Source organism: Saccopteryx leptura, chromosome 1, assembly GCF_036850995.1.
Source record: "Saccopteryx leptura isolate mSacLep1 chromosome 1, mSacLep1_pri_phased_curated, whole genome shotgun sequence".
In the NCBI taxonomy this organism is placed as follows: domain Eukaryota; kingdom Metazoa; phylum Chordata; class Mammalia; order Chiroptera; family Emballonuridae; genus Saccopteryx; species Saccopteryx leptura.
In genome coordinates this window covers 150606448-150678536 of record NC_089503.1, presented here as the reverse complement: position 1 = coordinate 150678536, position 72089 = coordinate 150606448, and the positions used below count along the sequence as shown (strand labels likewise).

The window sequence follows — 72089 nt, the reverse complement described above, 5'->3', positions numbered from 1 at the left end:
CAAGCTGAATTTTTCTCTCAAAAATTTATACTAATATACCCAGAGACTGTGTTGTAGTCAACTAACGTATTGGAACTCTAGAAAAAATAAAATTAAAAAAGCTAAGCAGGGTTGGGGATGGATTATTGCCAAAATATGGCACTGTCTTGTGTAAGTCACTGTGATGGAGAAGCCTATATACTAAATGGCCAGAGTGTGGCAACAGGCTCTGCCACACATGAGCAGTATTGTCCTGAGCAACACTGTGCCTCAGTGTACTTATCTGGAAAGTGGGTATAAAGCAGCACCTGCTTCATGGGGTTGTTGTGAGGACTAAACAACTACTACTCATAAAGCTCTTAGAACAGCACTTGTGCAGAATAAACACTTGCTAAACGTTAGCTACTCTTAGTATTAATCATCATTATTATTAATATGATGGTTACACAGAAGAAGCCAATTGGCAGAAAGGAGAGTGGCCTGGCCATAAAGAGTTGAACAACATCAGGAGCAAAGTCACAAGATACTGACCACAGAGGGAACGAGGAGAGTTGTCTCTATTCCAGAGACCTCCCCACCTTCCACAGGGCCAGCCACACTTCATAAGATGTTTATATCCATAACACAGCCAGCCACTCTTGTCTCTTCTAACCTGAGCCCCTTTATTGGCTTCTGTTCCCTGTGATCAACAAGTTCTGGCCAGAGAATGGCATTCACAGACACAGCACCAGCCAGACAAGAGCACGTTCAGTCCGGTGCCATCCATGGCTCTGGAGGCTTCTCCTCTGTGGGCCCTCCACCTGTCTCAATTTTGGAAAAACAGCTCAAACCCCAGTGCCCTTGGATGGCAGTTGCCACTGTCGTTTCAGGTGTGTGGACAGCGCCGAATGCTACCCGGGACACCTGGTTCATGGATGTACAGGACGAGAGGGAACTTCTGACTTCCATCTCTGAAGAGCAGGTGAAGGATTCCCTCCACGGGGTCAGGCAGCCAGGACAGCCATGCTTTCTGGGGTTTCTAGCTCTCTTTGCTGAGTTCTATTCATAGAAAACCTTGGCCAGATTCCAGGCTGGGTCACATTGTTTGTGTGGAAAGAGGATGTGCACTGCTTTTTCGGAATAACAGCCTGTTTCCGAGTCGTCAGGGGAAAAACTTCCCACAACATAAAGCGTGGAGTCCACTTCATCACGCCCGAGGTGTGTCGTTCCAAGAGACGCAAATAAAATGTCCCTAAAGAAGAAGCCCCTCAGCCACACGCATTCCTGCTCCCTTGCCCATCAGTCAACAGCAGGTCCAAGAGGAGGCACCCCAAAGGACTCACATGCAGCGTTGCCCAGGAAAGCCTCTTCGTACCTTTCTCCTTACTTCAAAACACAAAACTAAAGAAGGGCAGCACTGTAGGGAAAGAAACAGACCCTGAGAGACTGAGAACATCAGACCTGGTTTTTCCCCTCTGAGTTTCCACCTATTGAACAGTCCAAATCCACATTTATCCCAAATTTCAGAATTTCAGAGCTTCAATCCTGATGTACCAGGGCAGTCTCTGGGACTGCCACTGGTCTATAAAGAGGGAACAACAAAAATATACCAATAGTCTCCCTACCATTTAGAATATATCTCTGGAAAATGAAATGCTAATGTTGCTTGAATAGAAACCGATAAAGGTAGTTCATTATTTTTTTTTAATTGAGGCATAATGGACACCTCACATTATGTTAGTTTCAGGTGTACAACATCATGGTTCAATATTTGTGTATATTGCATTCACCAGGATGAGTCTAGTTAACATTTGTCACTGAACATAGTTACAAAAATTGTTTTCTTGCAATAAGAACATTTAAGACCTACAATCTTGGCAACTTTTAAATATGCAATACAGTATGATTAACTATAGTCTCCATGTGTACACTGTATCCCCATGACTTATACTGGAAGATTGTATCTTTTGACACCCCCCCCCCATTCACCCATTTTCCCCCTCCCTACCCCTACTTCTGGCAACTAACCTGTCCTCTGCTCTATGAGATTGGTTTTCTTGTTTTGTTTCATTTTGTTTTTAGATTCCACGTGTAAGTGGAATCAGTTGGCATTTGTCTTTCTCTGTCTGACTTAACATCACTTAGCACAATATCCTCTAGGTCCATCCATGTTGTCACAGTAGTAAGATTTCACTTATTACAGCTGAGTCATATTCCACTGTATGTAGGCACCACATCTACTTTATCCCTTTGTTGACAAACACCTGGGTTGCCTCCATGGTTATCATCAAAAATGCTGCAATGAACATGGAAGTAAAAAGATTTAGATCTTTTCAAGCGGGTTGTTGTCATTTTCTTTGGATAAATACCCAGAAGCAGATTTGCTGGATCCCTTCATTCTTTATTGCATGGATAATAACTGCATGCATGAAAGAAGGCAACATTGACATGGGGTTAAGAGAAATCTTGTGTCTACACTGGGAACCCTTCCCCAGCCCCACGACCTGTCATCTTATGTGGGAGTGGATGCTCCCTCTGATCATGGCCTTTACTTGCTGCTGGTGTGACAACTAGTCTTGACTTGACCCTCACCAACTGCACGACACTTACACCTGTAACACCTGGTGGCTCAATGACGCACTCTTGGCCTGTCCTGTTACATCTGGGTGTCATGACCCCAAGCAGAGTCAGAGATGAAGAAGGGAAACTTTTCAGAGTCTCAAGAGCAAGGGGGATGATCCCAACCTAAGCACTTTTTCAAAGAGTGGCAGCTTTTTGCCTGACCTGTGGTGGCGCAGTGGGATAAAGTGTCGACCTGGAACACTGAGGTCGCTGGTTCGAAACCTTGGGCTTGCCTGGTCAAGGCACATATGGGAGTTGATGCTTCCTACTCTTCCCCCTTCTCTCTCTCTCTGTCTCTCTCTCTCACTCCTCTCTCTCTAAAAAAATCAATAAATAAAAAATATTTTTAAAAAACGGTTTTTTTTTCAAAAAAAAGAGTGGCAGCTTTTCAAAGGTTTTGATAGGTGTCATGCTGACCTACATGTTGTAAAGACAGTGGGGACCAGAGATTAGAGGACACAGCATGGGAAGGCTGCTCAGAGTGTCAGTAATCACTTCATTAACATTCATTTTGACTTAATTTCAGACTTTAGGAAAGTTTCAAGGATAGAAAATAATTTCCATGAGACTGTCATCTGGATTCCCAAAATGTTCACCTTTTATCACATTAACTGTATCATTCTCTCTCTTAGTATGTATACGTATTACATATTTTTTCTGTTTCAGTTTGAGTTGCAGACATTTAGTTAGAATTAAAATGAAAAAGATTTTTTAAAAGTATATTTCAGAAAAACAAACCAATCAAGACTTCAGAGCAGCTCTTCTAGAAAAGCCAAACCTGACAGTGGATTAAAAACAACAGCTAATGCCAACCCAAGAAGATCTAGAAATAATACAACTGAAAGTTGGAGGCAGACAACACCAAACCTAGACTCAACTAGTCCTACAAACAACAAAGACATAACAAGAAGACTGAGAAGTGCAATCCAAATGAAACCACAAGAGAAATCTCCAGAAAAGGAACTGAGTGATATGGAAATAACCTAACTGCTGGATGCAGAATTTAGAATAATGACTGTTAGGATGCTTAGGGATCTTAGAACAATAATGGATGGTCATTACGAACACCTAAATAAAGAGATAGCAAGTATAAAAAAGGACATTGACATATGAAAAAAGAATCAGTTGGAAGTGACAAATACAATATCAGAAATGAAGACCACAATGGAAGGAATTAAAAGCAGAATGGATGAAGCTGAGGATCAAATCAGCAAGTTGAAGGACAAGATGAACAAAAGCACAGAAGCAGAGCAGAAAAAGGAAAAGAGACTTAAAAAGTCTGAGGAGACTCTAAGAGAGCTCTGTGACAACATGAAGAGAAATAACATCTGCATCATAGGGGTTCCTGAAGAAGAAAAGAAAGAACAAGGGATAGAAACTTTATTTAATCAAATCATAGCTGAAAACTTCCCTAAATTGATGCAGGGGAGGCTCTCACAAGTTCAAGAACCACAGAGAACTCCATTAAAGAAAAACCCAAAAAGACCTACACCAAAACACATCATTATTAAACTACCAAAGCTAAGCGATAAAGAGAAAATATTAAACGCTGCTAGGGAAAAGAAGGCTATCACCTACAAAGGAGCCCCCGTAAGGATGACATCCGACTTCTCAACAGAAACACTTGAGGCCAAAAAGGAATGGCAAGAAATAGTCAAAGTAATGCAGAACAAGAGCCTACAACCAAGACTACTTTATCCAGCAAGGCTATCATTTAAAATTGAAGGAGAAATAAAAAGCTTCCCAGACAAAAAAACTTAAGGAATTCATTACAACCAAACCAATGCTGCAGGAAATGTTAAGGGGCCTGTTGTAAATAGATCAAAGTGGGGAAAGAATATAGCAAAAGAGGAATACAGCTTTAAAGAATAAAATGGCAATAAACAACTACATATCAATAAAAACCTTAAATGTAAATGGATTAAATCAGTGGTCCCAAACCCACGGGCCATGGACCAGTACCAGACCATGGGCCATTTGGTACCGGTCTGCCGAGAAAGAATAAATAACTTACATTATTTCCATTTTATTTATATTTAAGTCTGAACGATGTTTTGTTTTTAAAAAATAACCAGATTCTCTCTGTTACATCCATCTAAGACTCACTCTTGATGCTTGTCTCGGTCATGTGATAGATTTATCCATCCCACCCTAAAGGCCGGTCCATGAAAATATTTTCTGACATTAAACCGGTCCATGGTCCAAAGAGGTTGAGGACCATGGGATTAAATGATTCAATCAAAAGACATAGGGTAGCTGCTTGGATAAGAAAACAGGACCCATACATATGCTGTCTACAAGAGACACATCTTAAAACAAAAGATGCACATAGACTGAAGGTAAAAGAATGGAATAAAATATTTCATGCAAAAGGAAATGAAAAAAAGCTGGGGTAGCAATACTTATATCAGACAAAATGGACTTTAAAACAAAGACTATAGTAAGAGATAAAGAAGGTCACTACATAATGATAAAAGGAGCAATACAACAGAAAGATATAACCATTATAAATATCTACGCACCTAATATAGGAGCACCTAAATATATAAAGCAGACTTTGATGGGTATAAAGGGTGAGATAAACAGCAATACTATAATAGTAGGAGATTTCAATACCCCACTAACATCACTAGGTAGATCTTCTGGAAAGAAAATTAACAAAGACACAGCAGACTTAAAGGACACACTGGAACAACTCGATTTAATAGATATCTTTAGCTTTCACGCTAAGGCAGCAGAATATACATTCTTTTCAAGTGCTCATGGTACATTCTCTAAGATAGACCACATGTTAGGACACAAAAGAAGCAGTCTCAACAAATTAAGGAAGATTGAAATCATATCAAGCATTTTCTCTGATCACAATGGCATGAAACTAGAAATCAACCACAACAGAAAAACTGAAAAATACTCAAACACATGGAAACTAAATAGCATATTATTAAATAACAAATGGGTTAACAATGAAATCAAAGAAGAAATAAAAAAAATTCCTAGAAACAAATGATAATGAGCAAACAACAACTCAAAATTTATGGGACACAGCAAAAGCAGTCCTGAGAGGGAAGTTCATAGCACAACAGGCATTCCTTAAGAAGCTTGTAAAAGCCCAAATAAACAACCTAACCCTTCATCTAAAAGAACTAGAAAAAGAACAACAAGTAAGGCCCAGAGGTAGTAGAAGGAAGGAAATAATAAAGATCAGAGCAGAAATAAATGACATAGAAGCTAAAGAAACAATACAAAGAATCAATGAAACCAAGAGCTGGTTCTTTGAAAGGGTAAACAAGATCAATAAACCTTTAACAAAACTCACCAAGAAAAGAAAAGAGAGGACTCAAATAAATAAAATTAGAAATGAGAGTGGAGAAATAACAACCGACACAACAGAAATACAAAATACTGTAAGAAAATACTATGATGAACTGTATGCCAAAAAATTAAACAACCTAGGTGAAATGCACAAATTCCTTGAAACATATAATCTTCCAAAAAGCAATCTGGAAGAATCAGAAAACCTAAACAGACCAATTACAACAAAAGAGATCGAGACAGTTATCCGAAAGCTCCCAAAAAACAAAACTCCTCGGGCCGATGGCTTCACTGGTGAATTCCACCAAATATTCAAAGAAGAACTAACTCCTATCCTTTTCAAGCTATTTCAAAAAATTCAGGAGGAAGGAACACTTCCAAGTTCCTTTTATGAGGCGAGCATAATTCTGATTCCAAAACCAGGCAAAGACAACACAAAGAAAGAAAATAATAGGCCAATATCCCTGATGAATTTAGATGCTAAAATCCTCAATAAAGTATTTGCAAACCGGATCCAGCAATACATGAAAAAACTCATACATCATGATCGAGTGGGATTTATTCTGGGGAGGCAAGGATGGTACAACATTCATAAATCAATTAATCTGATTCACCACATAAAAAAAAGGAAGGAGAAAAACCACATGATAATTTCAATAGATGCAGAAAAAGCATTTGATAAAATCCAGCACCCATTTATGATCAAAACTCTTAGCAAAGTGGGAATACAGGGAACATACCTCAACATGATAAAGGCCATCGATGACAAACCCACAGCCAACGTTATAATTAATGGACAAAAATAAAAAGCAATTCTTCTAAAATCAGGAACAAGGCAGGGGTGCCCCCTTTCACCACTCTTATTCAACATAGTACTGGAAGTCCTAGCTACAGCAATCAGAGAAGAAGAAGAAATAAAAGGCATAAAATTGGAAAAGAAGAAGTAAAACTATCATTATTTGCAGATGGTATGATACTGTATAAAGAAAACCCTAAAGTCTCAGTCAAAAAACTACTGGACCTAATAATCAAATTCAACAAGTTGGCAGGATATAAAAGTAATACACAGAAATCAGAGGCATTTTTATACACAAACAATGAACTGTAAGAAAGAGAAATTAAGAAAACAATCCCCTTCACTATTGCAACAAAAAAAATAAAGTACCTAAGGAGGTTAAAGACTTGTACCCAGAAAATTATAAAACATTGATAAAAGAAATCAAGGAAGACACAAACAAGTGGAGGCATATACCGTGCTCATGGTTAGGAAGAACAAACATAATTAAAATGTCTATATTACTGAAAGCAATTTATAAATTCAAGGCAATACCAATTAAAATACCAATAACATACTTGAAAGATGGAGAACACATATTCCAAAAATTTATATGGAACAAAAAAAGAACATAAATATCCTCAGCAATCTTGAAAAAGAAGAATAAAGTGGGAGGTATCACACTTTCTGATATCAAGTTATACTACAAGGCCATTGTACTCAAAACAGCTTGGTACTGGCATAAGAACAGGCATATAGATCAATGGAACAGAACAGAGAACCCAGAAATAAACCCACATCTTTATGGACAATTGATATTTGACAAAGGAGGTAAGAGCATACAGTGGAGTAAAGACAGTCTCTTTAACAAATGGTGTTGGGAAAACTGGACGGCTACCTGCAAAAAAATGAAACTAGACCACCAACTTACACCATTCACAAAAATAAACTCAAAATGGATAAAGGACTTAAATGTAAATTGTGAAACCATAAGTATCCTAGAAGAAAACTTAGGCAGTAAGCTCACCGACATCTATCGCAGCAATATCTTTGCTGAATTATCTCCACAGGCACATGAAATAAAAGACAGAATAAACAAATGGGACTATATTAAACTAAAAAGCTTTTGCACAGCTTAAGACAATATGAACAGAGTAAAAAGACAAACCACACAATGGGAGAACATATTCGACAATACATCTGATAAGGGATTAATAACCAAAATTTATAGAGAACTTGTAAAACTCAACACCAGGAAGATAAACAATCCAATCAAAAAATGGGCACAAGAAATGAACAGACACTTCTCCAAAGAGGACATACAGATGGCCAATAGACAAATGAAAAAATGTTCAACATCACTAATTATTAGAGAAATGCAAATTAAAACCACAATGAGATACCACCTCACACCAGTCAGAATGGCGCTCATTAACAAAACAACACATGATAGGTGCTGGCGAGGATGTGGAGAAAGGGGAACCCTCCTGCACTGCTGGTGGGAATGCAGACTGGTACAGCCACTGTGGAAAACAGTATGGAGATTCCTCAAAAAATTAGAAATGGAACTGGCCCTTGACCCAGCCATCCCACTTATAGGAATATATCCCAAGGACACCATATCACCAACTGAAAAAAAGAAATACACCCCCATGTTTATGGCAGCACTGTTCACAATAGCGAAGACCTGAAAACAGACCAAGTGTCCATCAGTGGACAAGTGGATTAAAAAGCAGTGGTACATATATACAATGGAATACTATGGGGCTATGAAAAAGAAGGAAATATTAAGTTTTGCAACAATATGGAGGCACCTGGAAACTATTATGTTGAGTGAAATAAGCCAAGCAGAGAAAGAAAAATATCATCATATGACCTCACTCATTTGAGGAATCCAATGAACAATGTGAACTGAGGAATGGAATTGAGACAGAGGAGGGATCAAAGGGACCAGAGGAAAAGAGGACAGAGGGAAAGGGGATGATAGGATGGGATAAACCTGAAGGGAAGTGGGGAAGGCGCTGTAGGGAGGGGGGCAAGGAAAATGTTGAGGGGAATTAGAGGGAGGGAGATGCATTCGGAGTGACCCTAGAATCTATGTAAACACAATTAATTAAATTAAAAAAATAAAGAAGAAAAAAAAAGTATATTTCAAGATGAAGAACAAAGAGTCATTGATCTTAAATACTGGATTTTTTTAAAATACAATTTTGTCTTAAGCTGTTGTGAATAATAATGTTTTTGTCTTTGATACCAAATAAAGTCACTGAAGAAAAAGAAAGAAATCGATGGTCAGACTAGGAGACAGGTTAATAGGGCAGTCAATAGTTGAGTGCTTCCTGTCACTGACACGGCAGCTCTTGGCCACATGCTGACCCCATTGGAACCTGCAATGCCTCTTTTCCATTCATTGAGATGCCTCAGCCAACCCACAAAGACACTAGAGTAATATACCCAATGCTTCTCTCAAAAGCACCAAAACACCAGTGAACTAGGATGGGTTCCAGCTTCCTCACTCACCAAGATTGGGGTGAGTTTCTTGGTTCCCCAAGGCACTCCTTCCCACCCAAACTCTACCCCTATGTTATCTTACCCTGTTCTCTTGCACAACTTGCTTTTTACCAAAGCAGGACTGCCTGAGTTGACCAACATCTCATGGGCCAGTTGGGGCTCTGGGTGTCATGGGCTACCACCAAAAATGAAAACCACCTACATAGAATGAATGTGTGTCACAGTTGAGCTATTCTCTAAAATGGGCCAACAGTTCTGAGAGGAACACTTCAGAAATGGAATTTCCAAGAAGCTTGGAGCAGTGGAGCATCCCAGGAACATGAACAAGTGATGGCAGCTTTTGATTCCAGCAGCAGACCCCAGCAAGAACACCTGTCTGCCTATGCCACCTGCCCCTCCCAAGCTGCCCTGCATCCTCTAAACCAGGGGTCTCAAACTCAACTCAGCATGTGGGCCGCAGAGCAAGATCACAGCCGTTCGGCGGGCCGCACTAGGTCTACAAAAGGCAACTGTTACGCAACACTTTTCTCACTGCAGTTGAAAACAAAAAAAAAATCAGTACAACAAGCACAATCGTACATGCAGTTTACTCAGTGTCACAAAACGACCAGAAACTGTAGTTCGCATCACAACTGCTGTTAACTAAGCTAATATCTAGCTAGGATGCTAGAGAAATGAAAAATACAAGTAGGCCCCTAGGCTTACTTAATTTTATCCAAAATATTTTGAACTTCGTGGATTAGTCTGTGGGCCACGGGTCGCGAGTTTGAGACCCCCGCTCTAAACCAATGGATTCAACAGACTTTTTGTTTTTCCATTTTCTGAGGCACCCCACATTCTACCAATAAATTACATTTTTGCTGAAGTTCTTTCCCTGGTTCATTTTGTTTTGCTTGCAACCAAAGAACCATAAACCAGCACGCATGATTAAACTGTGCACCTGTATGTTTCCGTACTGTTTGTCTATTTCGTTTCCTTTTCGGGCTCTCTAAAAACAGGACCACAACATCGCAGCTCCTCACTCTGCTTCTGTTGACATTGTGCAGAAGGCCGGCTCTTGCCACCAGCCTGCCTAAGGGCTAATAGATAAAAAGTGAAATATCCACAAACTAGACTGAGATGGGACTAAACTAGACTTTCTTCTTCTTTTCTTCGTGTGGATTTTGATCCTCTGTCCATCTATCAAAAACAGAGTTTATCTTCAGATTCCTCCAAATTCTATAAGTAATAAAACAAGTTCACGAAGAAAGTATTGAAACCCTGCACCCCTTGGCCTCAGATCCTTCCATATCCCTGATTCATGAAATAACTAGAAAGTCAACCAGGACCCTGGATTTTTTAGATTGTTTTCAAACCATGAACAGACTGGTGCCAAGCCGAGCGGGAATTCCTGAACGGGCTGCCATTCCTTGAGTTTCCTTTGAAAGGTGAAAAAAAAAGCAGCTTAAAATGCATTATATAAGAAAGAAAAGTATGAACAAGTTCAGGGGAAACTACAAAGGAAGCGGGCCAAGTCCCAAAATAAAAGGCAGGAATAGACATCTAAAAATAACAGCTGGGGAAGTGCCCCGTCTACAGGACTCCCTTGCATTCTCCTGAAGCATTGTGCATTTTTTTTTTAGGGGCATGCTAATTATTGTTTGCAGATTTAAATAGAACACTTGTTTGTTCTTTAAAAATAGTTGAAGTTTCTTTTGTAGAACGGTGAGAGCGGTCCCAGTGATGTTCATTGAATTTCACCCATCGCTGTTTTCCTTTTACGGGCATCTTCACGTTGGCTAAGGAGTAGGTTGATTTTCTTCCATGTCTTTTTATTGATTCATCTTTACTATAACATGTAGAATATGTTAAATAGTTCAGTCTTGCTGTAATTAATGTGTACTTGAAATAGCAAAAAAAAATGCGGTTGGCTTATATGACACTTCAAGAATCTGCCACTTGTTGGAAATCTCAGTAGGTATATGTTGGACAGTGATCAAATAAAATACGTACACAGAACATATGCAAAGGAGCCTTGTAGCTCTGCACAGAGGCCATTGCCCACATTTCACACAGAGGACACTGAGGGGCAGCATGGCTGAATGACACACCTAGAGTCACCCTCTAGTAAGTATTGCAGTGAGTTCATTCTGGCTTCTTCTAACTCAAAAACTCTAGGGCCCTTCCTCAGTACTTAAGATAACCAAAGATATTTTTCAAATAGGCAAACAATGTATAATTAGCACAAAGTCATCAGTAAGATATTTATTGCTCACTTTCTAAGGTTGGCTTGCTTTTGTAGAATTTATATTACAACTGGATTTCTATAAACATTCTGACAAGGTAGGGTCCACATCCCATGACCCTATAGGTGCAATTTCTCCTCTCCTGATTATAAGGTTCATTGTCCACCATTCACTCAGTTGTCAGATTATTACAAAATTATGTTTTATTCCCCTTAAGAGAGATAGGTTGTGATAGATTTGAAGAAAATGAACCTCAGACTGGGAACTGCCTATGGAGAGTTCACTCACGATGTGTGTTCAATAATGACTTCCAAGTTGTTAATTCCTGTTTTCTCTAGACACAACAAGAGCAGGAAATATTTACCAACTTCACAGGTGTCAGGAAATGCTTTAAAACCCCTGGTGGCCTGACCACTCGCTTAGGCAGAGAGCAGCTCTGGGCATAGTGCAGAAGGTGCACTGGAATGTAAAGCATGGACTTGGGGTGCCGAGTCCTTTATCTGCCCTTTGCATGATTCACTGGCTTTGCTTCGCTTGGACCAAAAGTCCAACAGAGGAGTGTGATGTACACTAATGTGTTTTGTAACTTCTCTAGTATTTATAAGAAAACTACAATTCTCTGCATTTACTTGGTTTGAAATCTTATTTCTGCATCAAACAAAGTGCCAAGATAACAAAGTACATCTCAGAGCTGCTGATCCATAGGATTATGTATCTGAGTCACTGTCTATGAACTAAACCACAAATTGGTTTTCATTTGCTTAAATTTGCTGCAGTTTAAATTTCCAAAACTGGGGAAAGCTTTTGTCTTTTTTCCAATTATGAAACTAACTGAAAATTTTTCAGAAACAACCAAAAGCACAAAGAATAAGCATCAATATTCCTATCTCGGTTTTCATTTATTTTCTTCACAAAGATAAGATGATGCATATGGCATTGTAGCAGGTTTAAAATACAGTGGAAACAGTCTTAAACAGTCTCCACTACCCATCTCATTGAAATCACCGTACATGTCCACTCCCCCTGGAGAACGTGTGACTGGGAACAATGTGACGCACACTGCAAGATGCAGGAAGACAGGCTCCCTCTGGGGTGCTCCTGCACCCCTGCATTCCCACTAGTCTAAGTAAAAACATATCATGAGTCGGCTGCACTGTCTGTTCCAGTCATCACTGCTCCCGAACTTAAAATATTATGGAGATTAATAACCTAGCAATGCAGGAAGAGGATCTCGAACACTAAGGTAAATGTTTTGGGGAAACCCAATAGAGTTATAACTTAAAAAAAAAAAAAACAGCTGCTCTCACCTGACCAGGTGGTGGCGCAGTGGATAGAGCATCTACCTGGGATACTGAGGACCCAGGTTTGAAACCCCGAGGTCGCCACCTTAGCTCAGACTCACCGGCTTGAGTGTGGGATCATAGACATAACCTCCTGGTTGCTGAACTGAGCAAGGGATCACTGGTTTGGCTGGAGCCACCTTCCTTCCCCATGTCAAGGCACATATGAGAAGCAGTCAATGAACAACTAAGAGTTGATGCTTCTCTTCTCTCTTTCTCTCTCTCTCTCTCTCTCCTCTCTCTCACTCTAAAAAAATGCTGCACACAAACTGGAGAGAAGGGAGTCATAAAAATCATGAAGTCTGCTCCTTGATTGTGGTTTAAGCAAAGAACACCAGTGCACTATGCGAGCAGCCACTCTACCTGACCCTCCGACAGCACTGGTCACATGGTCGTCCTCTGCTCAGAGGAAGCAGGTTCTATGCCAATCACTCTATACATGCCTCATCACTTTCAGGACCAACATTCTAGTCAGTTCTTGGCTACCCTGTCATTTTATCACCAACCCCTCTAGATTACTCACAATGTGCCGACCATTTTCATAGCTATGTATTTCGCTCCATGACACATGTCACCACTGGTCACTCTCCCTGAACATCTCTCTTTCTAAGAGACCGCAGTCTCCTCAATCACTCGCTAACTCTCTGGGTCTTCTACCTCCAATCTTTTTGAGTGGTCCTCTTCTACTTATCCCTGACAAGTCCCCACCATTTAGCTTCAAGTTTCCCTGACATTTCTCAACCCTCTTGGCTGTGTATAATAGTTAAGTATCTTCCAACAAACAATTGAATGAACCAATAGGTCAAGAAATAGTGCAATGAAGTCACTCATAAGGCCAGAAATGGTTGGTTTGGATAACCCCTTAGTTTATCTCACTTTCCAGGCAAGTCTCGAATTCCCTATACCAGTGGTTCTCCGAGTGTGGTCCCAGGACCAGCAGTACCTGCATCACCAGAGAACTTAATAAGACGGAGAATCACTGAGTCAGCTACTTGTGCTTTAGGAAGGCCTCTAGGTGACTCAGATGCATACTAAGCTTTGAGACCACTGCTCTATAACATGCTCCCCCTTTACAGCCAGACCTTTGTTGAATAACTAACATTAATGGATGGGAAATCAGAAATGATTGATTCTCTTCTAAATACCCATGTTCTGTTGAATTACATCTTTAAGTAAGCTCACTGTGGATCCTTTACCCCTAGAGGGCTCAGGGGACAGAAAAGGAATAAAATTGCTGTTCACACACAAAAAAAATGACAACCCAGTTCGCCTACCTCAGAAATAAACTTACACATTTTGCTACCACTGGTGATGTCCCCAGGGCCAGTGGGAGGAAAACTTCCTTTCTCTGTTGCCCTGGACAACCCTACTTGTCAGATTCATTAACTTCATAGTGTACTCGCTGAACTTTTAGTCACTTCATGTCCCAATAGGCAGGGCAGTCAGCCATCCAGAAGTTAGGGGGCCTCACAGATGAAAGGCCCCTCAGTAGCTGCTTTCTATTGGAAGCAGAAGCCTGTCACCTGCTCCATCCATCCATCCATCCATCCATCCGTCCATCCATCCATTTCTCTTCCCATTCATCCATCCATACATTCATTCCAGAAATATTTATTATATGGAATATATGCCAGCTTGCTTTCTCTTCAGTATCAAGTGAGGTTGGGCCTCAATGGAGACAATTGACCTTGGCATTTTCATTTGCTTCTCTAGTGTTTCCCAGAATTGTCCATTAGGGTTCAAGAAGAAAATCTCAGAGCTTGTATTTATATTTATTTCTTATCCTTTTAAGTGTTTCTAGTGTGAGTGTTTTACAATGAACACAATGTATTAAAACTATGCTATGTGCATAGTTTAAAATTGCATGCTCAAAATATTGTAATAAAAAATGTGTAGAATCCAAACATTTTGGAGACCACTGCTATGAAAAATGGAGCCAGAGGACCACAGAGCCAATTGGGATAAACGGTACTGGCACTTGGAGTGAAGGGCACAGAGGCCCCAGGGCATGAAGCCGGGCAGCTGGAAACCATGCCTGGCACTGAGAGCAGATGAGCCCAGGTCACACAGGTGGTCACTGCAGTGCCAGGAACAGGGGCGAACCCCTCCACGTCTCACTGTCCACACAACCCCACAGGGGCATCAGGACTGCGGCCCAGGCAGCAGACCCTTCAGTGACCTCCTCCCTGAGAGCATACCCTGAAGTCACTGCTCACGGGCGAAAGTGATGATTGTCAGTGCTTTCTGTTTCTATTTAATAAGGGTATTATTAATGTGCATAGATGTGACTTCTATCCCATTCATATCGTTTCTCCCATCTTAGGAAAACAAAGAAGATTTATTCAGGCAAATTGGATGTTTTCCCTAACACAAATATAGATTTTTTTTTCAGTGTTGTATCGATTCACTTAAAATGTTCTCATAACTTGCTCATCAGGCTGAGTGAACATGTGGTCTTCTGGTGTAGGGTGCTCTCGAGCGTCAGAGTCTATAGGCACCGAAAGGTGTGCCTGTCTCCAAAGCACAGCCGCTTTCCAACACCAACAGAACACTGGGACACAACTGTTAGGAGCGTCTAAGGCACAAGAAGACCAAAATGTAAAAGGCAAAGGAATAAATATTCTAGCCTCATGTTTTGACCCAAGACGCACATCTGCGGCAGAAAATTCAGTTGAGGAACTGACCCTTTAATATGCATAAACTACTTCTTAGCCATTAAATGAATCAGTTAAACAACTTTTAACAATTTAATGAAATCATAAGTGGACGCGGAGCAGCTATCTTGTTTTTTTTTTTTTTATTGAACAATCAGAAACTTGTCCTTTTAAAACAAATTCTAACAGCTTATTCAGTTTACATTCAAAAACCCTTCAACACACACGTTCGCAACTCTGTTGGCAAACTTTGAGAATAAAATATAGGTAAATATTGAAATAGTTCTTAAATAAGTCTTTCCTCCAAATAAAATACTTCTGCAAATATTTCCTACCAAAATCTAGTACAACAGTGCCGATTGTGCTCAGACCCTCCCAGTGTACTTACAAGTCTGCTTTGTCAACTAAGTTTAAAGGGGAAAAATACAAAAATGAACTGTTTTCAACCTGACACTTCCTGCTGAAAATAGACTCTTCTCCCAACCTCCTTAAAGGCAATTCTCTACTTTAAACCTCATTGAAGTTGCCGCACTTACTTTTAAATACATTCCCTCTGTTCACCATTTTTTCGACATTTTAAAGATCTAATCACTCAATTTTTCTAGGTTTCTCTTATGCTTGTCACTGTAATGTCACTATAATTATTAACAACAAATTTTCCATGCCTTGGATCTTTGAAATCACATGGAGTCACACCCTGATTCTAACCATTTTTAAAAAAAATAATAGCATGTTCATTTTCTTAAGAGGGCAATAAAGATAGAAGTGGAGGATGCCTCGTACTAACAATTGTCTACAAAAATATATAAATACCTCCACACCTCCCCCAAGTGGGCAACATACTTCCTAGCCCTCTCCACCTGAGCTGGCACTCTTGAAAACCATTTCTGCCCAGAGTCATCCTTTGGATACAGCAACCCACGAGCTACGAGAGCAGCCCTGTGGCGACCAGCCTCAACTCGAGGCTCCTCCTCACACTCCCACAGGCTTCTGACACTCCACTTCCTTCAGGGATAATTTTGCTTTGATTTTTCCCAAAGTGGAAAAAAAAGCACAATTAAATTCTATTGATGCTCTTATAACAAGGAAGACCTAAATATCATATTCTTCCCCACACTCCACCCCCAATTCTTGCTCAGAACTCTTCCTCCACCCACATCCCAATGTCAATGCACATCTGAGTCAAAGAGCCTTGGACTCATTGTGGGTTTCAGCTTTGGCTGGATTCCTCATGGGCTGACCTTGTCTACATTTACCTAAATTGCATCTTGAGTTTTTCAGGATCACTACAAATACAAATCTATATGCATTTAAATATTTAATAGATAACCTAAGTGTTCGGCCATGTGCATTTTATGGATTGTTAGTAGCCTATGGTTTTGGAGTGTTTTTTTGGTTTTGTTTTTTTTTTCTGGACCCACCCCAGAATCCTACTTGGTCTCCAAAAAATTATACGTCCGCATGCTATAATCTAAACAGTTCCTAAAATGTTGGCTGCGTGCTGGATGATGGTTAAAACAGTCTTCACTGGGGAAGCGCACCAGGGTCAGCGTGGACTTCGTCTCTTGGTTACCGGGGGCCGGGAAGCGCTCTCCTTCACAAGCTCCTGCCGCACAGCATTGCCATCCCCAGACGCTGCATCGTGCTCTGAGATAGAAAGGATACCAATTATGTCCAACTGTTTAGAACGCCAGAGTCAAGGGCAGTTTGCCTTGTGTTTGTACTACGACGGGTTTACCATGATATTGTGAATAGATTCGAGTCTGTGCTGACTGTATTCACCTGTTCCCTACCAATTAGCACTCCCCACCAAAGATAGCATCCCCTTGGATTGTTTCTCTTCATACACCCGACACTATCTGACACATGCATTTTTCTCTTTGCTTTATTATCTCACGCCAGCTTCATGAAGGCAGTGCCTGGAACATAGTAGGCACTTAGTAGATGCTATAGAGATAGATCTCTAAGTAAAATTGTTATGCCATCTGGCATGAAGAGGGACTGGCTTCTTAAAGTGGCCGCAGAAGGAAGGAGGCAGACCAAAGGGCGAGTTTCTATCATGATTAGTCTTGCTCTCCTAAGGAAAAAGTTTGCAACACTCGGAATTCTCTAAAAATGAAACTTTTCTGCTTCTAAGAGCCGCGAGGTGCATCTGCCACGGCAGCACACATCCTGAAATGGAATATGTGAGATTCGTGCAGCTAGACACAGACGAGTGTAAAGACATGAAACGTTCCAGATGGTACCACCCTCCCCTGCCCCCAAAAACATTGCTCATGACTTCCCAGTCTTGGAAAGTTGGAAAGCTCACTACCAGAGAGAGAGAGAGAGGGAGAGAGGGAGAGAACAAATGAAGAGAGGAAGCCAGGAGGCTCATTTGCCAAGCGTGTTGTAGCCAACAGATAGAAAGTCAGAAAAGAAAGCTCGTATCATCAAGGTCCGGAAGGGACCCTGGGAGGCCCCTATGCTGATGAGCCTTGCAGCCCTTCATAAACACTGGGCCCAAGCAGGTCTGTGCAGACAGATGATGTGAAGCCCAGGCAGGACTGTGGTCCCAACCCACGTCCTGTGAACCCCAGCACATGAACCCCGGAGAGTCCGACGCAGAATGCACAGCCAAACGCAGGGCTCCTGGAGGCCTCCCACCAGGCCTTTAGGGGAGGTCCACTCTCCACTCTGCACCTGACTAGGGCGCGCAAAGGTTACACGGCTGATCATCTTTTGTCACTCTTTTGGCTAAAGCAAGGACACACCTTCGGTCAGAAAACACTTTTTTTTTTTTTTCATAAATGTCTAATAAGAATCTTGACACCTAATTTGGGGAGAGAAATATTTTTTGTGTAGCCTGTAATGTCACTTCCAACCAGCAAAACGTCTGTTTCCAAGGCCTCGGTCTCTACAGAGGTGAAGATATTTGCGGAATCTGCGAGAAAACGAGGGAAAGAGGTGGCACAGGTCCCGGCCGGCCGCTGTGCGCAGAGCAGGAACAGAGGGGAGGCTGCAAGAGGCGCTCCCTGGCCACTGAGGTCCATTCCAGGGGAGCTCGTGTGGCCGCGCACACCCATCCCAGACACCACCCGAGATCCGTGAGGGCATCATTTCTCTCGTGGTGGAAAAAGTGTAGGTGCAACCTTAAACAAGTAAAAAAGGATATGACAGTTGTTTCTTCCTTTCTTTTCAGCCTTCAGTTTTAAGACAGCAAACTAAGATAAAAGAAGCTGCAGGCGTTTGCCGCTGTTAGCTATGCTGATGGGGGAGGGGGACCTGCAACACAGACATTCAAATCTTTCAAAAATCCCAGGTCTCAGGGCATAGCTCGGCGGTGCAGGCTCTGCAGGGACAGGAGTGATGCGGGTAACTGTTCTGGAGCTATATAGAGGTGGGGGCTGCTCTATGTTGTGAATATAGTAAGTGTCACTGAACTGTGCACTTTAAAATGGTTCATTTTCTGTTATGTAAATAGCAACCCAATTAAAAAAATTGTAGGTCTTAAAACTCAATCTTCCTCCTTTTTGCTTTTCAAGTTCTATAGAGACAACTCCTAAGGATTTATAATGTTCACACTGAGCTCAATTTCCTGATCAAATATTCACAGTTACTCGCAGATTTAAAAAAAGGGTTCTCATTTTAAATTAATGTTTAAAGGTGCAGCCATACTTAAAAATAATAACTCACTCAAGAAGCTCAGTATTTCCCATTTATCTTAATGTACTCAATTATACCCACACATAAGAAGAACACAGCACTGGGAAATCAGCGCATCTGCTAAATATTTCAAATCTCAATTCAGTTGAACTGCCAAGGACCAGAAAAAATAATTAAGTTAAATAAATTTGGACTGTCAAGTGTTTATATACAAGGGGAGAAAAAATGTGTTGTTTATTGCTCGTAGAAGTAAGTTGCTGCGGCCACACGTTGTTTTAAACGAGAGATGTCTCATTCAGTGACTCTTTCCTGGACTGGCCGTTGACTCAACAAGATAAAAAGGGGTGCAGAGTGCCATCTTCTAGGCTGTGCGTTCTCACAAACAGCTGTCTAAGGAATGCTCGGGTATCACTACAATTTTATTCAAAGGATTAGAGATAATTCCCAAATTTCAGTCACAGATACTATCTCTTTATCATCTCCAAAATCCATAAGAAAAACACATGGTTGGAATTATTCCATTTAAATGCTTCCATTTGGTTAAAAAGAAATGTTTTATATTTTCTATCTTGGCTCTCAAATCTTACCCAATAAATTCCTCAGCGTACAGTTTCTACGGGAAGTTGGGAGGAGAGAAGTGGCTTTGTCTAGTACGCATATAAAACAGATCACTGATGGATGTAAAGAACTTTCATATGTCTTAGTTGGGTTGTTATTTTATTACCATTTTTGTGAGGAGTTTTTTGGTAATTAATCTTATTTAGCCTTCAGAAAAACTGGGTAAATTTTAGGAGCATGATATAATCTTCAAATTTACTAATAAGATCTTAAAAAAAAAAAAAAAAAAAAAAGAATAGTAGTAACAACAAGCCAACTCAACACCACCCACTTCCCCCTTAGCAAAATAAAGGAAACAAAATCATTCAGACCAACATCTTAACCAATGCATTGATGATGTTTAAGTTAACCGACTGAACATGAGATTATCTCCCCCATGTTTACACCAAAATCAGTTCTCACCTGTGTGGGAAACAAGCCTGTTGGATGCCGTGGCTAGTGAATACTGGAAGAAGGAAAATTTCAGACACTTGCCGGTCACCCGGTCACAGATGCCCAGCGGACAGATGCAGGTCTCTTTGCAGTCCATCCCGAAGGTGCCGTAGGGGCAGTCTGCGGGCAGAAAGCAGGCTTAGAGAGGGTGCGGCTCCCTGTGTGTCCGCCTCCAACCTAACAGCCACAGGATGTGATCAAACCTCATATATCATGACTGTAAGATAAAACCCAATTCCCCCCCACCAAAAAAAAAAACGACTCTGAAAGTTGAAACCTGAAGTCACAAATGTGAAACCTAATGAACAAAGTAAACACACACAATAGAAACAAACTCAGAGACAGAAAACAGACTCTGACAGTGTCAGAGAGGAAGGGGCTGGGGCTGGGTGACACAGGTGAAGGGGTTAAACAAAGGAAAACAAAACAAAACACAGACACAGACATCAGTATGGTGATGGGGGCGGGGGGGGGAGGGGAAAGGGGAGCTAAAAGAGGGTGAAAGGGGTTAAATGGTGATCGGGGAGACTAGACTATGGGTACTGAATACAATATTCATATGTGTTATAGAATTGTACACTTGAAACCTATATAGTTTATTAATCAGTGTCACCCCAATAAATTCAATAATAATACATATATTTTTTAAATGTGAAATCACAGACGAAGACTAGAGGACACCTTGGACATTAAGTCTTGCTGTGACGTTTAGCTAGGGACAGCTACATGTACCCAATACCCTTGAACCAGTCTTAATCATATCTTCTGCTTAAACACCAGAAGATGGGTGTTCTCTTAAACACCTGTTCTCACAGGCTACCCTGTGACAGCTCACTGAAGGTGGGCGATGGAACAGACACAGGCCTCAGCTCCTCAACAGGTTAAAACAGGGGGTACTGTCTTTGAATCCAATGTCTTCACAGGCAGTTTACTCTCTCCAATGTATAGGAAAGAGCTTCCAACTAGCCAGAGGGCTGTCATCCTGGCTTTCCATGAAAAATCAACTTTCAGTCTGCCCCAACAGTATCAAGTTTATTGTCGAAATGTCAGCACAATTGACCTAACTCCCCTGGGTGCTGAGACACTTCACTCACTGCACCCTCTGTGAAGCTAAGAGGCAATACACGAAATGAACAAGCTGAGAATTTACTTATATACCCACCTAAATCTGAAAGCTTTTAGAGCTTCAATGATCTCCTACTTAGACAAAAGCACACAAAATTGAGAAAAAGAAGACAAATCCGTGAATTAAACGTGTGTGGTTTTTATGAGACAGATGGCATCTAAACACTGCCAAGCATAGTAGAGGGAGAATATTTATTTTCTTGGCATGTGACTGTCCTTGTAAAGGTACAATCACATGTGGGTAGAGAAACAAGGTGGGGAGCAGTTGAGACTTTTATAACCTGTTATTCCATAGACTGATCAAGAGAGATATAAATAAAACATATTTTTGAAAGAGATGTAGGCTTACTCTTTACAGCACCCATTGGACGGCAGAGGAGCCTGGTTTTAAGCACTGGTCCCTCTGCTGGGAAGAGGGTTCCTTCGAGAGGATGCTGAGGAACCCGCTTGCAGGAAAGCACTCAGGACTGGGATTTGGCTGTGTCTCCAAGTGATGCCAGAAACTGAAATGTTAGCCAGACTCTCAGTGATGCTTCTATTGTATCCCCTGGGTAGATGTGGTAGACGTTCAATAAATAGGTGTTCGGTAGCTGATTGTTACCTGGGCAAACACAATGCCAGACACACAGCTATTTAGAAAACATCTGATATGCAGCTGATGTGGAGAGCTCTCCTGAGAATTTTCTGTAACGGGGCTGAAGGTGGGAGTTTGCCGATAGCAAAATAGAATGCCTCTTTCTACCAGTGCTGAGGTTCATGCAAGCTGCTCACCGTCTCCAGCAGGGAGGTGAATGTGCCAACCAGACGGGCTGGCAGTCTAAAGGATGCCAGGAAGAGCAACCCAAAATATCTTTTGGAAACACCTCTTGCTCATCGCTACCTCGGTCCTTCAGTGGAATACGAGAGTGCTGAGGACTCTGGGTGCCTTAACATCTTGTGTCTCTGCCCATGTGCAATGGTTCATTGACAATCACGTTTACAGAGAAGTTTTATGCCAAGAGAAAAAGCAATCTGCTGCATATACTTGCCGAATCCTAAGTATGATTGTGCTAACCGCTTCCTCCCCAATTTCCTTATGTGAAGTACTGTGTTCTTGGCTGATAAGCCCTGTAATTTACAGAAAATGCAGACCCTAGACAGCTAAAAGAAATGGTTGTGAATGCTCACCAAAGAAAAGCTTTACTTGTTGTTCTCCCCTTTCCTGGTTATAAACAAAAATAAATGAAGCAAAAAATAAATAAATTCTCCTCGTAGTTCTAGATTGTGCTTTCTAACCTGGAGTATGTTTTGTGGATTAAAAGGTGATGAATTTGTAAAATATTTGTCAAAAAGGTAGAATTAATGAGTTAGCTCTTACTGTGTGATTATCAGTCAGAAAAGCATGCAAGTGTATTAAATACATAAAATATAAGAATTATTTATATTGAATGAGGTGAAATGAGGTTTCTTTCACACTTAAGGGTGCCCTCTTCCAAGAATGTGAGTCGTTCTGACGGATGACTTAAGCCCCCCTTGCTTCACAAAGTACATCAGTGCTGACAAGAAATATTTGGTCTTGAGAGACGCTCTCCACCCTGTGGACCCTTTAAAAATCAAAGAGTTGCCAAATCCCAAGGCTTAGACAGCATTCCCAGAGGTTATCTAGGGCTGACCTCTGTGATCACTGCTTGCAGGGGAGAGAGAGCCTAACCCTCCCCATAAAGACTACCTGTCAAGTTTCTGAAGTTTCCCAGAAAAGAAGGCAGCACAGTCCTCCTTTGCAAACTTTTCTGTGAAATCTTCCAAACACCATGAGAGAAATGCTGCCTTTCCCTCTGTGCCTTGCCGCCCACGGGGGGGGGGGGGGTGGTGTCAGCTGCTATCTGCTGAGGCATCCTCTGTCTCCCTGTGACAACACCTGCGGGGGCCTTGTCCCTAATCCACCTGCATCTCCCCCTCTGGTCATTGGGAGAGGCTCCTCACCTCCTCCCCTGGCTCACTACAACCTGCCATGTGCCCCGGGGGGGGGCAGGGAGAAGCCAGGGTCCTGCTTTACCTTTGCAGATACCATACTCGTCCCCGAAATCATCCTCATCGCTGTAGAACTGACACCTCAGCCCTGGGCCACACTTGACGCCATCCATGCCCGAAACGGTGCGGTAGCAGATCTCGCCCCGGCCGGCCGCACACACCCGGCAGCAGCCGCAGTCGTCCAGCACGGTCCTCCTGCAGCGCACACTGTTGCACGCAGCGCTGTTACAGCGCTCGGGGCAGTCCACCGCATACTTGCTGCTGCTCCAGGTGGTGGCCAGGTGCGCAGGGACCAGGAGCGTGGCCAGCAGCAGCAGGCTGGTCGGCATGGTCCCCTGTGGGTTGGTCGGCTGCGGCTGGTCTTTACCGGTGGGCAGCCGCCGTCCAAAGTGGTAGCCAAGCCCTGGCCCTGACACGTGGGTGAGTTTTATACGCAGGTCTGCCCGCAGGCCACCCCGTGTCTGTCCGTCACCGGTTTTCTCCCAGCCAGCGGCAGCTCCGTCCCCTGCCAGGCCTTCTTGTTAGTTTACGAAATCCAGGATGAAGGGCTAGATCCGCACGCCGCTGCCATCCAGGAATTGAAAATCCCACGCTGATGTCATCTGTTATGTTTAGATGGTTTTGTTTTGCACGAGGAGTGAAAAACTCACATCCGTCTCACGAGCTCAAGGACGTCTGTCTGCGAAGGAGGGGACCAAGGGGGTCGACAGCCCTCCTCCCAGGACCAGGATTGTTCTGACAGGCATCTCCCTGGGCTGCAGCTTTGTCTCCGAGGCTCTGTGGCCGGAGGAAAATGATAGCGCCATGAATCATCAGCACCAAAGAAGCTCCTTTGAAAAAGTAAATAAACATTTGGTATTTCCCCTCAATAAATAGCTATGAGATCACTCGGGGAAAAAAAGAAAGGGTTATATTGTGCCTTTTCAATACCTAGAAGGAAGAAAATATTTTGAAAGGGACTTCTTTTTTTTTTTTAAGACCCTCTCTTCCTTCCTCCCACCCCTTTCCTCAAATGTTCTTTCTAAAAACAATGCATATCACACACATCTGAGTTTATCGTGTGTGTAACTGTGTTTCTAGTACAAGGTGGCGTTGCCGCCGAGAGCTTCCCTTTGGGACCACAAAAGAGGTAAGATGTGGCAGACCCTGTTTCTGGGTTTCGCCACCCTGGAAAAACTTATCAGTTAGACTTCTGCTGACCCAAAACTCCCTGGGGAGAAGGCTCATCCATCACTGCATCGTCGCTTGTCCAATGACGGAGCCCCCTGGAGACCTTCCCCTCACCTCCTGGCGTTGATCAGATCCCTCGCTGAAACCATCAGACAAGGCAGCCAGCCCAAGGAAACAAATGAGCCGGCAGGGACATCGGACTGTGGCCCAGAGAGACATGTTACGGGGAAGGGAAAATATTACCCGTCGGGGAACAAGCTCTTCAAGCTGTTGAGAAGTCGGAGGCAGGAGTCACAGGGCCTGGAACCTGCTGGGGAAGATGGAGCAGTCCCCTTAATGTGAAGCAAGGTTTGTGGGGCCAAAAAAGTATGGTCAAAGAGGAGTGAGGAGTGGATTCCAAGTCCTCCCCTCCCCCATCAAGATAGATACAAACTCATTGTCATTTAGTAAGCAACCCCATAAAGCTTGATGACTCTTGGTCTATCTCACATTCGCTGTGGGCAGCCACGGGATTTCTCTGAGCCTCGGCCTCTTCTTTTGAGAATTGTGACATCAGGCTAGCTCAGTGGTTGGCAAACCACGGCTTGCGAGCCACATGTGGCTCTTTGGCTCCTTGAGTGCAGCTCTTTGGCCAGCTTAGGAGTACCCTAATTAAGTTAATAACAATGTACCTACCTATATAGTTTAAGTGTAAAAAATTTGGCTCTCAAAAGAAATTTCAATCATTGTACTGTTAATATTTAGCTCTGTTGACTAATGAGTTTGCCGACACTGGGCTAGCTGATCTCCAAAATTCTTGTCCCCTCTAGAAGATGAGGTAGAGACTTATGTATGTGACTTGTTAGGTTCACCTTTGAAAAAGCAATGTTAGCAGGATGGGTGGGTAAAGTCCAGGCTACAGGGAATCAAGTTCCTTTGCCTGGGAAATGAAGGCAAGAGTTTGAGCTTCCAAATTTCCCAAGTTTTCCGTGACAATCCAATTTGAAATATTCTATCATCGTCTCCCCAGAAGAAAACACATACTTAGCAAATGACACTCTGATTTATTGTTCCCAACAGTGGGGAACACTCGCTGAGTACACAATAGGAGACACATCATTCTGAAATATCTTGCATATCTATTAACTGCCTTGCCCCTCAACTCATTGTGCTTTTGTTTTTATTTGTCTCCAGGTATATTAGATTTCTTTCTTGATCTCATTGTTAACCCCTTCATTTTTAGTACCTTACTTAGTAGGTACTATTATCATACCCGTTTTATAGATGACAGAACTGAGTCAAGACGAGGTTAAATAACTTTCCCATGTACCCCATAATTGCCAGTTCAGCTTGAATCATGTCAGTCTGAGCCAAAGCCACATACATTACCACACAATCATGCTCCCATGGCCAGTGGTTCCCAAGGCCTAGTTCACAAGCTAGGATGATCCTGGAAAATGTTTCGTCTTTCAGCTTTGCTGAATACCACTCTCAGAGGAGAGAGCAGTTCATTGGTATCACAGTTAATAATGACACCTAACCATTACAGAAATCTTACTATGTTTCAGACACCATCCTGAGCATTTCAATTGCATTGCATTATTTAACTTTCAAAACAACCTTGTGATCTAGGTATAGTCTTTTTTTCATTTTTTAATTACAGTTGACAATGTTATTTTCCTATTGATTGCACCATTCTTCCAGGTGTACAGCATAGAGGTTAGACATTTGTGTAATTTAGGAAGCGATCCCCTGATATTTCAAGTACACTAAGTACCCACCTGGCACCATACATACTTATTACAATATTTTTTACCGTATTCCCTGTACTGTACTTTAAGTCTCCGTGACTATTTTGTAACTACCAATCTCAATCTCTTCATTTATTTTTCACCCAGCCCCTTGCTTTCTCCTGTTTGATCTCTGTATCTGTGTCTCTTTCAATTTTGTTTGTTTGTTTATTCTGGTTTTGAGGTCCCATATATAAGTGAAATCATACGGTATTTTACTTTCTCTGTCTGACTTATTTCACTTAGCATAACACCCTCTAGGTCTGTCCACGTTGTTGCAAATGGTAAGGTTTCATTCTTTTTATGGCTGAGAAATGTTTCATTGTATATATGTACCACATCTTCTTTATTCAATTGTTAATTGATGGGCACTTAGGTTGCTTCCATATCTTGGCTATTGTAAATAATGCTGCAATGAACATAGGGGTGCACATATCTTTTTGAATTAGTGCTTTGACTTAAAGTATTGTTGAATTTGGTTTACAAATATTTTCTTGAGGACTTTAACATCTATGTTCATCAGGGATATTGGCCCATAATTTTCTTTCTTTATAGTGTCTTTGTCTGGGTTTGGAATCACGGTAATGCTAGTCTTATAAAATGAGTCTGGGAGTCGTCCCTCCTCTTGAACTTTTTGGAATAGTTTGAGAAGTATAGGTGTTAATTTCTTTTTTAAATGTTTGCTAAAATTTACCTGTAAACTTATCCAGTCCAGGAATTTTTTTTTGAAGGAGCTTTTTAATTACTGATTTAATTTTGTCAGTAGTCATCAGTCTGTTTACATTTTCTGTTTCTTCCTGACTCAGTCTTGAAAGATTGTATTTTTCTAAGAACTTAACCGTTTCTTCCAGATTGTCCAGTTTATTGGCATACAATTGTTCATAGTACTTTCTAACAATCCTTTGTATTTTGGTGGGGTTGGTTGTTGCTTCTCTTTCATTTCTGATTTTATTTGGGTCCTCTCTCTTTTTCTCTTGGCAAGTCAGTTAAAGATATATCAATCTTGTTTATCTTTTCAAAGAATTAGCTCTTAGTTTTATTGATCTTTTATCTTTTTTAGATTCTATTTTGTTTATTCCTGCTCTAGATTTTATTATTTCCTTCCTTCTACTCACTTTGGGCCTTCCTTGTTGTTCTTTTTCTAGTTCCATTGGGTATAGAATTAAATTGTTTGAAATTTTTCTTGTTTCTTGAGGTAAGCCTATATTGCTATGCATTTCCTCTTAGGGCTGTTTTTGCTATGTTTCACAGATTTTCAGTCATTGTGTTTTTGTTTTTATTTGTCTTCAGGTATATTTGACTTCTTCCTTGATCTCATTGTTAACCTATTCATTTTTTAGCAACATGTTATTTAGCCATGTATGTCTGTGTGTTTTTTTTGGGGGGGGGGAGAGTTCTTGTAATTTTATGTGTAGTTTCATACCATTGGACTCAGAGAAGATGCTTGTTATAATTTCAATCTTTTTAAATTTATTGAGACTTGTTCTGTGTCCTAACATATGGTCTACCCTGGAAAATGTTCCATATGCACTTGAAAAGAATGTTTATTCTGCTGTTTTGGAATGTAATGTTCTAAAATTATCAATTAACTCCATCTGATCTAGTGCGTCATTTAAGGCAGCTGTTTTCTTATGAATTTTCTGTTTGAAATACTTATCCATTGTTTACAATAGCCAAAATCTGGAAACAGTCCAAGTGTTCGTCAGTGGACAAGTGAATTAAAAAGCTGTGGTACATATATATACAATGGAATAGTGTGCAGTCATGATAAAAAGAGTATCTTACCTTTTGTGACAGCATGGATGAAGCTGGAGACTATTATGCTAAGTGAAATAAGCTAGGCAGAGAAAGACAAATATCTATGATCTCATTTATATGTGAAATCTAAGGAACAAGGTGAACTGAAGAACAAAATAGAGGCAGAGGCAAGGTCACAGGGACCAGAGGGACAGCTGTCAGAGGGAAGGGGCATGAGGGGATGGGATCAGAAAAGGTGAAGGGATTAGTGAAATTATCTTTATTATATGCGGCTTAAGTGTCTGTTTGTCGCCGATAGCTTATTGGTTGCTTTCATAACTGTACTAGCCAATGGGGTGAAGTTGCCACGGTTAAATGCAAATTGAGCGGGTCAGGGGGAAGGTGAACATTTGTTTGCATTGGCAATCATTTGCTTTTGAAACAATTTAAGGCTGAACACAAATTGAGCATGTCAGGGGGAAGGTGAACATTTGTTTGCATTGGCAATCATCTGTTTTACATAAAAACTACGTCTTAACGTAATTTCTTTTAAGAATGGCTCCTAGAAAATACAGCACTGAAGAGGAGAGAAAAGGAGCTAAAGCTGCACAAAAATGGCTTTCTTGACAAAAAGAAACCATTGAGCAGAGAAAGACAAGGCTTGCTTCAGTCGCAGAGCAAATGCGTCTTTCTTGGCAAAATGAGACTGATGAGCATAGAGAAACAAGGTTTGCCTCAGATGCAAGACAAAAAAGTCTGTCTCGACAAAATGAGTCCCTTCAACAAAGGCAGGAGAGAAATGCAAAAAAATGACAGAGTAATGCTGACCGAAACGCAAAAAGGATTAAAACAGTTTCAAATGGAGAAACTTTAATTTTTGAGCATTCCTCTGGTGACATGAATATTAAATGTGAACACTGTCAGTCCTTAAACTTCAAGTTAGAAACTAATCGATTTGACTGTGGCAAGAAAGGATTTTCTCAATATTGCAAGTACGGAAACATTGTAGTTCCACTAATTGAGAATTATCCACCACTCTTGAATAAATTATTAACTAATCAGCATCCAAATAGCAAACAGTACATGGATAGCATTCGATCCATTAATAGTTTGTTTGCTTTTGCGTCCATGGGAAACAAACCAATTGACTTGCCTGGACCAGGACTTTATTGCTTTCAACTTCATGGTCAAGTTTACCATCAAACTGGAACTTTGCATCTTTCTGACGGGAAAAGAAAGTTTGCTCAATTATATATACTTGATCCCTCAGAAGCCAGTTTGGCACATTTAGAATGGAATAAAAGAGTTCCTGAGACCTTACTTAATGAAATGGGGGAATTATTTCAAGACATTAACCCATTTGCTACTGCATATAAAATGATGCACGAAGTTGAAATAAAGTTGGCCTCTAATGCTATAGCAAGCAATGAGCCAGCAATCAGCATTGCCATGACCATCAATAAGTCTCAGGGCCAAATGCTTAAGCGTGTTGGCATTTTTTTACCTGAGCCTGCATTTGGACACGGTCAACTTTATGTTGCCTGTTCAAGAGCTCGTGAAAGAACGGATGTAAAATTAAAAATAATTGATGGTCCTCTGCAAGGCGAGCTTAAAAATGATGGAAAGATCTATACAAGAAATGTTGTGTACAAAGAGATCTTTGACATGTGAATTAACATTTTATTATTTAAATCACCTTTATTTATTGAGCTAGCGGTGGCTCTTAAGAAATGTACCGCCAGTGGTTTCCTTCATTGCACTCTACTTTAAGCAATTAAGCAAGTAGAAGGGGGAAACCCCATGGGGCACTAAGCAAAGGGGCATCCTCACCGCCTGCCCTGGGTAATTCAGCTTGAATTAGCAGACACCTTTGCACAAATCATTTTAATTACAATTTATAATATCTAGAACAGCGGTCATTTCATATGACCACCGGGCTTTCTAGTATATACATAACACAGAGATATAGCTAACAGGACAACAAATCCCAGAGGGAGAGGAGTAGGAATTAGGAGGAGGGGAACAAAAGGGGTGTAAATAAGGACAGGGGGTGGGGTAAGGGAGTTATATTTAGTGAGACACTTGAATTCATGTTAACACAATAAATTAAAATTAATAATAAATAAATAACTTATCCATTGATGATAATGGGGTGTTAACATCCCCTGCTATGACTGTATTACTGTTGATTTCTTCCTTTATGTCCACCAATATCTGCTTTATATATTTACATATTCCTATGTGAGGTACATAAACATTTACAAGGGTTGTAGCCCCTTGGTGGATTGATCCCTTTATCATTACATAAGCTCCTTCTTTGTCTCTTATTATGGTCTTTGTTTTAAAGTTTATTTTTATATAAGTATTGCTACTCCAGCTTTTTTGTTGATGTTGTTTCTACTTGCATGAAATATCTTTTTCTATCCTTTACTTTCAGTCTGTGTGTGTTTCTCAATCTGAAGTGGGTCTGTTATTGACATCATATGTATGGGTCTTATTTTCTTATCTATTCAGCTACCCTACATCTTTTGCTTAAAGCATTTAATCTATTTACATTTAAAGTGATGAGTGGTAGGTACATAGTTATTGCCATTTTATTATTTATATTAATGGGGTCTTTTTTCTTCTTCTTCTTAAAGAATTTCCTTTAACATTTCTTGTAATACTGGTTTGATGGTAACAAAATCCTTTCACTTTTTCTTGTCTGGGAAGCTCTTTGTCTCTCCTTCCATTTTAAATGTTAACTTTGCTATGTGGGCTCGTCTTGATTATAAGTCCTGATTTTTAATTACTTTGAATATTTCATCCCAACCCTTTCTGGTCTGAAAAGTTTCTATTGAGAAGTCAGGTGAAAGTCTTATGGGAGCTCCCTTGTAGGTAACTGTCTTTCTCTTGATGCTTTTAAGATTCTCTATTTGTCTTTAACCTTTGCTATTTTAATTACGATGTGTCTTGATATTGGCCGCTTTGGGTTCATCTTGTTTGGGACTCTGTGCTTCCTGGACTTATATGTCTATTTCCTTCACCAGCTTAGGGAAGTTTTCAGTCATTATTTCTTCAAATAGGTTCTCAACCCTTGCTGTCTCTCTCTTTCTTCTGGTACCTCTGCGATGTAAATGTTATGCTTAATGTTGTCCTGGAGGTCCCTTAAATTATCCTCATTTTCTTCTGTTCTTTTTATTTTTGTTGTTTTAATTGGGTGTTTTCTGCTACCTTGTCTTCCAAATCACTGATTAAGTCACTGATTATAGTAGGATCCACTCGGAGAATCAGCTGAACACTAGCTGAGCAGAAGTCCCATAACTCAGGCCTTAAAGAAGAAGCCATGTGGAGACTGGTAGGAGGGGCGGAGATGCTCAACGGGCTGGCCCCACACCCGTATGTAGTAGTGAGAAGTGGGAGGGATATCTCAGCTGCAGAGGGCTCCCCTGAGAAGTAAGGGGACCCAGCCCCAGTCTGGGGTCCCCAGGCCAGAGCACTGGAGCTGGGAAGTGAAGCCCGTTTAACGTCTGGCTGTGAAAATCAGCAGGAATTTTGCTTCATCTAATCTGCTGTTGAATCCTTCTAGTGTGTTCTTCATGGCGGTTATTGTATTATTGCTTTTTTTTTTTTTTATCGTTTCTGTGTTCTTTGTTTTACTTACCATCTTTTTGCTGAAGTCCTCATTAAATTCTTTGAGCATTCTTATGACCAATGTTTTGAACTCTGTATCTGGTAGATTGCTTCCTTCCATCTTATTTAGTTCTTTTTCTGTAGATTTTTCCTGTTCTTTCCTTTTAGTACTTGTTTCTCTGTCTCATCATTTTGGGTGCTTCTCTGTGTTCATTTCTATATGTTAGATAGCTCTTCTATGTCTCCCGGTTTTGGCAGGGTTGTCTTATATAATAGGTGTCCTGAAGGGCTCAGTGGTGCAATCTCCCAGGTCACCCCAGCTGGATACTCCAGAAGTGTCCCTTGTGTGGGTTGTGTGTTCCCACAACTTTGATTGCTATTGGTATGTCACTGGGTGGGATTAACCCACAGACTGAGTGGCTATAAAGATTGGCCAGAACCACAGCCTATGAGCTGCCATGCAGCAGTTGACTCCATGGAGCAGGAATCACCCTAGGGGGCTCTGGGGCCTGCTAAGGCCAGCCACGGGTACGCTGCTTGTAGAGCTAATTGGGTGGTTCTCTGCTGTGGTCTGAAAATGGCCACCAGGTGTATTGGTTCTGGAGACTCTAGGGAGAGGCTGGACGCTGCCTGTGGCCAGCTAGGGGCTACCTGTGAGGAGCTACAAAGTGATTCTAGTTGGTAGTTGCCTTTGCTGGGTCTGGATGAACATGGGAGAGGACACACTGTGAATTGAGGTCAACTGCCACCAGCACCAGCTTTGGGAAGCTCAGCAAAAGGGCACAAGGGACTCTGATATCTTGCACAAGGCTTAGCTGCTGAAAAAACCTCAGGTAGTACATGAGTTGGATGAGTCAGGGCCTCAGATTGACGGGGGGTGGGGGAGGGGTGAGTAGTATTCACCAGGTTGATAGAGATTCAAAATCAGCACCAGTGCTGGCTCTGAAGTCACCCAGCAAAAGTCTCAGGCCATCCCCCACCCTCAGGGGCCCACAGACCTTTGTGGTGGGGCAGGGTCTCAGGGAGTCATCAGGGTAGAGCTAGTGGAGTTCCCAGGCTAGTGCAGGTTCAGATGTGGCTCTGTGGGAGGAGGGCTCAGCACAGGGACAATGGCAGTCACCCCTCCAGCCTCATCCTGAAGCCACACAGCAACTCAGTTTCTCCCTATATGTTTCTGACACCCCATCCCCCAAGCTTAACTTGAGTTCCTCAAGAGGTTTGTAAGACTGCAGTGCAGGTCAGGGCTGGCTGATGGTTTGGGGTCACAAGGAGTCATCAGGGTAGACAGAGTGGAGTTCACCAGGTTGATACAGGCTTAGATTTGATCATGTGGGGGAAGGACTCAACACAGGAAAGATGTCTTCTGCCTACCAGCTGCGTTGGAGAAAGGCTCAAATAGGGCAATGGTAGCTGTCACTCCAGTCCTCACCTTTAAGCCGCACAACTCAGATCCTTCCTGTATGTCTCTGGAGCCCCCTGAGCCTCTGGCCCTCCACGAGAGCCCAGGGTGAGTGCCCACGAGCAGGAGTTTGTGCACAGGCTCTTTAAGAGGATGCCTGGGTTTCCAGCTGCCTCTCTCTCATCCAGACACACAGAATTCCTGCTGATTTTCACAGCCAGGCGTTAAACGGGCTTCACTTCCCAGCTCCAGTGCTCTGGCCTGGGGACCCCAGACTGGGGCTGGGTCCCCTTACTTCTCAGGGGAGCCCTCTGCAGCTGAGATATCCCTCCCACTTCTCACCACTACATACGGGTGTGGGGCCAGCCCGTTGAGCATCTCCGCCCCTCCTACCAGTCTCCACATGGCTTCTTTAAGGCCTGAGTTATGGTACTTCTGCTCAGCTAGTGTTCAGCTGATTCTCCAAGTGGATCCTACTATAATGTAGACATAATTTTGATGTGGTCATGGGAGGTCATCTTGACCAAAATCTCCAGAAACTGGCTTTCTGAGAAAAGAAGTCATCACCAGGCCACAGGACATGATTCTTATCTCCATCTTAGAGATGAGGCAGCTGATGCCTGCCAGGGTTAGGTAACTTGTCCAAGGTCACACAGTTAGCAAATGGTGAGGCCGGGCTGCAATACCAAGACAGACCATCTCTAGAGACTGGAATAAGGATTGCAAAACCACGTGCACCCAGATGCCCCACAGGTGACTCAGGCAGAGGAGGCAGTATGCTCGGCCAGGTGTAATGCAGTGGGGAAAGAGTGGACTTTGCCCACCTGAGAGCAAATGCCTCCTCGAACAGAGGCAGCCATTCCCAAGGGCCAGCTGCCATGCCGGAAGATGAATGAGCCCTTTGTGCCCAATATCCTAATATTTTTAAAGAAAGGCCAGAATCCAGACTTGTAAATATAATGCCCTAATTTTTAAGTGTTGGCCAGTATTTCATTCAAATATGAAAATAGTATATGTGCCTTTGTTTCTTACAGACTGGATCCAACCCGCACAGTGGTTGGTCTTGTTATAAATTTGGGATTCTGATGAGGCTGGATCTGAATCTCTGCTCTGCCTCTGGCCACCTAAGGAACTTGGGAACTTAGTTGAATGTCTCTGAGCCTCTGTTTCCTTGTGATATGCAATGCAGCTAACAGTATCTCCCCTGTAGGGCTTTGTTAGGATGGACAAGATGACGGGTGGAAATTATCAATCGAGTAGTACCTAGTCAATAAATGATGGCTATCCATTTTTTAAAAAATATATAATTATCATAGAGTTGACCATAAGTAAATAAAAAGAATAAATGGGTAAGAGCCTTCTGACCTTTGATAGGAATTTAATGAGGAAACAATAAAAGCCTTTGGGTGTCAAATTCACAAGTGATGAGTAAAAGAAGGTGAAGAGAAACTTGTGAATGATCATCGTTTGCAGTTCTAAAAAAATTGATCATACCTGTGATAGATAACAACTGAACAAAGAGAAGATGTCAGTTGATGGTGCCACATTCAGCAAGATAGCAACCCAAAACACAAGACCCAGAGGAGTGAAGAAAATATTCGCAGCAGAGCTCACCAGCCAAATAACTTATTCTGAGGGAGCCTTCGATTCCTTCCAAAACCCACCAAAAACTATTTGTCCCAGCACGGTCATTGTGGGATTTTTATCTCGCTGTGTCTCTGTCTCTCCCAACCTGGAGCCCAGAAGAGTCGGTCTTCCAAGGAAGTTTAGCAGTGAGCACAGAGGATTGGAGAATCGGAGCATTTGTGAGCAAGAAACCAACTTCAACTTACAGAGAACAAATTAAGATGAAGATAAAGGTATTGATGATGGCAGGAAGTCCACACTGGCTGTCTGGCTTTGTGACAGTTGCTGGCCAATCTCTGACCTTGCTCTGCCTCTGTATCAGAAATCTAAGAGTGAGAAAGGCCAAGGAGAATCACACAAGCTTTTTGAAACTCTGAAAGCACCAGTTCGAGCTATGGTGAGGTCCAAAGGATAGCGTATAACCTTTGGCCACAGGGGCCAGAGAAGCAATAAAACCAAATAACTATTCAAAGCAATACACTCTACACTGAACATACCATGGTAATTTTTTTTTCCTAGACTTGAAATTGTGCCAAGCTAGAAAATACACTTGGGTAATGTGCACTGGTATTTGGTGCTTTATTCTGCACGTTATGATTGCTTGTTGCCAAACACCAAGCGTATTCTTTTGGACAGGCAAGGTAGGGAAGGCTCTAGAAAGGTTCCGAACCCTCAAGGTCAGGTCAAACTGTACTGTGATCACCATGTCTTCCTCACAAACCTCTTCACCAGATAGGTTTGATTTGGGCTCAATTACAAAGACAGCCTCAAAGGCAAAAATTCCCAGGAAGCAAATGGAGAAATAAATGTAGGTGTATGAGATTTTGAGTTAACTTGGTTTCCGTTTGTGTTCACCCTCAGCCAAAAGAAAGCCCTCCGGCTTTGACCCCAGCTAATAGCAATGTTGCATGAGCCCAGCACAAGGTCTGGCATACAATAAGAGTGTAATACTTAATAAGCATGTGAATGTAATTAACCGTTTCCCAGAATCCTTTTCAGAGAGAAATGGGTTGATGGGCACCAGTGTGCTCCTTCTCATTCTCTCTCTATCTGGAGAAGTGAGGCCCAGGGCCTTGGGCAAGTCAGGCCAAGCTGCACTCCAGAGGCTTTCTTGTGGGATCAAGGGAGGTTTCAGGGGCAACAGAGGCAGCTGAGGACGGAATAGAGTCTCAGCAGAAACCAAGGCTGGTCAGGTCAGCAGCTGCTCAACGAGCCGTTTCCATCCCCTTGAACTTCAGCGTTGGGTCCAGTCTGGCAGCACCACATCCACCCTGAGAAGGAGTTCCTGCAAGCTGCTCGTGGCTGGTGGACCGTGAGGAAACCAACCTTCCAACCTGACTGAGTTTCAACAGTCACAGATCACAAGTCAGTCACAGACCCCGAGGACATCCTCGGGGACCCACCACTCTGGGAAGGACTTCCGGGAAGGAGTTGTAGAAACAGCAGTGTTGCTACCAAGCTGTGTGACCTGGAGCAGGTCGCTGGCACTCAGCTCAGCCTGCCCATCCCTCCTCTGACCCCCTCAGCCATGACTCAAGAAGATCACCAGGAACATCGTGAGTATTTGTGTCAAGACCTCTAAATTTCTCATGATTTGCTTCATTCTTTCAAAATGATCTTATGTCTTAGAGTAGACCAAATGTTTTCCCCGAAGAAATCTGCCTCCAGCTCTCCAAGTTTCAATTACACTTTACTTTCGATATTATTTCATCTTGGTTTCAGAAGTACAGCATAGTGGTTAGACATTTATGTACCTTACAGAGTGGTCTTCTCCATGAGTCTAGTGCCTACCTGGTACCCTACAAAGTTATTACAATGTTATTGGCTATATTCCCTAGGCTGTACTTTACGTCCCCAGGACTATTCTGTAACATCCAATCTGAACTTCTCAATCTGCTCACCTTTTCCACCCAGCCCCTCAACCCACTCCTCCCCTCTGGCACCCATCAGTCTGTTCTCTGTGTCTACGAGGCTGTTTCAATTCTGTTTGTTCATTTATTTTGTTCTTTAAATTCCATGTAGAAGTGAAATCGTATGGTGTTTGTCTTTCTCAGACATATCATTTTATCTAGGTTTCCAATTCTTAATAAAGACCATGTAGATAGTAAAGGGGGGTTTGATGTTATAGGAAATTATCAAAAAACCACATCTGCTCAGAGGAGTAAAGTCAAGTTCACCTGATTTAACCAGGTTCTTGCCGGCCTGGGCACACTGGTTTGGGGACCATCATAGCTGTTCATATCACAGCAAAAATCCTTGTGAGAATGGTGAGTGTGTGGTGTGTGTGTGTGTGTGTGTGTGTGTGTGTGTGTGTGTGTGTGTGTGAGAGAGAGAGAGAGAGACAGAGAGAGAGAGAGAGAGAGATAGGGAGAGAGAGAAGGGGCCCCACAACATCCACCACAGACCTTGACCCCCAGGCTCTGCCCGTCCTCGGAGGACTTTGCTACCATTTGCCCCCATACTCCTGGCTTTGGCACCAGCAGAGTGCACTAGGGAAGTAGATGCAAAATGGGTATGTTTTTTTAACTTCAGCCAAATCTAGAAACTTGCACTCTGGGTCCCCATTGCCAATAACTCTTCAGAGGAGAAGGTCTGCACTTGGGGACATGTCCGGGGCTCTCCCTCCTTCGCTGTCTGTTTCTCATCGTTGTCTCCAGTTCTGACCGGTTCTGACGTGAGCGGGAGTTAGGTAAGGGTTTGTAACAGCTTGGATCGGAGTTCTGGGTCCAGGAACCCATCTGCAAGACAATTTCAGCCAAATTCTTGTGTCCTTCTGCCCCCAAACAGGAAGCCACATCTATAAGCCCAGGCACCACCTGGCCAAAGGTGACAAGCAGGATGAGTGTGAAAAACAGGTCTGAACTGGGGACCTGGAGACCCAAGTTCAAGTTCTGCCTCTCCCATCAGCCCAGGTGTAAGGCACCAACCAGTCCTCCTGATGAATGTGAATTCATTTCCTTATTTTCAACACAATAGAAGCGATAGAAACACTATTCCTTTCTCGAAGCAATGCTGTGCCAATCAAAGGAACATGTCGGCATGAAAGCATGTCCACTCCAAGCAACCAGACAGCTGGGAAACATTATTGCTTATTCTGGAAGATAAATTATACCATTAAAAAAAAACGCAGCCTGAGGCTATCTATCACGGGCCTCACCCATCATCCCTCCAGCCCCCTCACCTTCTGCAAGTGGCATGGTTTTTCAGGTGCTTAAGTCCTACAACGATGGCTGAGCATCCACATTCTTGCTCAGAAAGACCCTACCCCGCTCCCAGCAGCCCTCCCCACCCTGTCTGGGCCCCGGGCAGCTGGACAACTCACAAACTGCTTTTATAAGGCAAAGAGATATAAAAAAAAAATCATTCGTTTCCTAAGTGATTAAACAGTTAGCTTAAGCATTGGAAAGGAAGATGGGTTAACAAGTCATGCTGGAAGTCATTGCAAAGACAAGCTAGGATTTTCACCAGGAGTTTTAGAGAGACTGGGGTTTCCGATTAACCCGCAAACCACAGGAAATGATTCTGCAACTTTGCTCCTCTCATCACATTGCACTTCCTTTGCCTGACCTTGACCTGACCCCTTTTATAATGTGATAAAATCCTAGTGAGGACAACCTCACTTGCCTCATCAGTCTGTCTGGCAATAGAGAGCCTTTGTCTGTCCACGAGATGTGTGAGTAGAATACATGATTGAATTTTTTTTAAGTGAACGGTAAGCACTATAAGAAGAGAAATAAGATGCATCACTTTCAAGCCCCTCATCGAGGAGTTTTTAAGGAATTGGTAGTTTCAGATGCACTCTCTCATCTGGTGTCAAAATACCTGGGCACATTTCTTCCTGAGATGTTCCTGATGAAGGGACACATTGTGACCTTTTGAAAAAAGGTAAGTGCCATGCACTGCATGACGTCTGCAAGCCTGAGGTCTGAGAGCTTAGCGTGCATGGTGAGTGGCCTCAAAGCACAGCCCCCAGACGACCAACATCAGAGCATCCTGGGGAGCTTGTCAAAATGTCCCGGCGGGCCATTCCAGTTGGATGGGCCTGGGTGGGTGGGTGGAACTAGGAATAGGCACTTTTTTTTTTTTTAGGGTAGGAATAGGCACATTTAACCAGTAAGCCACTTCATCTGACAAACTCAAAAGGTGGAGAAACCTCTAGACCAATGGGTTTTCCCAGTCACACCTCTTCACGTTAGCAGAATCGAACCTGAATCTTCACTCTGGACATTTCAGACAGAAAAAAGCCTGTTTCTTGGGTGTTAATAACTGTACTAGCCACGTCAATCTTTTTTTTTTTTTTTAATCTATCCTACTGATGCTAAGACACATCTTCACAGGTTCTCATCACTGACATTGGGACACGGCCATCATGATGTACTTGTCACCGCCTGCAAATGCTCATCAGAACACGCAGGAGGAGGAGGCTGGCCAATTGGAAGAGAGTCTCAAAGGCAATTGTGGAGTGAGCTTTTTAAAAATTGCGTAACTCAGAATCCTGATGGCCCAGGGGCCCCTCCTCTATAAAAAAATAAAAAAAATAAAAAAAAAGACATGATGACAGCTCCTAACAGACTGAACTGAGTTGGGTTGCATTTTTTAGGGATTTGGCATGGTGATGGGGCCAACTTGGACTTGGTGAACATGTTAAAGACACTACTCTTTTATGGATGCTTGCTGTGTTGGCCAAGAGTTTGCTTAAAGGCTTTTAATCACTGTAAAAAAAATAGAAGACTGGATAAAGAAGATGGGGCACATATACACCATGGTATACTATTCAGCTAGAAGAAATGATGACATCGGATCACTTACAGCAGAATGGTGGAATCTTGATAACATTATGCGGAGTGAAATAAGTGAATCAGAAAAAAACAAGAACTGCAGGATTCCATACATTGGTGGGACATAAAAACGAGACTAAGAGACATGGACAGGAGAGTGGTGGTTACGGGGGGTAGGGGGAGGGAAGGAGGGATAGGAAGAGGGGGAGGGGTACAAAGAAAACTGGATAGAGGGTGACAGAGGACGATCTCTCTTTGGGTGATGGGTATGCAACAGAACTAAATGACAAGATAACCTGGGAATGTTTTCTTTGAATATATGTACCCTGATTTATTGATGTCACCCCATTAAAATAAAAATTTATTTATATAAAAAAAAAAGACATGACACGAACATGTGATTCAGGAGGGTCAGATACAAATATGAAGTCATTTAGGAATATTTTATCCAATTCATTGAATTTCTATTCTCCTTCCTTTGAATGTTCAATAGTTCTAAATTATAAAAACCTAGAGCCAGATAAGCCTAAAAGAGTACTTTCAATAAGTATAAGTAAAAATCTTGGCGATATAAAAGTATTACATCAGAGTCTGATTGGAAGAGTTAGCCTTCTTCCTTAATGATATATAAAATGATGACACAAATTACATTGCTAACGTGTTAGAGTCAGTGAAACAAAGGAGTCATTTAAATCAATAGACCTGCTTTTATTTTTGTTGACCCCTCATCAACATATTACTTAGCAATAGCGTGGATTGTTTTACCAATCCTTATTTTTCTACCAGATCTTCACATGATGAAAACAAAGACTATATTCTTGCAAGTTGCCTGATAATATCCTAACTTGACCTGACTAGAGGTAACATAGGGTGAGACAGGTGCTACAGAGCTCATGTTTAATAGCCCACACCTGATTCCAAGGTACACATTCACATGCATGCACACACACACACACACCCAGCTCACAGTTCTAACGTGGGATCATGAGCTATGTGTATACCAGCACTTCCAGGCGACATGCTGAGCCTGTCTCCTTTGTAAATATATTTAGGAAGCACTCACCGAATAAAACAGCAAACAATGCCTCCAAGGAATGACAGGAACCCAGCCTACGTTGGCTCTCTGTATTCAAAGCATTCTAAACCTTCACGTGGTCTGGTCTCCATGCAGGATCAACAGTTATTATAAGTGGATCCTCTGATGAGCATGGACCCAGGTGTTTTTTAAGTACTAATGTTTTTATTTTACTCATGTAACAGAATAGGACTCAAAGAAGGCCACGCCTGATAGCCTTCCAAGCACCCCACATCCAGACAAGAAGCCTGCACTGAACATAGAAAATATAAGACATCTGATCCTGCTGGGGGATCTCCGACAGGCACTTTTGAAGGGATTTGAGAGGAAACCACTGAGTAAAGCTAGCTGAAAAGTGGATAACATGTGTGGCATGTTTGCCATGACAACTTCTTCCAAACACGGTCAGGGTTTCACTCTGTCAAACAATCCTGCATGGCGAGCCTTCACAATGCCGCAGCTCATCACATTCAGTCAGGGGAGTTCAAGACTCCACCCCACAAAGAAGTGCCCTTCTCTGCATACAGCCTCCCTCCTGGGGCAGTTAGAATAAACACACAGGTCAGCAGAGACCGTTAGGACCTGAAAAGAGGAGAGATATGTTGAAGTAATAACTGTGGCCCCAGAAAGCCTCCCAAGCCCTAGACACACCAGAGCTCTGAGTGTAGAGCTAGAAAATTCTAATTTAAGAAGTGGTTCAGGGAAAGGGGTTTATTCAAAAACCAACCAAAATAACCAGAGTTAAGGAATGTTTGATAAGCTGGAATTTTATCATTTATTTTAACTAGATTTTTTTTTATTTTTGCATTTTTTTAAAGCTTGTCTTAAAGTCGTTATACAATTGTATTGACAGTATAGTAAGTGACTAAATATTTCTCTTTATAGAAAACAAAAAAGGACCAGATTATAGGCAAACATCAGTTGTGCAGACACAATTGATGACAAGCATGGCCTCAGTCTGGTTCTGCTCCTCCGTCCAGCTGCTGTACCTATTTGCTCCATCCATCAAAACGCTTCGCCCCTCAAGGCTGGAATGCCGGGGGCCAGGGGATGCCCTCCTTGGTATCCTCCAGGACAGAATTAACCCCCCAGCCGACGTGCATTTCCGCACCCCTAGTTCCGTTCTCTGCGCTCAGCGGCCCCCTCATTCCCAAGAGCCGGAACCGTTTTATGATCATGGGCATGGTCCTCACAGGGCTCTGCTCAGGTGCCACACACCTGAGAGGCTCCAGGCATGGTGTCCCCTCGAAAAAGAAATAAGCACACTTCAGAGACAGCCTCATGAATGCCAGCCCTCCGAGTGACGGTGACGGCCCTCCCAGCCCCAGCCCATCCATGTGAGGGGCTCTGAGGAGGTGTCCCGCCCAAAGTCTCCAGCACCCGGTCAGGTGACCCCCTCCTGAAATGAAATACGAGAAGCAGCACTGCGTTCCATTGCCGGCCCGTCAGTGGGCAAGGTGACCAGGCCGCTTTCCTCTCTGCCCCCGCAGCAGGGTCGCCACGCCCTCTGAGCCTGGCTCCCAAAGTGCAGCCTCGTCTCACCCCGCGGAGCCGTGGCTGAGATTACGTGGGTTGCATTCCTAAGCACACAGTTATTAACAGTGCAAACCGGGCACGACATTGAAATCTCTGAGCTTTGATTCCCGCAGACCTAAGACACATGAGAAATCCTGCTTCCCAGGGTTGAGCGGATGTTTGGAGCCAGTGCTTGGCGGGTAGGGGGCACTCCAAGTCAGCGGGTGATGATATGGCCTTGGGCTGGGCTCGCCAGCCGCCCCCTCCTGCCCTGGCCCTCTAAGACCCTGTCGTTCTGGTGTCCTTGCAGCACCCAAGTAGATGTACAACAGTGGAAAAAAAGAGATACAGAAGGTCCCCAAGGAAGTGACAGGAGCTCAGGCTGTATCTCCACCCACAAAATCCTTTGATTCCATTTCCTTCTGAGAAAGTCAGTGGGTGGGATAAAGCTTAGTTCATGCAATAGAAAGTCAATTGAATCTCAAACTGTGCTTTCTTGTTATAGACATGGCTTTGCACACGTGGAAAGAGCCCATGGCGCTGGCCCAGGGTTCTGAGGGCTCCCGGATCTGTGGAATCCAGCCAGGTGGCTGACGTCCAAGGAGGCCGGGATGGGCCTCATTTTTAACAGTCCAACAGCTTCCAAAGGAGTGAGACAACAAGACTTCAGATGAGTCACAAGACTCACAGGATCAGAGAAGTCACGGAGGATCAAAGAACAAATCCAGGTCACTGCCGCTCTGAGCCAAGGGCACATTTCACAGGGCTCACGGTAATCTGCCCAACTGATTTTCAGGGATTGAGTCTAGAGGGAGTCAGCAGGAGGCTTAGTTGCTGTAGCCGCTCAGATCCCCGACAGAGAGGGCTTCCATGGAGTAAAGATGAAGCCTCATCTCCCACAATCCTCTCTCCCAGACAGAATGAATGGAAGTCGAAACCTTACTTATGATGGAAGAATTAAAGACATAACTGAGCAGCTTGCAAGCAAAAATAAATAGGGACTCAATTGAGCAACTTGCAATGTACCACAAATAAATATCACTGATTTATTCAAGGGAACTTATGTAACTGTGTTTGTTTGTTTAATGGACACATTTATTTTGCTCTTTCTGAGTAATTCTTTGTCCTATTATGACATCTGCCCACCAGCGCGAGGTAAGGTGTCCCACCGATGTCACACATGCTGGGTCACAACACTTAATACTTATCCCACTGGTCAGTCTCCCCGAAGAATGCCGTAGGTGCGTACTGCACAGTCATGCAGGCCTCATGAGCTGGCACACAGTTCATTAAAGGACATGCTGGCTGGAGACTGGGGGACAAAGAGGCCCTCCATGTCTGTTGTACCCCATCAGTTTCTGCCTGGATCTCTCTCATAAAAGGGTAACTGGAAAAGTCAACCACACACCAGATGGGACAGAGCAGAGTTCACTGAGGAGATGGGTTGGTTTCCTCCTGGCCCACCCCAGAGCAGCACACCAGAGGGCCAACAGCTCTACTTCAGGCTGCGTAGAGCTGATTAGGAAGCACTAGATCCCTAGCTCATGTGATCTGAGACTGGACACGTGACAGGTCAGTGCCTTGGCTCAGCCCAATCCGACCAGCTCAGTTTTCATGTATGGGGACAGGCTGGTCTTTCCTGGTGTGCTGGGGACTGAGGACTGAGTCTGATGCCACGAGCTAGCAGCAGACGTGGTTGGGGAGGCACCCGCCCTGCTCCGGGAATGACCACAGGCTGACCAGGACTTACTGCTGTATGCACTGGGGCATCAGGCGTCCATGGAGAGACCGTCTCTTTTTGGGTGGGGGGGGACAGCCTGCTCACTTTTAACAAGGGAACTCTTACCTCTACCAAGTGTAAGCTGCTTCAGACAACCACATACCTGCTGCCCACACTGCCCACCAGAGCCCTGTCTATGGCAAAACAAGGAGGAATTTGGGGTTTCCCATCTGAGCACAAAGACGCATTTCTAAGGTACTGTGTGATTTCTCACCATTTACTCTACCCACCCCTACTCAGCCCTTCCTGCCCAGCTCCATGCCCTCTGTGGGTTACATCACCCAAGCTCTCTTGTCCTCTGGCATCTGGTCACGTTTGGCTCCTGGGAGGCTCCCACAGAGGATCAGAGGAGGGACGAAGGGCCATGGTATGTCTTCCCTGCTCTTTCCTGCCTTGGCCTGCGTTGGTGGCAGTGCACCATCCCTCTGTGCTCAGGGCCCTCCTGGGCACCCTCCTCCACGGCTCAGCTCTCGGTGGGCTATGAGGAGCGGCCACACTTCCTGCTGCTGCACGTCCCCGAGCCTCAGGTCCCTTTGCCCTGCCCACCTGTCTGTGCGCAGTCCCTGCAGGGAGGTCTCTTCATCTGAACCACCGCAGTCAGTTTCTGTCTCTTGACAGGGACTGAGGGAAACAGGTATCTTTCGGCAATAACATCCTGTGATTTTAAAAATTCGTGGTCCAAGTAGATCTATAGATACGCTTTGTTGATACCACATCCTGGAAGAAGTGCATTGTGGGCACCAGAATGATCACTTCTGACTCAGGTGGGTTTTATTCTGCCCCTCCCCGAGTGAGTTAACCCCACAGGGGCTCTTTCTGTAATGCAGGGCTTTAAACCATAAAAGGATCTGGTGATCATGATGGAATTCAATCAGATCAAGTTTGCTCAACAGTTACCGTGAAACACACGTCTATAAAGGCATACAGAAATACTATAGCCGTGTTAGCAGGGAGGGTTCAAGGATAAGCTTGGTGTTCCTGATGAACTGGAGAAAATGGAATAATCCCTCCTATAGACACAGCTGTGTCTTGTCTCTCCATCCATCACCCGCAGCCTGATGGCCCTGCTGTGTGTGTGCTTCATGTTGATCTTGTTTTGCATCCAGGACTTGATTCTCTGTCTATAGAACAGATTTCAGCAGGGACCATGCCTTCCTCGCTGAATTACCAAAAAGCCTTGGGTTTCCTGTCGTCCACTTGGCCACAGGCTGGCCGCCTGCTTCTTGTGTTCCCTGTTTCCCCATTGGCACAGTAATCTGTATTTAATAACTCCAAAATATAGTTCAAGATGCCAATTGCTGCCAGCGGTTTTCTTCCGACTTGAAAACTTGAAAATGAAGAGATCTCCTCCAGAAAAATGATCTCTGAAATAAAATGTAGGTTGACCATATGTTGGGTTTTGACTCAGCAGTTTTACATCAGTTTTCCTTCCCCTTGTCTCCAAGGGGGACTGGTCATGAGGAGACACGTCATCACAGGCTCTCGTCTCTCGGGATCTCTCCTGACACGTTCACAAAACGTTCTGGGAATGAGAGCCTGGAACACAAGCAATGGGGGGTGCACTGGATGGCTGGGGTGGGACCTGCCTGGTCTGCTGGGAGAGTATCCCTCCTTCCCTGAATGGTGGGTGACTCAGAGCCTCCTCATCCTGTAGACCACATTGAGCATGCGGACTTAGATCCCACAGCACGCATGCTAGGCTTTGGTTTGGGCAGGTCTCTTTGCATCTTGTCACCTGGTGCTGTCACCTGCTGGCTCAGATCCTGTCTCAAGGACACTTTTCTTAAGACTTCTGATGACAGAGACTTTGCTCCTCCGGCAGTTAGTAACACAGGGAAGTGTCACTCAGAGAGGGATCATGCTACCCCATGCCTGGCTTCCTGTAGTCTTACTACATGTTACTTGTATGTATGGATGGATGGGTTCTGTATGTGTTTGTGCACATGTGTGTGTGTGCACATGTTAGTGCAGTCTGTGACCCGGGAGCCCATCTGTTCCTGGGACCCTCACACTGTCTTCTTTGTTTCTTCAGAGAAGTGTTTAAAATTCATTCTAGTAAGAAGAGTCCTCTCTGATTGAAGTCCGAACTTGAAACTACTTCTCTGGCCACCTCTACACACACACTAGGTACTTAGCACTTGTCGTGTGGTGTTAGCAGCAGCAGCAGGCCAGGGACATCAGGCTTGTCAGTGACCCAGCGACCTGCAAACGCTAAATGTCAGCTCGAGAGCCACCTGTGATTCCCGCGGGTACCTGGTACTCCAGGGTGTGAGTCAGCAGAACCAGGAACATTCTCTGTCCCAACTGTCTCCCTCCCTGTCCCCACACTTGACAGCTTATCCTTAGAGATAGTCCTTCTGACTCTTTGAGCTTTTTATTAAGTAACTTTTACTGTTTTTTATTATTTTAAGAAAACAAATGAGAATAAGGCACAGAGAGGAAAATATAAGTGAGAATCAAACATAGAAATGAAAGTCCAGTGTTAAAGGGCAAACATCTTCACATGCCCTCAAGCTATAGACATTGGCAAGTATTTGCTGACAGTGAATCCTTGCAGGTGAGAACAGTTCAGAGAAGTAGGAACAGTGGGAGTGAAGAGGAAAGAGTCGCTACAGTTAATTTTACCACCTACAGAATTTGGTCTTGAACAACTCTGGTAGCTCAGGGTTTATGTTTTTGTTGTTGTTGTTTTGGGAAAATTTTAGAAAGCCTAGGGAGCCCGAGAAGGCAGGCTGACTCCCCATTTTGTTTATTAAGGGAGAAATGGGCAGATGTAGATTTTGAAACATGTCCTTTCCTGTTGACACATGTTCAAAGAATGTCTGGAGGAAATACTAAATTAAAATACAGACTGATTCAACTATTGGCATCAAATCCCTCACACTGAAATAGGGTTCGTTATCTTGAATATGAGAGAAAAGAAAAAGAAGCTTCCCAACGTTAAAATTTTGTTGGTGAAAAACAATGAAAACCTTAATTTAGAATCTATTTTATGTTATTTTGATTTTATCATTGTGAATGCCCTTGGAGACATTTACTCAAAATGGCTCTATTATATTCCTGGTTCCTGATGTTTATGAGCAGTGTAAAGAGTACAGGGTAGGGGTGGAGGGTGGGGGGGAGCTTTAATATTTCAACGATAGAATTAGCAACTGGGAATGTTCATCTATGAATAGTTTTTCTCATAAAGTAAATTTTGAATCTGCCTCCTAGAATGTCAGGAAAGGTAGTAAACAGGTCCCAAATGATAAAATCTTGACTAAACACATTACGCAGCACAACCCTCCAGCCAGCCTTTCACTTGCTGAGCTAATTTGTGGAGCGTGGAGCATACTCCAGGGGGAGCTGAGCAGGATAGTGACAGGAATCCACGACTGCCCGTTCCCACTTTGCTAATGGAACCCCTGCTTTCTTCGGGTCTCCAATTCCTCATCCAAAATGATCAAACTCCAGCTCAGCAGATGTGTCTCAGCCAGTCCAACAAGCCACCCCCCTCCCTTGCCAGGGGTTGGTTTCAGGAGGTCATGGGATCTTGTTCTATCCAATGAGATGTAGAAGGAGGAAGGTGCCAGCACGTTTCCGGAAAAGGTGTGAGATCCTAAAATAACACCCTCAGGAGGAATCGTGTCCTTTGACCTTGTCGCAGCCAAGTGTGATACTCAGAAGTCAGTGAGTATGAGGGCTGAGGACGCCAACCTGCCAGTGACGCTGAGACACTGAATGAATCAACCCTGATGCCACCCTGCCCCTGAGCCTCTTGTCATGTGAGAAAGTGAATGTCGGTGTTGCCTACGTCCTTCTGGGCTGGGTCTTGTTATTTGCAGCTGAAGCTTCCTCCTGGTGCAGAGTGCATATACAGAGCCCTCAAGAAGTTTGCAAGCCCAGAGAAGAATAGGCTAAATGTGATCAATGGAGTCATATCAAGCAGCTGTTAACTATGACTTCTAAGGGTTCCTCTTGTTTTTTGAAGAGGGAAAGAGTCTTAATTATTCCGGGAATAATTAGGAGACATTTCTTGGAAAAGGTGGCATTACCCACAGGACTTGAATAATGGGGTGATGCTTACAAGGCAGAGAGGTGATGAGTAGAAAATAATTTCTTTCTCTACAGGAGGTTAGAGAAGAGGAATAGACAAAAAAAAAGAAGTTACTGGAACATTATTAGAGGGGGAGGTCAGGGTGGAAAATTGGAAAAAGTACAGCTTCCCAACAGGAGTTCTGTGGGATCCCTTACTGTGCCCTATGAAAGGAAATGTTCTTTACTCCAATGAGTTAGAGATACTGAGCATACTATGTCCTCACATGTCCGCTTCGGTAGTAGCAATACACATTAGCATTCAAATGCTCTGGGAAGCCATGAAGACCAGAACTACACTTACGTCTGTTTAATTGCCTATAAGTTTCTGAAGTTTCTTGGACAACACAACCCTTTTTAACCCCTCAGGACAACTATTGTCATGACGCCTATGGCTAGTGCCCAGTGGGACACACTTTGGAAAAGGCGGAACTAAAGAGGAGAGGAGACACAGAATTGGAGAACAGGAAGAGGAGGTGGCTGTAGCAACAAAGCGAGTGATTAAAGGGGTGAAGAATATCAGGACAGAGAAGGCAACAGGAGTCAGGGGCAGGGGATGCTTTATAAAAGCTGGTCGGCACAGTGAAGGAAGGTGAAGATATCAGAAACGATGAAGACTGAGGAAAACCCGCAGGGTTCACTGCTAATGTGCTTTGCCAGTTCAGTGAAAAATGAAAACAACTCATCAGGATGACAAAAGAGAGCAAGAAATTGACCGTGAAGGAAAAAAACAGTGACTATGAAAGAAAGAAAAGGTATGGTAATTTGAGGAGCAACCACGTTCATATGAATGCCTTTTATGAATAGATAGATCTGTGCATGCTTGCATACAAAACTAATGTAGGAATGAATGGATGGATGTTGAAGGAATGAGCTAATGAAGATATAGAAATTCAAGTTTCTATATAAACAATGATTAAAAGATTAAGTCTCCAGCAGGTAAAGAAAGAATAGAAGGGACCCGCTATGAAGCTGATCCCACTTGACCAGGAAGAAGACATGAGCAGTTAGATAAAGTAGAGTTCACCTTCAACTTCTGATGTAGAAGGTGAAGTGATGGAGTCTAGTCAGGTGGGGGATGGAATCCTGGGAAAGGTGGAGAAAGTCTAGAAAGGTCATGGTGGGCAGTGATTTAGAGCAGTGGTCCCCAACCCCCAGGCCACAGACCAGTACTGGTCCGTGGGCCATTTGGTACCGGTCCGCAGAGGAAGAATAAATAACTTACATTACTTCTGTTTTATTTATATTTAAGTCTGAACGATGTTTTATTTTTTTTGAGGTTTTTTTATCTAATTTTTATTAATTTTAATGCAGTGACATTGATAGATCAGGGTACATATGTTCCGAGAAAACATCTCCAGATTATTTTGACATTTGATTATGTTGCATACCCCTTACCCAAAGTCAAATTGTCTTCCGTCACCTTCTATCTGGTTTTCTTTGTGCCCCTCCCCTCCCCCCACCCCCTCTCTCTCCTTCCTCGCCCCCTCCCCACCCTCCCACCCCACCCCCTGTTACCATCACATTCTTGTCCATGTCTCTGAGTCTCGTTTTTATGTTCCATCTATGTATGGGTTCATATAGTTCTTAGTTTTTTCTGATTTTCTTATTTCACTCCGTATAATGTTATCAAGGTCCATCCATGTTGTTGTAAATGATCTGATGTCATCATTTCTTATGGCTGAGTAGTATTCCATATGATGTTTTATTTTTTAAAAATGACCAGATTCCCCTGTTACATTCAACTAAGACTCACTCTTGATGCTTGTCTCGGTCATGTGATATGTTGCTACTAAAATTAAACCCATAAACTAGCAAAATGAGTGAAAAACAAAATTCCATCAAAAGTTTTTTTGCGAAGTAGAAAAGGGCCAGTGAGGAGACAAAAGAAGAACCTACAACCTCGAAGAAAAAGAAGGCTTCATTTAACAGACAATACCAGGAGTCCTACTTGAAATATGAATTTATCGCAACTGGTGATTCTCGTGCATTAAGGCCGCTCTGCATAATATGTGGCGTCCGGCTAAGTAATGAGGCAATGAAGCCTTCAAAACTGCTTTGCCACTTGGAGACCAAGCACCCTACTTTAAAAGACAAGCCTTCTGAGTATTTTGAAAGAAAAAAGCATGAACAAGAAGGACAGAAACAATTACTGGTAGCCACTACATCAATAAATGCGAGTGCACTGAGAGCATCATACTTGGTGGCTAATTGTATTGCTAAGGCTAAGAAGCCATTCACCATTGGTGAAGAATTGATCCTTCCAGCCACTAAAGACATTTGTCGTGAACTTCTAGGAGAGGCTGCGGTTAAAAAGATAGCACAGATGCCTCTTTCGGTTACCACCGTCACATGGCGCATTGAGGAAATAGCAGAGGACATTGAATCACAATTGTTGGAAAGGATTAATAAATCACCGTGTTACACTCTCCAGGTTGACGAATCTACAGATATTAACAACAAGGCAATGCTACTTGTTTATGTGTGTTATCTTTATCAAGAGGATGTGCATGAGGATATGTTATGTGCACTATCATTGCCAACCAAAACCACAGCCACATAACTATTTAAATCGCTAGATGACTATATATCAGGAAAACTGAAATGGTCTTTTTGTGTCGGCATATGCACAGATGGAGCTGCTGCCATGACCGGAAGGATGTCTGGTTTAACTACTCGGATTAAGGAGGTTGCACCTGAATGCGAGTCTACGCATTGTGTCATTCACAGGGAAATGCTGGCTAGCTGAAATATACCACCGGAACTTAACAGCGTATTGAACGATGTCGTTAAAGTTATTAACCACATCAAAGCACACGCCCTTCACTTGCGCCTGTTTGAGCAGCTTTGTGAGGAAATGAACGCGGAGCACAGACACCTTCTCTTATACACAGAAATAAGATGGTTATCCCGAGGGAGGTCCCTGGCCAGAGTGTTTGAATTATGAGAGCCCCTGCAGAGATTTCTCTCAGAAAAAAAGTCACCGCTAGCAGCACATTTCAGTGATGAGGAATGGGTCGCAAAACTCGCTTACTTGTGCGACATATTTAACCTCCTCAATGAACTCAATCAGTCACTTCAGGGGAAAATGACAACTGTCTTCAAGTTGGCAGATAAAGTAGCTGTATTTAAAGCCAAACTGTATTTGTGAGGACAATGCGTGAACAGGGGTGTATTTGACATGTTTCAAACATTCGCGGGAATTTTGGAAGAGACTGAGCCCAAGCCTTCATTGTCCCAGCTGGTGCATGATCTCCTGTATTTGCTTTTAAAAGAGTTTGAACACTACTTCCCAACCACAAAAGACCCACAAATTTCTAAGGAATGGATCCGAGATCCATTTGTCAACAAACCAGGTGAATCCAGCGTGTCTATGCAAGAAGAGGATCAACTACTAGAGATTGTAATTGACGGCGGCCTTAAAAATATGTTTGAGACTACAACTCTGCCAGTGTTCTGGATTAAAGTCATGGCAGAATACCCCGAGATCACCACAAAAGCACTAAAAACCCTGTTGCCATTTCCAACATCCTATCTGTGTGAAGTGGGATTTTCTGCAGTGACAGCAACCAAAACAAAATACGGAATAGACTGGACATAAGCAACACACTTCGGGTGTCATTGTCTCCCATTACCCCTAGATGGGACCGTCTCGTTGCAGAGAAACAAGCTCAGGGCTCCCACTGATTTAGCGTTATGGTTGTTGAGAGAGAGGCTACTATCTCTCATTCTATATAAACATTATAATAAATAACCCTTAACTTACAATATTCATAACAATGGTGAGTTGTATTTTTCATGTGCTTTATATTTGTTTTTGTGTTGTATCTTATTTTTAAGGCATGTTTAAATGTTACCATAGTGACTGGAAAGTGTTTGGAGGCAGAGAGGATGTTACTCATGTTATGTTGTTGGTGTGATGTTAAGAGGACGCTTCTAATAAAGTTGCATACAAGTACACAATGGATTCATGTTTATTTTTATTGTCGTAGGTTCATGATTGGTAGCGAGCCTGAACCTATCATATTACATACTGATGTCAGACATGAAACGTTGTCAGAATAACAAATTTAAATACAGCCTGAATAATGAGGACATGCTCATTCCTCCTTTAACTTAGCCCAATAAATATCTTAAGTTTGACAATTATATAATATTTAAAAATACCACAGTTTTTATGCCATAATTTTATTTTGTGCATTTATCCGTCCCACCCTAAAGGCCTGTCCATGAAAATATTTTCTGAGATTAAACAGTCCGTGGCCCGAAAAAGGTTGGGGACCACTGATCTAGAGAATAAACAAGAGATGAGTGAAGAAATTTTGAGAGTTCTGTGAACACCCTAGCCTTGAGCCGGTGGGCTAGCCCCCAGAGTCCTGTCCAGCAAACAGGACTTTTTAAGTTAGAATCTGAGGAGGCAAATGGTAAAGTCATTGTAGGGTCAGGAAGCTCCACAGTAGACAGGTAAGGGAGTAGAGAAACCTGGAATTGATATGTGGGCTTCTCATTACCATGACAGCCTTGTCAGACTGAAAAGAGTCCAGATGTGTCCAGAAGAGAGCTAAACTGCAAGGAAGCCAGCAATTTGAAATTCTGTTTGACAACAGAAAATGTGCATTTTTTTAAAGATTTTATTTATTCATTATAGAGAGGGGAGAGAGAGAGAGAGAGAGAGAAGGGGGGAGGAGCAGAAAGCATCAACTCCCATATGTGCCTTGACCAGGCAAGCCCAGGGTTTTGAACCAGCAACCTCAGCGTTTCCAGGTTGACACTTTATCCACTGCGCCACCACAGGTCAGGCAGAAAATGTGCATTTTTGACTTTAGAGAGAAGAGGTGAATTAAGTTGTAGAAGGAAAGGATTTACACAAAGTTCAGGGTCTAAAAGAAATAGCACAGTAAAATCCATCAACTGACTCATCAAACAACACCAAGAATTTACCCTATGCTTAAGTTGATCTATCTCTTCTCAGCTCAGTGGCCTTTTTATCAGGACTTGCTGTACTTGTGCTGTGAGTGTATCAAACTTGTACTTACAAAGACTTACAAAAAATGTGAAATTGTGCTTTATTTTTTATGCAATAGTCACCAAGATTTTTAATTTATATGCTAGGTTCTTAAGGAGGACATTTAACTAAAGTATTGGGGGTTTTTTGGGGGGGGGTTGTTTTTTTTTATTTCTACCAAATACCTGCTGCTTTTATTTTATTTATTTATTTTTTTATAAATAAATTTTTATTTTAATGGGGTGACATCAATAAATCAGAATACATATATTCAAAGAAAACATGTCCAGGTTATCTTGTCATTCAGTTCTGTTGCATACCCATCAACCAAAGAGAGATTGTCCTCTGTCACCTTCTATCTAGTTTTCTTTGTGCCCCTCCCCCACCCCCTCCCCCTCTCCCTCCATCCCTCCCCCTGCCCCCCATAACCACCACACTCTTGTCCATGTCTCTTAGTCTCATTTTTATGTCCCACCAATGTATGGAATCCTGCAGTTCTTGTTTTCTTCTGATTTACTTATTTCACTCCGTATAATGTTATCAAGATCCCACCATTTTGTTGTAAGTGATCCGATGTCATCATTTCTTATGGCTGAATAGTATATCATGGTGTATATGTGCCCCATCTTCTTTATCTAGTCTTCTATTTTTTTTTACAGTGATTAAAGCCTTTAAGCAAACTCTTGGCCAATACAGCAAGAATCCATAAAAGAGTAGTGTCTTTAACATGTTCACCAAGTCCAAGTTGGCCCCAACACCATGCCAAATCCCTGAAAAATGCAACCTAACCCCAGTTCAGTCTGTTAGGAGCTGTCACAAGGAGCAGGAGTCCAGGAAAAGTCCACATCCAGGAAAAGTCTGCATGGCACTGGAATTGTTGTCACCATTCTATACTTTGCAGTTCACGTCCAAGTCCCAATGACCGCTGCTTCTAGCTGGTAATGATTCAAGTAGACTGGAAAAGCCATCTGCGGCATGTGTGGATATGGAGCTTCTGTTCTCCTCTGCCTGGAGAGATGAGACCAGGTTGCTTTTCCCTGGAGCTCTGCGACTGTGACATGGTAAAGAGAACCTTGGGATACACTAAGCTGAGTGGCAAAGGTAGATTCATACTAGAAGTTGGCAAAAGGGGAAAAGAGAGCTCTAAATTAGGAGTAGGTCCCAGCCTGAAATATGAGTGGGGCATTGAGGTAGGAGGAAAAAAGGAAACACTATATATTAAACAAAGCAGCAGAAAATAGGACTATCAATACCCACAACAGAGATCTTCGAGGGAAGAATAAAAAACCTGACTATTCAGGCAAGACATAGTTAAGTGGCCCTTGTGCAAATGAGATCAGTTTACCTGTTTCTTGGAAGAAATACCCTAGGCTCATCCACAGTGTAGTAGATGGGGCTGACGGCTCTGGGCCCCTTCAGCCTTCAGTGGCAAACCCCAGCTTTCTGGGCAAGGTTAGGTCATAGGTAGCTGGAACGGGGCTGGAAGAGACTGAACCCTCCCTTAGAGGAGTGAGGGGGGAAGCCTACCTTCCAGTGTCCCTGTTTCCTCACAGCAGAGGCATGTAAGTCTGGCAGGCTTTAGCTCAATGACCTTCCTTTTCACTATTGAAGCAGGACCCAGATGGCATCCTATGAGACCCTTTTGGGGCATTGGAGCCTTTAAGGGTGTATCCTAAAAGCTGGTAGTTCCCCTGATCTCTATTGGGTTTTTTCTGCCTCTAGGTATCTTAAAAGCCATGCTCAGAAAATCTCGCTGAGGGGTTTGAGGATCCCCATCCGCCTATATAAATCTTTTCCATATATCTGGAGCTATTTGGGAAAAAACAAAACAGTGTTATTAGCTGGATCAAATAAAGAAGGTAGTAGTTTGCAGGCGAAAAAGATTTGGCGTCTCCTGTTCATCAGCATTCAAAAGAAATTTAAATTTTTTTTAGTAAAAAGCATGATATGGTAGACTCGTAGGAGTTCCAGGATATGACTACCCCCTTTTAAAATTTTTTTTAAATTGACCTTAAAATATTTTCTGGGTACATTTTAATAATACCTTTACTTTAAAGATTGTAAGCATGACAAAATACAGTAAATGCTTTTGCTCCATATGCAGGAGCCTTTTCAGTTTAGCTAGTTTAGGAAATCCAATAATAGAACAATGCATACAGACAATGAGCTATAACATGCTTAGCAGCCTCTCCTGCTCTGACAGAGGTTACTATAAATCCAGAATATGTATCCACTGTAACGTGGACATAGGACTGTTTGCCAAATGAAGGTATATGAGTAACATCCATTTGCCAAAGTTGTCCTGGTAGGGGTCCTTGAGGGTTAACTCCAAATGAAGTTAGGGCAGATTGTAGTATAGGACCCCTTGGACAGGATTTCCCAATCTGCTATGCTGCTTCCCGAGAAAGTTGAAGCTGTTTACACAGGGCTGCAGCATTCTGGTGATGAATAGTATGAGACTGAATTGCTCGATCTGTCATGGTTGCTCCAAATAATTTTCTTTTGGGTAGCTGATCAACAAGGGCATTCCTAGGCCCTGGCCGGTTGGCTCAGTGGTAGAGCATCGGCATGGTGTGCAGGATTCCCGGGTTCGATTCCCGGCTATAGCACACAGAAGAAGCGAAAGTATTGTCTTATTTATATCGATATTGATTTGTTCCCCATCAAGCCCATTTGTTGTTATTCTCATCTTCTTGATTGATCTGTAAGAGTCCTTCATATATTAAAGATATTTTCTTTAGGGGGAAATGTTTTTCAATACAAATGACATATCATTTGTATGTTTTTGGCTATAGCTGATGGTGATTTTTTTTTACTTATAAAAGTCAAAGTTTTATATACTCTAACTCAGGGGTCGGGAACCTTTTTGGCTGAGAGAGCCATGAACGCCACATATTTTAAAATGTAATTCTGTGAGAGCCATACAACGACTCATGTATGTTAGGCATTATCCAATAAAAATTTGGTGTTGTCCCAGAGGTTAGCTGTGATTGGCTCCAGCCACCCGCAACCATGAACATGAGCAGTAGGAAATGAATGGATTGTAATACATGAGAATGTTTTATATTTTTAATGTTATTATTATTTTTTTATTAAAGAGTTTATCTGTGAGCCAGATGCAGCCATCAAAAGAGCCACATGTGTCTCGGGAGCCATAGGTTCCCAACCCCTGCTCTAACTTATTGGTGCCTTCCTTTCTGCCTTCTCTCAAATGTTATTTTTAATTTAACATTTTGTTTAGTGTTTACAGTGATTTCATTTTCTTCATAGAAAATCTTTGATCCACCTTGAAATTTATTTGTGATAAAGAGGAGGGTAAGAATTCAGGACTAAGTGGGTTTGGGGTAGGGTGGGGGGATGCGCAAATATGTGGGGGTGGTGTGATGTTTGATCAATCCTCAGCCTTTAGAAAAAGTATTTCTATCATACTTAGAACTGTGTGACAACTTCAACTAGAATTCATTGTAAATGAAAAATTAAGGCATACTGAATCAATGTATTGAGTTTCAGCATGGCCATTAGCAATTACTGTGTTTCTCTCATTCCTGATCATCTTCTTTGAAATACCTACTATTTTGCCTTCTGTGACTTTATTATATGAAACCACTCTGATTAAACAGCGGCACTGTTTTCACTATGACAAGATCATTCCATTTAACACATCTGTCTCTACTGTAAGAAGGTCGTGTATTGGCTTGGGACATATCATGGTCTCTGAGATGTTCAAATATCAACAGCAAGGTTCCATTAAAAAGCCTCCATCCCCAGTTGATCATTTTCTTTTTTTCCTCTACAATATTTCATTCCTCCCTTCCCTTCCCGCTTGACCTTTTTCCTGGTTGTTATCACTGGGCTCTTTCCCAGTCATCTTGCCTTTGACTTGACCTTCATATTGACTACCATTTTCTCCCTAAAACCCCACCAGGCTCATCCAAGTCCTCACCTGCTCTGTGCCAGGCCAGTCCCCACAATCCTGCTGCTTGGGACAGAGGTCAGGGCTGCAAACTCTCCTCTGGTGGTCATCCCTCCTGGAAGGATATTCACATGTGTAAATCTTTTAGGACATCTATTGCAGACACTGTGAGTGATCTGCTTTGGGTCCAGTGACATCGCAGGGACTGCCCCCTGTGGAACTTTCCCCATCCCTCCCAGAACACAGCAACTCAGCGGAAGTGAGCATCGAAAGCCACCGTGAAGGAGAAAAGAAGAAGGTGTTACGACGGGGCCACTGGAGAGAAGAAGCCTAGACGAGGAGATTGTCTGAGCAGGCAGCCAGATCCCAGAGTGTTGGGGAATCCCCATGGGCTGACTTCTCAAGGTGTATCCGGTGCTTGCTCCTATGCCAAGGTCCTGTGCCCGCCCACTGCACCTCCCGTCCATGCAGTCACGGCACAACACCCTGGGAGAAGAGTTAAGGGTGACTGTGCTACTTGACTCAGTAATGAGTGGCAGGTAGGAATACTGCTGGGGGGGGGGGCATCAAGGAAGAGAATTAATATGCAAAATATGTCCTGATTAAAAGTTACGGTGGAGACCTGTGGTGGAGCGAGTGGATAAAGCGTCGACCTGGAAATGCTGAGGTCGCCGGTTCGAAACCCTGGGCTTGCCTGGTCAGGGCACATATGGGAGTTGATGCTTCCAGCTCCTCCCCCCTTCTCTCTCTCTGTCTCTCCCTCTCCTCTGTAAAAAAAAAAAAAAAAAAAAGTTACGGTGGAATAAGCTAAAACAAATTCCCCTCCATTCCATCATCACCTCCATCGTTCCACCAATGGGAGGTCGTAGATCAGTTTTCTGAGTATTTAAACTTCAGCAGCTAAGGAAAAGCCAGTGCACCCTAATCCCAACCCAGTTTAGCCAGCTTCCTGCAGTGAGGTTACAGCCAGAGCCCCAGGTCCAAGTCAGGTACACTTTGCTTTCCTTTGTCATTTGTTCTCAAGCTCACCCACGTTAAGGGCTCTCATGGGAGGGATGGCTGTCATCCGAAGTAGGATTTCTATTTTCCTGGTGCCTCCAGGTATAATGTCACCCCACAGCACCCAATACCCCTCCCCACTCTGATTTTCAAAGCTGCCATTGTTTCCCCATAACTGTTAGCAGATTCATTTATCAAATTAGCTAACTCAGAAGTGGACAGAAACCACAGCCCAAAAGGTAGAGGGCCATAGAGGAGGAGCCCAGCGGAATTCTGCCAAATCCTGACCTCAAGTGCCTGGGGCTGGGAGGCTTGGAGAGCCGGGAAAGTTCTGGAAACCTTGGTTTCCAGGAAGCTTTTTCAAAGGAGGACAAAAGAGAAGAGACAGGAAGGGCTTGAGAGAGATCTGTGGAGAAGACTCGGGAGCTTGGGGGTTTTGTTTGCTTGTTAATGTGTTTGGTTTTAGGTTCAGTCCATTGTGAACTGATTCTTCTAGGACAACACAACACAGATGGATAGAAAAGTTAAATTAAAAACAGACAGACAAACTAGATGCCCTAGTTTATGATTAGATTGAACAGACATTAAATGACATTTAATTAAATAAATTAGCATAGAGCTGTTAACAGCTTCTAAACTCTGGCTCTCAATCCCAGCCCTTGCCTTGCCCCAGACGGGAAATGCACAGGTGTGGGGACCACGCTCTGAGTGACAGGGTTTTGGGGGCGTGGCTAAGGAAAGCAGGTGTCTGGCTGAGCAAGAAAGGCAGCCCCGGGGCGAGAGCCACTTGTGGCCTTTGGAGCGTCCAGACAGCTGTTCTCTAAGGGTCGCCTGAAACAAGGGAGGAGCCAGAGAGAGAAAATGGACAGAGAGAGTAAAACCCCAAGGCAGCATCTCCCAGAGCAGCTGATAGGACAGCTGGACACAGCAGAGCTGGGAACCATCAAGGCCGCAGACGCAGGAAGGCAGCCCCGCCGCCCGGGCCCCGCGCTGCTCAGCCAGCAGCCTGCTCACAGCCATCCAAAGCAAACACGCTGTCCTGGCAGCAGACTCCACAGAAATAAGCGAGATCGCCAGCTCCTCATGTTACACACCCGCTGTTCTCTATCCAGGGTCCTTGGCATAATAACAAATAATCCTCTGAGCCAGCGCATCCGTCCAAAGCCAAAACCGAAGAACTCGGTGCTATGAATCCAACGCGATGCTCAGAGTCTTTCAGGTCAGCTGCGGGGAAGATTTATGAGACTGTCCTTCCCAGTGAACTACATCTCACCCGTGTCTGACCGCAGTGCGCATGGCTAACTCCTTTCCCTGGGCAGGGTCAGTGCCTCTTGGAGCGTCTGAGTCCCAGACACGTCTCAAAGCAAGGTGGACAGGGGTCAGGTGGGAGCAACAGGAGAGCAGAGAGTCTGCACATAAGGGCTTAACACTTGACTGCCACCTGCTAGCTCGGTCACCTCCAGCGAACCACCTCCCTGGAAATACCATGGAAGATGCTTAGTAATTTGTAAAAAACTGTGCGAATGTCTGTCCTACCTACTCAGAAAAAGTAAGCAGCTGAAACATGCTTGAACCATGCTCCCTTCCTCCCAACCCCCACAGAGAAGCAGCTGTATCTTTTACACCATCTCTTCTTCATAGTTCAAATTCCCTCCATGGAGCACACACGGTCATCTTTATGTTCCCAGAACCACTGGACACAGAGGAACAAAGATGCCTTGAAATTTCACAGGGACATCTGGCTGCAACTTACCAGGTTGGTTTATTAAGTCTGTGACTTTTCTTCACCAGGTTCCTGCTTGTCTCACCCACAGGTCTCTGTGGCAGGAAGTTTTGCTAATGCTGCTTGCTTAATATGCAAGAGAACTGTACTGTTGCCACATGATCCCCTGTAATGTGAAAACAGGCTATTGCTTTCAAATTCTGTGCTCTGGTAGTGCATCGATGAACACGCATGTTATTTTGAGTCAGGCAAAATTATTCGGTCCAGGTTGTATGATGTGTACACAGCATTAGGCAACTTGCTGACACTCCCTGAACCTATTTCTTCATTTGCGACATAAATGTAATAGTTGATCTTTCTTCCTCACAGATGCCAGATGTAAAAATAGATAAATAATCGTGTAAAAGAGAATTTTGGGGAAAAAATGTAAGGCACTTATTAAATTATCATGTATACTATACAATGATGATATGATTGTTCCTACTGTCTTATGCTAAAAAACAACAATTTGGTAGGAGTCTCTTGCAATCTGGCAGTATCATAGCCCTGGATTTCAATCCATTTTTTTCCCAAAGAAAGAAAAAATAGAAGCTAGGATACATATATCTCAGAAAATAAGAAAGTAAGATCTGTTAACTCAAGGTAATTTGGTGAATGTCTCTGGATAGTAGTTAGGTTTGGGGTGCCTGGCTTGTCTGTTTGCATTCATTTTATAACACTTGCACTGTTGACCAGAACCTAAGGAAAACAGAAATTCATGGAATTGTGGATCTAACAGCTTTTGAGGTGAAGAAGAAAGTGGTGTAGAGACCTGGCCATGCATTGCCACCTGTTCCTGGGCACCAAACACAGTCCTTGATTTTTAAAAGATATTATTATTATTACTAAACCTCTGGATAAACACAAGGTCATTTTCAATTTTAAAAAAAAATGAGTAGAAAAGAGATACAGAATTAAAAATATGTTGCCAATGTTCTCCATTAAGAATATTATGAAATCTTCTACACACACACACACACACACACACACACACAAAATGTCACTAAAATTGAACCTCATTTGTCCAAATTTAGAGAAAAAATGGCAGGACTAGGAATAAGTTTGCTATGCAGCGTATGGGTTTCTCCAGAAGATGTCCAGGCTTTAGCGAAGCCTTTATTGTAACACAAAGATGATTTGTGCTGTCTCTCTGCATAATGAATCTGCATCCAAACAAGGGATAGAGAGAAACTAAATATGCTAGGTACTCTTTTCTGGCAGGAAAAATGGTCAGTATTCCTTTAGAGCAATGAACATCTCTGTCTGAAACTTCATTTAAGTTCTTTTTTGTTTTTTCATTTAAGTTCTTACAACTTGGATATCTCTCATTCTTTCACCATTTATAATGTGAGTACACACACAGATATTCAAGGTGGTTAAGTCCAGAAATGAATGCTTTATTGCACATGTAACTCCTAAAAAACTGCTAAAAGCATACATCTGTTATACTTGTTTGCACTTAGGTGTGAAAACCCTTACCTTGAGAACACTTGTGGTAAGCAAGTTAAAAACTTGCAAGAACAAAATTTGGTCTTCAGAATCTTCCTCCTTCACCAGCACAGAGTGTCTCCTCCGGGCTTCTTAAATCAAAGCCATTAAAATGGTTACGTTTTCTTCCTTTTCTCTGCTTTTCCTACTATCTGGGGCTTGTATAACTCCAAAGTGTAAGTATCTACCCCATGTGAGCATTAAACGAATTTCTAGTGATTGATTGCATGATTACTTGACAAACGACGATGATTTTTCACAACCTTGTCTATGCCTCGAAACTATAAAGTGTTCTATACAACTGTTCATAAGTACAATTATAACTGTTTGGTGATTGTCGGGTTTTGTTTTGTTTTGTTTTGTTTTGTTTTTAACCTTTGAAAATGATATAGTGCCTGTCCAAAGAAGAATTACCTGAAATGGTTTTCTTATATTTTCTTTGTGTGTTAAAGCGTTATTGTTTTCTTCTGTAGGTATCAGCATGGAGGTTATAGGAGGGAGAGTGGTGTCCCCTCACTCCAGGCCGTTTATGGCTTCCCTCCAGTACAGAGGCAATCACATTTGCGGAGGGGTCCTGATCCACCCGCAGTGGGTGCTGACTGCAGCCCACTGCCACCACCGGTGAGTCCCTACCCTGTCGCTTCCATGGTTTTCTCAAGTTCGCGAGCACAGCTCGCCTGGCTCAGGAGAGCCTCTGACCTGCCTTTGGCTGCCATGGGGACTTTATATTTCTCACGTACATCCACGTTTCCTGTCCTGGGTTTTTCTTGTCGAGGAGAACTGGTCTACCTTTCCCATCAAGCCACTGGGCAAATTGCACCCTGTGTGGGGTGCAGAGAAGGCAACCACAGAAACAGTGGGAACAGCAGTGTCCTGGCCTGGCTGGGTGGTTCAGCTCCCCAGCGGATCAGATGACCTGCATTTGCATCTCCACTTCCCCGTTTCATAAAAATAGAAGTACCTGCTTCATGGGGTTCTGAGGACTAAAAAATAGCTATATAATTATTTGAGTATGCTTAGCGCATAGTAAGTACAAGTAAGTGGCAGTTTATTATTATTATTATTACTATTATTATTATTAGGAAGATGAGGAGGAGGAGGAAGAGGATCTGGCTTTGTTATGGATTTTTAGACCCCTTACATTAACTCCTATGCCCCCCACCCTCACCCCCAGAGGTGAGGCCCACAGATGGTTATAGATGCTTTGGAGAGAGAGAGAGAGAGAGAGAGAGAGAGAGTTCTTTCCCTGGGACACTCAAAATAAAAGCTTTTCTGAAGGTATTCGCTAACTTCTCAAAGTCTGTTTCAGCCTGCAATTTCCTTACTCCAGCTTAAAAAAAGTCCAAAACCTTTCTTGGGGCTCTGCAGCCATCACAAAAGGAAAAGCAGTAGAAAGCACATTGGGTGTTGTTTCGTTTGTTTGTTTGTGTGAAGGATTTGTTTGGTTGGTTTTTTGTTTGTTTGTATGTTTTCTTCTTATGTTTCTGCCTGAATAAGCTAAGAAGAGATGGGCCTTCTTTCCTCGAAAGATTCCAGTGTTCACTTAAGGATCTCTTGGCCATAACGCTTTGCTCTGTAGGCATCTGCTCTATAGAAAGGGACAATTCAGTTGACTTGTTTCTCCTCGTTTTGGAATCTTTGTTTGATCGCCCCATTGATGAGACTGTTTGAATACAAATTAGAAATTTTGAAGCCTGGGAATAGTGAGAACTTCTATTTTATTTCTAACTAGCCAGTCACTAATTTCCAACTTAATGTGGCAACTTTATTTAAATGAGCTTCCTGCTGTCCTAGAAAACACCCTGTGTCCCCATCACTTCTGCCCTTTCAGGGCACTTGGCCCCTGGGGACCAGCTAGGCAGAAGGGTGGCTCTCAATAAATGTTCATCCTATTCAAAACACGCACAAACTCTGTTATGCTTTTGTGCACAGACATAGAGTCTAATCTCTCCAGACAAAGAGTTTGACTTCTTATAGATGTTTAATTAATGCTGAATAGAAAGAAGGAAATAAATTGGAGGATTTTTTTTTTTAGCTAAGCTTGAAATGCAGTAAGTAAAGTCTTTTACAAACCATAAAGTGCTATCCAAAGATCAACGGTATTATTAAGTTGAATTTTCAATTTTATCAAGTGGACTTGGCTCAGTAGAGGTGAATTGCCAAATTGACAAATTAGTGGAAATAGGTCTTGGAGTTTAGAAAAAAGAGAGAGAGAGAAAGAAAAGAGGGAGGGAGGGAGAGGGGAGGGGAGGGGAGGGGAGGGGAGGGGAGGGGAGGGGAGGGGAGGGGAGGGGAGAGGAGAGGAGAGGAGAGGAGAGGAGAGGAGAGGAGAGGAGAGGAGAGGAGAGGAGAGGAGAGGAGAGGAGAGGAGAGGAGAAAGAGAGAGAAAGAAAAAGAAAAAGAAAAAGAAAAAGAAAAAGAAAAAGAAAAAAAGAGAGTTGCTAAATACCATTCTGAACGGCTGGAGTTTGAAAACTCCAGACTATGTGGGTCAGGTTTCCTCTACAGGACATTTGGGTGTCAAGTCATTAAGTGGCTTGGTTCTTGGAAAAATATTAAGCTTTATGAAATCCCAAATATTTATGAAATAGTTTGATGGTGGCTTCCCGCAAATGTGCTCCCAGTATCCTGTGGGAGCAGCTTGCTAACCCCATCCCCTCCAGCAAACAGTGGGGGAGACCAGAGCTCAGTGCCCCCTGCTCACTACTTAGTGTCTTGGCTCCTTTATTAGTTGCTGTGCCAATTATAAAAGAAAACTTGCAAAAAAAAAAACCCAAAAAACTTCTCATATAATCTTATTTTCAACTTTTAACTTATCAGAAGGAAAGTTCTCACCAGCTCTTGTCTGCTGTCTTCCCAAGTCTACTCCGGTGCCTTCCCTCACTAAGCATTTCCCCCTCCCTTCCCCCAGCCAGCCAGTGATCAGAGGAGAGTCCCCACCGCCCCTGCCTCCCGGCCTCACTCCATCAGAATTACGCAGGCTCCAGAGCAGAACGACTAAAAAACTTAGATCTGGATTCAAACCAACTGAGCTGTTGTCCCACTGGCAGCTGCATCCTAATCTCTGTGGGGCTTTCTCAAGTTTGTTAATTCACTGGAGCCTCGATCTTCTCATCTGCAAATTGGGAATAATCATAATAACTCCCTCACAAAGGCTGTGGTGAGGTTTAATGAGAGAAAATATGGAGAAGGCTCCACACGAAATCCAGCACATCACAACAACTTAATGGGTGTTGTCTAGTGTTATCTGGTACCCATGCCCCCCACGGTAATCACGGAGGGGCAGACCTGCTGACCTAATTGTGTTGATGGGGTAGAACTGTGACCACCCCTCTCGGGCAGCCAAGTCATTCCCTCCTCTCACGCAAAAGAGACCTCAAGAATAGGGACCCAGAGATGTAGATCCAAGCCTGCTCAGTGCCCAGGCAGACTGGCCAAGTGGGCACAAGACGGCTGGGCACAGGGCTTCCAGATGTGTCGTAGAAAAAGCACTAGACACAGTCTCAAAAACTGGGTTTGGGTCCTTATTCCCCTACTGAATGTGTGGCACTTTGGGCCAAATAACCCTTCCACAAGTAGTAAGGCATATCTAGCCCACTGACTATGAGAACACTGAGCAGGGTCCCCGTGAGGCTCAGAAGAGACAGTGTCTGTGGTTGTCTTCAGCAAGCAGAAAGATGAACTGGAAACAGTACATTGCCCAGCTCTGTACACAGGTAAGTCCGAGGGGACTCAGAAAGCTGCATTTTAAACAGACACCCCCAGATGGTTCAGAAGCTGTGGTCCAAAGCCCACCCATGGAGAACACTATGCTATACAATTATACAAGTGAACAACACCAGTGTTGTAATGCTCCTCTGTGTAGTTCAGACCTGGCTTAGCTAAGGAGGTGGGATCCCAGAACGCAGGTACTGGCATGGATGGCGTGAGCAGAGAAATTGACCTTGGTGGGACCGGTTGAAGTTGAAGTGTATACAGAAGTGGGAAGTTCAGAGAGCACAGGTGGTCTGCTTGGGTTGTTTTTAGTAGTAACTTGTCCCAGCGGAGACAAAAATTACCAAAACATTTCAAAGGCATTAACTAATCAAGGAAATTGGTAAACAATGAAGGCAGATGAGAAATTTTCTCAGCTCCCTTCCCCAGGTCAGAGTTCACCTTCCACAGCCCCGCAGCACCCCCTTGTCTTAGCCATTCACGCATGTGCCCATCTTTCCCCTTAGAACGTGGTCCTGGGGTTTCCATCATCCTTCCCCTCCAGGGCGTTGAGTGGAGGGAGTATGTTGAATTTGAGTTTGAGTCAATCCTAGGAAATCCAATCCATCCACATCCTTGGAGAAATTTTATTCCCAGCTGTATTTTGCAATAAGCGAGCTTTTCAACAAATAGAGCTGGAATTCCCAAAATAAATGCTTTTGGTTGAAACCAAAAAGTGGTGATTCCTGGCAGCCACAGAGCTGCCACATGCCAACTCGCCCTGTGGTCATACCCTCGGTCCTCAGACCCAGGTGGCCTGCCCCTCCCTTTCTGTGTGTCTGTGCTCTTTTTAATTTGTATTCATCTTTATTAATCCATATGCATGGGTATGGGGTTTTTTTGTAATCAGCCTTGACCCCTCTTTGAGGTACCAATGAAATATTGATATGTAAGTAAACAAATAGACCTCCCTTGTTCTAAAAAAGGACTCGAAGTGGCTCCCAAGTGTTGTCAGGTTTTCCAAAATATCATTTCTATTTTCCTAATTAGACGTGAGTGTAATGTTCTTCAACGCACAGTAACCTGATCCATTGTGGCACTATTGGAACGCTGGTACTAGAACTCTCTATGACCAGGGATGATTAAAAAAAAAAAAAGAAACACACAAAAAAAAGCTGTTGTTTCTTCATTGGACTCACCAGTTTATAGCCTCTAAATCTGCACAATGGAATTATCCATCACTATGTACCCTCAAGTGTCCTCATTTCAAATTAGTGGCACTTTTTCACCCTAACAACAGTTTTTCTTTCTTCTCCCAATCATCTTTCTGATTGAGGGCACAGAACACAGGAGCATGTCTGACAGACATGAATGGATTGTCCTTCTCCTTACTGCCTGGAGGGATATCTCAACATACCAGGTTAGCAAGTGTCAAGCTGAGTCTTTTCACCTGTTCATTATGAACCCATTGAACACTGGGAAGATGGACAGTGGTGATGGGTGAACAATGTCCATGTATTTCATGCCACAGACTGTATATCTGAAATGATTAAAATTGTGACTTTTATGTTATGCATATTTTATCTCACTTAATAAAAAAAAAACTTGATGATAGATATCAAGTTCAACCTACAAACTCAAGAAATATCATTTCTTGCCTGACCTGTGGTGGTGCAGTGGGTAAAAGCATCGACCTAGAACACTGAGGTTGCCGGTTCGAAACCCCAGGCTTGCCTGGTCAAGGCATATATGGGAGTTGATGCTTCCTGCTCCTCCTTCTGTTCTTTCTATTTCTTTCTTCTCTCTGTCTCTTTCTCTCTCTGTGTCTCCTCTCTCTAAAAAATGAATAAATAAAAAATGTAAAAAATAAATAAATTGTAAAAAAAAAACAAAAAAAAATATTGTTTCCTTTTTTATAACATAAATTAACACAGGTTTGTTGTAAACTTGATGTTAGTCAATTAGTATTTCACTCCTTTTTTTCCCACAGTAGGAAGCCAGTTCTGATACTCGTTCGCAATGCTGGGGAGCTGGAGTGAGGGGGGCTTGAGGTGTCATCCATTGGCCCTTGATGACATTCATTCACACTTGCATTCACTGAGAACTCTGTCACCACCGAATCCTAGACAGATGGTCCTTGAAGATGGTCCTTGTCCCTGTGTGTCTACAACTTCCCTACCATTTTTTCCCCTCACTGGGGGGTTTTGGCATCACTTTGTTGCTTCCTATTCTCCTTGCTTCTTCTAGGTTTACCAGAGGCCGGTTTTACAAAGTGGTTTTAGGAGCACACTCTCTCTCAAAAAAGGAGGCCTCCAAACAAATATTTGAGATTATAAAGTTCAAACCATTCTCAGGATTCACATCAGATCCCAAGTCAAATGATATTATGCTGGTCCAGGTATGTAGCACGGCCTTCCTCCGATTCTTCCAACATTTTTACACTACCCAACTCAGTTGTTAAATCATCTGTATGGAAGGATTTTGTTAGCACTCTCCTCACATTGGAGGGGAATGTGATATAGCCGGTAAGAGCCCGCTTTACTTGGAAGAAACAAGAATTTATCACAAACGCATCAGGGCCGTCTTTACACAACAACTCTGATGCTCACATCATGTGGGGGGGTGGGGAGATATGACGTGGGAGGGGAACAGCCTGACAGGCCCAAGGGTCCACACAGAAAGCTTCCTTCCCAAATGCTTTTACCGTTAGCAAGTGAGAAATCCAAGTTGTTCATTCAACAGAGCCAACCAAGTGACTTCAGGGACACAGGAGTGAGTTACAGCTTTAGTCTAGACCATCCTCAAGGGTCCTATCCAGCAGGAAGCAGCCCAGCCCTCAGTCATGACCTATGGATGTGATTCCACCGAAAACCATCCAGTCCAGAGCAAAGGCCACTGTATTTGAGTCTGGGCCAGATTCCTGCTCAGCGTCAGCCCCCGCCCCCCAGCACCGCTGAGCTCTCGGGGGCTGGAGCGTCTGCTCTGAAAAGTGGCCACCACAAACGCAGCTGCAGCCTACCACCAAAGCAGAGTCAAGAAGAGGGGCCACCCCAAGAATGGGGACCACACATAGACCACTCAGGCTAATAGCAGAAGACAAGACGGCTGGGGGATGAGTGGTCATTTACTCTCTTTTTTAATCTGTCAGCTTCACACGGCTGCAGAACTCAACGAGTACATCCAGCTGCTCCCACCGAGCACCAGAAATGACATCCGAGCCGGGACAAAATGCCAGGTCACTGGCTGGGGCGCCACGAACCCAGAACTGCTAAACCCCTCCGACACCCTGCGAGAAGTCACTGTCACTGTCATAAGTCGCCAAGTTTGCAATAGCAAAATTTATTACAACCACAACCCCATCATAACTAAAAGCATGGTGTGCGCGGGAGATGCCCAAGGCCAGAAGGATTCCTGCCAGGTGAGAGCCTGCCATGTGAGGACGCGTCTCAGAGCACCGTTCTCCAGGCAGGGAGGGCTTCCCTTGCTTACCGGCACTGAGGACGAGGGGCACAGGGAACACATGACCAACTGCCACTCCTTGGGCTCCGCCCCACTCCACACAGCCCCTCTGTGTCCTCACCTTCTACTGTGAGTGAACTGTGAGGGCCTCCCCAGCACAAAACACATGCTCATTAGATCTGTGTTCATCAGGGTCACAGACGATCTCTGATGAGCTTACAGGCTTCTTCCCAAAGGTGGAAAGCCTGCAAACTCTGAGGTCGCTAGTGGTGACTGGAAGATAACTCCCCCTCCCCCAAAAAAGCCACCTTCTAGCCTGACCAGGCAGTGGCGCAGTGGATACAGCGTCAGACTGGGATGCGAAGAACCCAGGTTCAAGACCCCAAGGTTACCGGCTTGAGCATGAGCTCATCTGGTTTGATCAAGGCTCACCAGCTTGAGCCCATGGTCGCTGGCTGGAGCAAAGGGTCACTCGCTCTGCTGTAGCCCCCCAGTCGAGGCACATATGAGAAAGCAATCAATGAACAACTAAGGTGCCGCAACAAAGAATTGATACTTCTCATCTCTCTCCCTTCCTCTCTGTCTGTCCCTATCTGTCCCTTTCTCTGACTTTCTCTGTCTCTGTCACAATAAAAAAGAGCCACCTTTTACATTAATAAGGAGGTCTTTTAAGACTCAGTGCAAAAAGCTCAAATATATAACATGTGCTTCTTAAATCACATTGACTGACTGACTGCCCGCCCAATTGACTAATTTAAGGAATGACATTCATACTTTCCAAAGCCTTGTTTCCTGAGGTAGTAAAAAAAAAAAAAGAAATAGGTGTTTATGGTGACAGGTGACAAATAAGTAGCACAGATGGATTGCCAATTTTTTAAAAAATTAGACTACAATATTCACATCACACTATATGTGTGATTATGGGGAGGAGGGTGTGATGATTTCCAAGGTCACATGTGTGTGCAGTGCCCCCAGACCTTCATTCTTGTAACTCTTAACTGTATTTTCATGGTGACCTGAGTTCCAGGTACTGTGTGGCAGGGGAGGGGCAGCAGAGGCAAAGGTCCATTGTCACCCTGCTGCTTTTCTTGACCGATTCAAGTTCCATGGTCTGTTGCCAGGGTAAGTCCCCAAGACTCAGCTTATTGAGCAAGTATTTACTAAGTGTTGTGCACATGCAGAGCACCAAGTCCAACCCTGCGAGGATGAAAACTTGGGAAAAACACAATACAGAGACAATAAGACGATAGAATCCCTGCCACAGAGACATTCGCAACAACATCCTCCTGTGCAACATGACTTCAGATCCTGGAACACCAAAATGAAATTCACACTTTGAAATATTCCTTTTATTTCAGTGAATTATTTCAAACTTTATGTCTACCCATTGCCTTGATGAAGCTAGTTCAGTCATCACTGATTACAAAGGATGTATAGATTCATAGTCACAGATAGAGATAGGGACATGGACAGACAGATGGACGACAGAACCATGGTCCTGGACAGAGACACAGTCACCCTCCACCAAGTCAGGGGCTATACCAGACACTCCTTAGGCCACAAAGGAACAAAGGTCTGACTGAATAATCTCTTGGGTCATCAAAAGTTGATGGCAGGAAAAATTCAAGAGCTTCTTACTAAGTATCTTTCCCTTTTCTTTCCAGGGTGATTCAGGGGGCCCGCTGGTCTGCAAAGGGGCCTTCTATGGCCTGGTCTCTGGAGGCCATAAATGTGGGGAGGCCAAGAAACCTGGAATTTACATCGTCTTCATCCAGAAATTCCAGGCTTGGATCAAAAAAAACCTTCCCCTACCTCCTGCACACTAAGGCTACAAATGCTTTTCTTAGCTCTGCCAGTTTTTCTTTTTTCATTTTGTTTTTGTTTTATTTGTTTGTTTGTTTTTAGTTCTTCTCATAATATGTTCTACAGGCCAACTTTATCTTCAGATGTCGTTGGGTGTAGTGAAAGTAGGACATAGTGAAGGTCTGCTCCTGCTCCCAAGGACCAAGCTTGTTGTGGAGTTACGTTCTTTCCAAACTGTCTCACAGATGTATGTCCACTGTGATGATTTCACTCTAAATAAAATTTAAAAGACTCTCTGTTTGTCTTTTATGAAAATAAATGCAACAAAGGACATATCCCCTCACTTCACCCACAATCCCCAAAAGGGAAGAAGGAGATTAAAGCAGACAGTGACAGTGCCACCATCAACCAGGCATACATTGTGATTCCTGCTGCGCCATCCTAAACTGTACATTCAAAATAAGAGATAGTACATTCAAATGCCCCAGTGCAATTTAAGAAAGAATGACCAAAGTTTCTACAAATATTTAGGATAGTGCTCATTGCGTACTTAGTCATATGTTGTTCCAAACAAGATTTAAAACAACATACAAAAATGCCTGCAGGCCAACCCAAGAAGTCCTAGAAATAATACAACTGAAAATTGGAGGCAGACAACACCAAACCTAGACTCAACCATCCATACAAACAACACATCCAAACACACAGACATAATGAGAAGACAGAGAAGTGCAATCCAAATGAAACCACAAGAGAAATCTCCAGAAAAAGAACTGAGTGATATAGAAATAACCAAACTGCCAGATGCAGAGTTTAGAATAATGATTGTTAGGATGCTTAGGGATCTTAGAACAACAATGGATGGTCATTACGAACACCTCAATAAAGAGATAGCAAGTATAAAAAAGGATATTGAAATATTAAAAAAGAATCAATCAGAGGTGAAAAATACAATATCAGAAATGAAGACCACAATGGAAAAAATTAAAAGCAGGATAGATGAAGCTGAAGATCAAATCAGCGAGTTAGAGGACACAATAAATAAAGGCACAGAAGCAGAGCAGAAAAAAGAAAAGAGACTCAAAAAGTCTGAGGAAACTCTAAGAGAGCTCTGTGACAACATGAAGAGAAATAACATCCGCATCATAGGGGTTCCTGAAGAAGAAGAGAAAGAACAAGGGATAGAAACTTTATTTAATTAAATCATAGCTGAAAACTTCCCTAAATTGATTCAAGGAAGAGTCTCACAAGTTCAAGAAGCACAGAGAACTCCATTAAAGAGAAAGCCAAAGAGACCTACACCAAGACACATCATAATTAAAATACCAAAGCTAAATGATAAAGAGAAAATATTAAAAGCTGCTAGAGAAAAGAAGGCTATCACCTGCAAAGGAGCCCCCATAAGGATGACATCCAACTTCTCAACAGAAACACTTGAGGCCAGAAGGGAACAGCAAGAAATAGTCAAAGTAATGCAGAACAAGAGCCTACAACCAAGACTCTTTTATCCAGCAAGGCTATCATTTAAAATTGAAGCAGAAATAAAAAGCTTCCCAGACAAAAAGAAACTCAAAAAATTCATTACAACCAAACCAGTGCTGCAGGAAACATTATGTGGCCTGTTGTAAACAGATCAAAGTGGGAAAAGAATATAGCAAAAGAGAAATACAGCTTTAAAGAATAAAATGACAATAAACAACTACATATCAATAATAACCTTAAATGTAAATGGATTAAATGATCCAAACAAAAGACATAGGGTAGCAGCTTGGATAAGAAAACAGGACCTGTACATATGCTGTCTACAAGAGACACACCTTAAAACAAAAGATGCACATAGACTGAAGGTAAAAGAATGGAAAAAAATATTTCATGCAAATGGAAATGAAAAAAAAGCTGGGGTAGCAATACTTATATCAGACAAAATGGACTTTAAAACAAAGAATATAGTAAGAGATAAAGAAGGTCACTACATAATGATAAAGGGAGCAATCCAAAAGGAAGATATAACCATCATAAATATCTATGCACCTAATATAGGAGCACCTAAATATATAAAGCAGACTTTGATGGAAATAAAGGGTGCAATCAACAGCAATACTATAATAGTAAGAGATTTCAATACCCCACTAACATCACTAGATAAATCCTCAAGAAAGAAAATTAACAAAGACACAGCAGACTTAAAGGACACACTAGATCAAC

The 72089-nt window shown here is 43.0% G+C and overlaps 2 protein-coding genes across 2 annotated transcripts; one reads left to right on the top strand and one right to left on the bottom strand.

Moving 5' to 3' along the window:
• Positions 1-15552: 15552 nt before the first annotated feature.
• ESM1 (endothelial cell specific molecule 1) lies at positions 15553-23924 on the bottom strand. Its single transcript, XM_066360843.1, has 3 exons — positions 23253-23924; positions 20063-20212; positions 15553-17044 (listed from the first exon to the last, which is right to left on the bottom strand). Exons 1-3 carry the CDS (start codon positions 23554-23556, stop codon positions 16944-16946), a joined length of 555 nt encoding a protein of 184 aa, XP_066216940.1. The 5' UTR covers positions 23557-23924; the 3' UTR covers positions 15553-16943.
• Positions 23925-60994: 37070 nt separating this feature from the next.
• GZMK (granzyme K) lies at positions 60995-70061 on the top strand. The gene is made up of 5 exons (XM_066360842.1): positions 60995-61105; positions 61403-61550; positions 66870-67020; positions 67771-68040; positions 69746-70061. The coding sequence occupies exons 1-5, from the start codon at positions 61042-61044 to the stop codon at positions 69905-69907; spliced, it is 795 nt and encodes a 264-aa protein (XP_066216939.1). The 5' UTR covers positions 60995-61041; the 3' UTR covers positions 69908-70061.
• Positions 70062-72089: the final 2028 nt, after the last annotated feature.

Bases quoted from the DNA above. Each gene is read 5' to 3' on its own strand.
- ESM1 (XM_066360843.1), bottom strand. From the start codon at position 23,556: ATGCCGACCAGCCTGCTGCTGCTGGCCACGCTCCTGGTCCCTGCGCAC. The intron at 20,213-23,252 runs GTAAAGCAGGAC...TTCTGCCCGCAG, and splicing joins CGAGTATGGTATCTGCAAAG to ACTGCCCCTACGGCACCTTC. The intron at 17,045-20,062 runs GTGAGAACTGAT...TTTCTATCTCAG, and splicing joins CAGGCTTGTTTCCCACACAG to AGCACGATGCAGCGTCTGGG.
- GZMK (XM_066360842.1), top strand. From the start codon at position 61,042: ATGGTTACGTTTTCTTCCTTTTCTCTGCTTTTCCTACTATCTGGGGCT. The intron at 61,551-66,869 runs GTGAGTCCCTAC...TGCTTCTTCTAG, and splicing joins GCAGCCCACTGCCACCACCG to GTTTACCAGAGGCCGGTTTT. The intron at 67,021-67,770 runs GTATGTAGCACG...TTAATCTGTCAG, and splicing joins ATGATATTATGCTGGTCCAG to CTTCACACGGCTGCAGAACT.